This window comes from Podarcis muralis, chromosome 16, assembly GCF_964188315.1.
Source record: "Podarcis muralis chromosome 16, rPodMur119.hap1.1, whole genome shotgun sequence".
NCBI classification, from domain to species: Eukaryota; Metazoa; Chordata; class Lepidosauria; order Squamata; family Lacertidae; genus Podarcis; species Podarcis muralis.
Window position 1 is genome coordinate 29,629,416 of NC_135670.1, and position 70,824 is coordinate 29,700,239.

The window sequence follows — 70,824 nt, forward strand, 5'->3', positions numbered from 1 at the left end:
GAAAACAATCAAACAAAGGTCTGGCTAATTTAGTAGACGGAAGATTGACAAAGGACGGGGAGGTGTTAGCTGCCTGTATTGCAGTCCGGTGCACCCCTCTAGTGGAAGAACAGAATTCTGCAAAAAGGGAGAGGGTTTTTAATTTGCACAGGGCTAAAACTCATTGGTTGCTTCTTGGGATGAGCACCAGAGTCTAGTATTAATTTTGGGAGGTTAGAAGGCCTGTCTGCCTGAGAAGTCAGCAGCCAGCGGTTGATGTGAGCCCCTGGTTACTGTCTCATTTCCTTATCCAATTTCCTGGTTGGTAGATGTTGTTGTGCAGAGAACGCCTGTGCTGTATGCTTATATATCTGCTCTGTTGAAATATTGCGTGCGCTTTCATCATCAGCCGGTCTGTTTAAAACTGGAGGTTTTCCATCTCCCTTTGGGAAGTTTTGTAATTCGAAATGTGGCAACTGTTAAATGAATTACTAGTTTCCCCTCTCTCTTCTCTTTCTCATTTTGTGTGGGGGCAGGGAGAGCGGGTGGCGGTTCTACTGCAACAGATTACAGGATTTTTTTTGCGGGGGGGTTAAGCAAAAAAGGTGAGCCTAGGACTTTGCCGATCAGAAGGTTGGTGGTTCGAATCCCCGTGACGGGGTGAGCTCCCGTTGCTCGGTCCCTGCTCCTGCCAACCTAGGAGTTCGAAAGCACATCAGAGTGCAAGTAGATAAATAGGTACCGCTCCGGCAGGAAGGTAAACGGCGTTTCCGTGTGCTGCTCTGGTTCGCCAGAAGCGGCTTAGTCATGCTGGCCACATGACCCGGAAGCTGGCCACATGACCCGGCCAATAAAGCAAGATGAGCGCCGCAACCCCAGAGTCGGTCATGACTGGATCTAATGGTCAGGGGTCCCTTTACCTTTACCTATTTATGATTATTACTTTGCCAAAATAGGAACAGAGAGCCATAGACTCCTGCATTGCAGTGCCTTGGATTAGATGACCCTCTGAATTCCTTCCGACTTACAATTCTTGGCACAAGAGCACACTGCCTACCTGCGATTTCCAGCAGAAACATCACTGCCTCTAACCATGGAGGAACAGCGTAGCCTTTGTGGCTATGCAGAGTAGACCCACTGAAAGTCATGAGCATGACTAGGTTAAGCCCCTTGATTTCAGCGGGTCTACTCTGAGTAGGACTAGCATAGACTACAACCCAATAACTTCGGACCGAAAAGAAAATAACTGCTGGACACACCCACTGGTTTGTTTTGCACTCAAAGGAAGTGAGTGTCCTTTTAAGATGGCTGGGGCAGAATGCCTGGATTGTTCCCGCTCCATTTGAGGCAGCTGCTGACTCGGTGGACAAAGGGCTCCCTTAGAGAGAATTATCTGATGCACGAGATGGAATCAGCTTGGTACCAAGTGGGGCAAAATCAGCTGGGATAATAATAATAATAATAATAATAATAATAATAATAATAATAATAACAGTGCAGTGTTCTTTGTAGCCTAAGGTCATTCGGGGAGAGGCAGTACACTCATCTCACCCCTTTACATTTTTAATAAAATTATTTATTAAATTTATTAGTCCTTTGTTTACCTGACAGGCTTCCAAGCAACGTAATGCTTAAAAATAATAATCATAAATACATCATCCCATAGAAAAATGCACATAAAGCATCAACATTTTCCTACAACACCTCCAATCTTTATCTTACATATCTTCCTATATATGAAAAACTGTAAGGCTGTCGTCACGTAGCCCCCCACTGGAGGATTTGTAGTGCTGCATCACGATCTGGGATTTGCGTGAAGTTGGGCGGGGGAGCAAGTGGGAAGGCAGGTTTTAAAATGGCAGTTTTAAACAACAGTTTCGAATAGATCAGGGATGGAGGGACACAGATGAACTGTGAGGACATGGGGGCGGGGCTTGAATAAGCTGTGGGGGCTTTAAGGGACTGTGAGGGGAAGAGAGCTTGGGTGAGATGTGAAGGGAGGGGTGTTAAGTTTGGTGGGGGTCAGATGGGGTTGGCGAGGAATGCAAGCACAGGTGGCAGTCTCTAGTAGATGGGGAGCCGCAACTGAAAAGGCCCTCTCTTTTGTCACCATCTTTTGAGCCTCCCTTTAAGGAGAGGTCTGGAAAACCATATTTGTTTTCTTTAACAAAATTTATATTTTGTGGGACGCAGGTGGCGCTGTGGGTTAAACCACTGAGCCTCTTGGGCTTGCCAATCAGAAGGTTGGCGGTTCAAATCCCCGCGACGGGGTGAGCTCCCATTGCTCGGTCCCTGCTCCTGTCAACTTAGCAGTTCGAAAGCACGTCAAAGTGCAAGTAGATAAATAGGTACCGCTCTGGTGGGAAGGTAAATGGCGTTTCCATGTGCTGCTCTGGTTTGCCAGAAGTGACTTAGTCATGCTGGCCACATGACCCAGAATGGATTCCGTTCGACTTCCAAGGTATTTCAAAAAGTGAAAATCTGTACACAAAAGTTGTTGAGCTTTTTTGGGCAAAGTTGGGTTGCCATACATCCAACGTCCGAATCTTCCGAGCCATTTTGCTGATTTCTGCCCGGTCACTGCCAACGACTGCAGTATTTTGGGTATGTCACAAATGAAACCTACATGAAATGCTCTTCTATATTGTATAACACTTTATGGGAGTATTCCTGCTCAGGGTTTCTGCCAGCCAGCTAGCCATGCCCCTTTTCTAGAATATTCCATTCCTACACCCTCCCATTTTCCCACTTTCCTTTTCCAATTGGCAACATTTCGTGGCTCTTGAGAATGCCCAGTCCTTTGGGCTGTTTTTATTTTTAGTGGGGCAGTTTTGCTTCCTGCCTTTAGAGATCATTAGTGTTTTGATTTTGATCTCGGGTGTTTCCCCTCCCTCCCTCGCAGCCCGCTTGATACGGCCCTCTGGTTTATCATCAAACATGTTCTGCCTCCATGTCCATCGGCACTCACCGCCCCTGTTCGCTATTAGAGGGAGCCATCACTCTCGACTCCTGGGAAGCCATCCCTTACGAAAGCCGGATTTCAAAAGTTGTGAATGGAGACGGGGTCGAAGGCGTCGGAAGGAGAGAAAGCCAAAACGCCGGCAAAATGGTCTTTCCTGACAACACATCATCAGGGAGGTTAAAAATAGACTTTTTTTTTATGGAGCTAGAGCGGCTGTTCAGAAGTAGGAAGGGAGAAGAGAGCTGGGAAGTGTTCCAAGACCCTGGAACTTCCTCTTGCCTGACAGCTGTTGCATCACATAATTACCCTCTCCTGATTCACAGCACTGAACAGCTTGCTTGAATTACAAGAAATTTGCTTCAACTCTAAAGTTTGTACAAGTACAGTGGTACCTCAGGTTACATACGCTTCAGGTTACAGACTCCGCTAACCCAGAAATAGTGCTTCAGGTGAAGAACTTTGCTTCAGGGTGAGAACAGAAATCGTGCTCCGGCAGCGCGGAAGCAGCAGGAGGCCCCATTAGCTAAAGCGGTGCTTCAGGTTAAGAACAGTTTCAGGTTAAGTACGGACCTCCGGAATGAATTAAGTACTTAACCTGAGGTACCACTGTATCAGAAATCCCTAGAAGCTGGGATTTGCTGCAATGTGCTATAGGAGCACCTGGCTTAGGAGATGCTGTGTTCTTCAGCCCATTCTGAGTCAGGTCACCAGTTAACTAGGCCCACATCCACACTCTGCATTTAAAGCACCCCTGTACCATTTTGTCAGCCCCCCCAAGGAATCTTGGGAAGCACAGTTTGTTAAGGGAGGAGAGAATGGTGAGGAGGCCCCTGTTCTCCTCACAGTGTTCCCTGGGAAGAGGGGTTGATTGTCAAAGCACCTAGACCAGCGTTTCTCAACCTGTGGGTCCCCAGATGTTGTTGGACTACAACTCCCATCATCCCTGACCACTGATCATGCTGGCTAGGAATGATGGGAGTTGTAGTCCAACAACATCTGGGGACCCACAGGTTGAGAAACGCTGACCTAGACGATACCCAGGGCAGACTCCCCATCAAAGTCCTTGATCTATGGGGCACCAGGAGTGGGTCATTGCTTGGCCCCAAGCGCCCTGGAGAGGTGCCACCAACTGGGTCCTGCTTTTTCCAACAAGCTCTCCCCTCAGTGAGTAGGAGGTGAGTTTGTGTTTTGTGTTCTGCATTTGGGGACAGCAGGACAGAGAACTCGGTGGCATTTGGCCATTCTTTTGAAGCAGATTGAATGTTGGCAGATTCAGGACAGACCCAAGGAGGGACTTATTCGCACAACACGTATGGAACTAGCTCCCACAAGATGCCATCATCTCAGGTGACTTTAAAAGAGGAACCGGCAAATTCATAGAGGTCAAGGTTGTCAGTGCCTACAAGCCATGATATGTATGTATTTATGGGAGCCAGTGTGGTGTAGTGGTTAAGAGCTGTAGACTCGTAATCTGGTGAACCGGGTTCGCTTCCCCACTCCTCCACATGCAGCTGCTGGGTGACTTTGGGCTAGTCACACTTCTCTGAAGTCTCTCAGCCTCACCCACCCCACAGAGTGTTTGTTGTGGGGGAGGAAGAAAAAGCCGCTTTGAGACTCCTGAAGGGGAGTGAAAGGCGGGCTATCAAGTCCAAACTCTTCTTCTACCTCCACTGTTGGAGGCCGTATGAATACCGGTGTCTGGAAAATTCAGGTGGGAGAGCGCTGTCTTGCTTGTAAGCTTCCCAGAGACATCTGGTTGTCCACTGTGAGAACACGGTGCTAGGATTTGATGGGCCATTGGTTTGATCCAGGAAGCTCTTCTCATGTTCTTATTTCCCACAATGTACCAGTGCAAGCTGGATATTCATCACTCCCTGTGGTTGGTTGCAGTGTGTGAAATTTGGCAGGTGCCCAGGTGCCAGGATGGCGCTGGACATCTCCACCATCTGAAGGTGTCTGCCTGGGGATCCTTGTATCTTGTATCTTTTCACATACTAACAACACGTCCCTTGGAATCCTGTCGGTTATATTTTATCTGCACAATCAGAATGTATTTCAGGAACAATAACAAAGATTCATGTTTTGCCATTTCAAGCCATCTGGCCCCAAAATGGTAACTAAACGTTCTGTTTGGGTGACTGCAACCCTGGTTTAAGAAGCCATTTGGCACCTAGTTTATATGCCGCTGTGGGTTAAACCACAGAGCCTAGGACTTGCCGATCAGAAGGTTGGTGGTTCGAATCCCCGCGATGGGGTGAGCTCCCGCTGCTCGGTCCCTGCTCCTGCCAACCTAGCAGTTCGAAAGCACATCAAAGTGCAAGTAGATAAATAGGTACCGCTACAGTGGAAAGGTAAATGGCATTTCTGTGCGCTGCTCTGGTTCGCCAGAAGCGGCTTAGTCATGCTGGCCACATGGCCCTGCAGCTGTACGCCGGCTCCGTCGGCCAATAAAGCAAGATGAGCGCCGCAACCCCAGAGTCGATCACAACTGGACCTAATGGTCAGGGGTCCCTTTACCTTTACCTTATATATCTCAGTTTCTAACATTGTTTGGTTGTGTATCTTATTTAGTCCTCTTTTCACCTCCTCTCTGTGTCTCTTTTTCATGCGTTGGTGTGGCTGGGCTGGGAGGGGATGTCCTTATGTTGTTTGCTTTGGACAATAGATGGTGTTATGAAAGCTCCTGTCATCTTTCAAGGAGAATTTACAGGCTGCGATTTGGCCAGGTTACCAATCAGCCAAATGGCAAGTGCCTTGGAGGTCCACAACTACATCCCAAAGCAGATTAGTCGATGAGAGACATTTACAGATGTATTAGAACAGCTGCCCGAGCCCTTTCAGATTTATAACCTAATGAAACTCTTGCTCTGGCGTGAGCACGCCGTTGCAGCTCTAACCTTGGCCTGATTTGCAAACAGACTTCTCCTTTGTGTAAAACTCGCTTCCTCTTAGGGATGTTGCAGAACCCTGATGAAAATGGAAACAGGAGCGGAATTCACTGGTGTTCGCTTCTTTAGGGCTGCCATAGTTCAGAAAGCGAAAACCCGGACACAAAAGTTCTTGAGCAAAGTGGTTGAGATTCACAACTTCTCTGAATTTTGCAATGCAGTTCTTCAGCGAAGTGATGCGTACAGAAATGCATGTACCAGGGGAAAGTGTGCATAGAGGTGCACACATGAATAGATGCATTCAAATAGTATACAAAAATCTCTAAGGAGGGATTTGCTTGCAAAAATGTGTGTATTAGTTCACACTAAAGTTCTGTATTATTTATTTATTTATTTATTTATTTATTTATTTATTTTGCTTTGCAAACTGATGAGGAAATGTGGACCACTGTATTTAAGAGTGGAAAAATGAGAACCGGAGAGAGAAAATGAAACTGACAGATTAGTCTATTCCTGTCAGTAACAACAACAACAACAACAACAACAACAACAATTTTATTATTTATACCCAGTGGTGGAGCTTCATGGGGGGCGGAGAGCAGGCGGGGCAGGGCTGGTGCACATCCCAGGGGCGTGACGTGCCGCCTGTGGGGGCGTGGTGCCCAGAGCGGGTTGGGGGGCAGCCGTGATGGCACCCCACTGGGATCGTGCTGCCGGGGGTGGTGCGCTCCCCCCGCACTCCTCTTCCCCCGCCAGTGTTTATACCCTGCCCATCTGACTGGGTTTCCCCAGCCACTCTGGGTGGCTTACAACATATCTAAAAGCATAATAAAAACACCAGTCCTTAAAAACGTCCCTAAACAGGGCTGCCTTTAGCTGTCTTCTAAAAGTCATATAGTTGTTTATTTCCTTGACATCTGAAGGGAGGGTGTTCCACAGGGCGGGGGCCACTACCAAGAAGGCCCTTTGCCTAGTTCCCTGTAACCTCACTTCTCGCAGTGAGGGAACCACCAGCAGGCCCTCGGCGCTGGACCTCAGTGCTGAACGATGGGGGTGGCGATGCTCCTTCAGGTATACTGGGCTGAGGCCATTTAGGGCTTTAAAGGTCATCACCTACACGTTGAATATCAAGGGAATGATGTTGGTAGATGTGTATACAGGAAGCCTAATGTGCCATGCAGTGCTGAGGCATGTTTTGAAACGTTGATAGCATTGTTGGACCTTGACATTTTCCAGGTTATCATGTAATCTAAGGAGCCATGTCTCTCTTGGCTTTTGTATCGGTGGAGGAAGGACAGGGGCTACTGCAAAGGGGAAGGATGTCGCAAAGAGCCTTTGACATGTAGCAATGGAGAGGGTGGGGCCTGCGAAACAGTATGTAGCATGAGACTAAGGGCGTTAACAAGCGTGCCCTTGTTTTCATTTTGCAAAATGTTCAAGGGCGTGTGCTTGGTTTCCTAACCCAGATGCTCTCCCTTGGAGCAGAACTCAAGTCGTAGGGCTGCTCTCCCTGCTTTGAGACAACACCTCCTGGCTTTGCCTTTGTGCTGGCAAGTGTTTCTCAAAGCAGGGTTAGCTAAGTTGTGGGCCAGATCTGGCCCTACGAGCCACGGGGAAGTAGCCAACGCATCTCTGCAGCTTCCTTCCCTTATGAGGAAAGCCTGCAGCGTTGGGGACATGCCTTTAAAGGAAAGCAAGAGGTCACAAGAGATGTTGTGCATGGCACTGAAGAAATGGCTAGAGAAAGTCCCCCCCCATAATATAACAACAACAACAACTTATTTATACCCCACCCATCTGGCTGGTTTTCCCCAGCCACTCTGGGCGGCTTCCAACAAAGTATTAAAATACAGTGGCCGGTTAAACATTAAAAGCTTCCCTAAACAGGGCTGCCTTCAGATGTCTTCTAAAAGTCTGGTAGTTGTTTATTTCCATAACATCTGGTGGGAGGGTGTTCCACAGGGCGGGTGCCACTACCGAGAAGGCCCCTCTGCCTGGTTCCCTGTAACTTGGCTTCTCGCAGGGAGGGAACCGCCAGAAGGCCCTCGGTGCTGGACCTCAGTGTCTGGGCAGAAACGATGGGGGTGGAGACGCTCCTTCAAGTATACTGGGCTGAGGCCATTTAGGGCTTTAAAGGTCAGCACCAACATCTCTTATAACACTTGTTGGCATCCAATGGAGCTGAACTTTGGAAGATTCAGGAGAGATGAAAGGAAATACTTCTTCATGCAGCACAAATTATGGTAGTCCCTCCTACGGGAGGCAGTGAGGGCCACAACCTAGATGGCTTTAAAAGAGGATTAGGCAGATTCATGGAGGAGAATGGCTCCTAGCCACAATGGCTCCGCTCTGCACTTGGAAGCAACGATGCTTCTGAATTCTAGTTGCTGGACGGGAGGCCAGAGGGCTTTTGTGCTTGAATCTTGCCTGCGAGTTTTCCACAGGCATCTGGTTGGCCACTGTGAGAAAAGGGTGTTCCTTTTAGGGATTTTAGGTGCCGAAATCCCAAGGGAGCAGAAAAGACTATTTATGTATGCGACCACGGCTGCACGGATGTTACTGGCCCAGAGATGGAAAGAAGATAAAGTCCCGACCAGAGAAGAATGGCAGATGAAGTTGATGGACTATGCTGAAATGGCTAAAATGACCGGAAGAATCAGAAATCAGGAAGACCAAAATATTAATAAGGAATGGGGGGAAATGATAACTTATCTTAAAGACCATTGCAAACAGTTAAAATTGTTAGTAGGACTGGAATATCAGTTGTAGTTTAATGGTGAATTCTGGACACAATGGAGATGTAAAAGATTTGGATTATCATAAAAGATGCGGGAGGAAATGATTAATAATTGGACCCACAAAGGGGAGGAAGGAAGTCCAGGAGATTCCTTGGAATCTTGTTTTTATGATTTATGTTTGATGTATCTCTGCAAAACTTTAATTTGAAAAACCAAATAAATAAATTTGTATTAAAAGAAGAGAGAACAGGGCGTTGGACAACAGGGACCGTTGGCCTGGTCCGTCAGGCTCTTATGCCCTTATGTTTATCTCCTGATCTCAGCGCTGTGGCTCTCACTGCCTTGAGTTCCGCCACGGGAGAAAGTTTGGAGGCCCGTCAACCAATCACCCTCCCTCCTTCTTAGAGCTTCTGGTTCACCAGTCTAAGAGATGAAGATGACTCTTCGTCTCCGGGGTAGGACGCTGCCTCAGAACCGAGTCAGACCTGTTCTAACCATTACGCCATGCTGCTGCTACTGTCTGGGGAATCTGTCACCCACGGAGCTGCTTCTCCTCACATGGCAGCCGCTGCCTTTGTTGTCTGATATTTATTTCCACCCTCCTGTGAGCAAGGCGGCAACAGCAACACAGGAAACTCTAGCCAGCTGGTGGTTGCCTTGCAGAAAAGGCCCAGGCTGCCTCTCTCTCTCTCTCTCTCTCCCCGTGTGTGGGCGGGGGTGGCAGCCTTATGGATTTAGTCAAAGCTGGGAGGGAGCGCATGGGCTGGGCTTTTTCTCCCGCTTGGCCCATGGTGACTCCCGGTCTGGCCTGCCGTTGGTTATTATGGATTCAATCATTATTCAGGAGCGATTAGTCGAGCGGCTGCTTTCTCCCAGGACCCAGACCCAGCGAAGCCACTCAGCCAAGCTGAAGGTACAAGGGTATATTTATAGTAATAGCCGAGAGCTGGAGAGAAGGAGGAGGGGGTGGGGGCGCAAGAATGGTGCCTGAGGAGAAGCAGTTAGCCACAGAAGAGACTTGCCAAGGGGAGAGGAACAGGAGGAAGCCGGTAAAGAGGCGAAGGCAGAGCGTGAGAGATCAGGGGAGGCAAAGAGGGGGCCAGAATCTGCGAGAGGCTGTGGTGGGTTATATAAAATGCAAGCCACAAAACAAAACACCAGCCTCTTTTCTGTGCTGTCCTCCCATCGTTGCCGCTCACATCAGTGGAGGCCAGAAGGAAAACACACTGATGTACACATGCTGCCTTTTGTGGGTGCCTGATTTGGGGCTGACGTTTTGGATAGGGTACCATTTCATCAGACAATATGTTTGTGTGAACGCACATTTGCATGTGTGTCTTGGGCACCCGGCGTTTGACCCACTTTGGACCGATCAGCGCCCAGTCGCTGGACCGCCGGTGTGCAGACAGCTGGGGGACTGTGATGTGCGAGTTTCTGATTCAGTGGGGGGTCATTTGGGGTGCGTGCGCCCAAGGAGTCTGCTTTTATGCTAACTCTAGACATAGATGTCTTCCGCCGTGCCAAGTCAAACTGCGAGATGCACATGATAAAGATGATTTTGCTTTGGGCAGGGAATTCAGGGGAAGACAGCGAATAAATTTCCTGCCCTTTCTTTTTAGCCTAGGATGCTATTGCGCCTGAGGGAGGGAGCTAGCCAGAGTCAGGCCTGAGTTGAAGATCAGTGCACAGGCGAAGGCTGGAGCCGCAATCTGTTACTATTTCGTTACTTCTGAATGTTCATTTTCAAAGCTTGCCTTTCAGGGGAGATGTCCCTCCCAACAGTACCCTGTTTGAGACAGATGGGAGGTAGAATTTGCATTCTGGGTCTCTTGGGAAGGCTTCCTCTTCTATTGCCTGCCGTCCAAAGCTTTAAGAAGAAAGGAGGAAGTAGGCAATGTGACAAAGGGGTAATGGCTCCTTAATCTCCCCTCCATTAATTCACAGGAACATAGGAAGCTGACTTGTACTGAGTCCACCTAGTTCAGTACAGTCTACACCGACTGGCAGGGACACAGGTGGCGCTGTAGTCTAAACCACTGAGCCCCTTGGGCTTGCCAATCAGAAGGTCGGCGGTTCGAATCCCCATGCTGGAGTGAGCTCCCATTGCTCTGTCCCAGCTCCTGCCAACCTAGCAGTTTGTAAGCACGCCAGTGCAAGTAGATAAATAGGTACCACTGCAGCAGAAAGGTAAATGGCATTTCCGTGTGCTCTGGCACTCGTCATGGTATCCTGTTGCGCCAGAAGCAGTTTAGTCATGCTGGCCACATGACCCAGAAAGCTGTCTGTGGACAAACGCTGGCTCCCTTGGCCTGAAGTGAGATGAACGCTGCATCCCATCGTTACCTTTGACTGGACTTAACCATCCAGGGGTCCTTTACCTCTTTTTTTTACCTTTACCTTTACATTGACTGGCAGGGGTTTATCTAGAGATGCTGGGGATTGAACCCAGGACCTTCTGCATTCAAAGCAGATGCTCTTCCACTGAGCCACGACCCTTCCCCTATTCATTTTAAGCACTGACTGGTATTGTCCCAGCAGGAGACGAACTTTCCCCTCCTGTTTGTCCTTCCAAGCCCATAAAAGTTAACGCCTAACTGTTTTATGGCATTCTTTGGTGGTGCTGCGGCTAGAGAGTTTATGGGGTCTCCTTCCTTTTTATGTTTATTTTTATAACATGCAATTAATTTTGTGGAATTTGCTGGTGGTAAACCGCCAGTTCATCTCAGAAGGCTTTCAAAGGGCCTGGAGACTCTGGTCCTTCAGATGTCCTTTGACTACATCTCCCATCAGCCTCAGCAAGCAGGGTCAGTGATGCAAGGGGTGATGGCAGTTGTAGTCCAACAAGACCTAGAGGGCCACAAGCTCCCTATCTGAAGAATGTAAGAAGAACCTACTGGATCAAGTCAGTGGCCTATCTAGTCCAGCATCCTGTTCTCATAGTGGCCAATCAGAGGCTCCCGTGAGAAGCCTGTAATCAGGTCCTGAGTGCAAGAACACTCTGCCCTCCTGTGGTTTCAAGAAAAACTGGTACAGTGGTACCTCGGTTTTCGAACGTTTCCGTTGATGAACATTTCAGATCCTGGACGCCCAAAACCCGGAAGCAAATGCTTCCATTTTCAAACACGCCTCGGACATTGAATGGCTTCTGCTGTGTGTAATAATAATAATAATAATAATAATAATAATAATAATTTATTATTTATACCCTGCCCATCTGGCTGGGTTTCCCCAGCCACTCTGGGCGGCTTCCAACTGAATATTAAAAACAATACAGCATCAGACATTAAAAACTTCCCTAAACAGTTGTCTTGGGACCAGGGAGGGAGAAGAAAAGATGGACGGCAAAAACTGGGTTGACTCCCTGGTTGAGAAGATGTTGGAATAGCAGTTCTTAAATGAGGATGGAGGTAGTTCTGATTGGGAGAAAGAAGCCTCTGTGAGTATCAAGAGCAGAAAGCAGCTGGGAGGACCTCTTTAGATTTACCACAATCAATGAATGGGGTATTCAGAGGGTGCCTTGCTGAGTAGAGCTGGAATTCCATTGACATAAGCAGGCCCACGAATCTGCCTCGTTTTGGAGCCAATGTAAACATGGAGGGCTGGGTGGCTTTGAGCTTCACATTTTAGCCCTCATGCCCTGTCAGAGGCAGATTGCTTCTAATTACCAGTTGCTGGGACTCACAAGTAGGCCTGGGTGATGTATCAGTGCCACCCATGAGACAAGGTGAGGTGGATTACTTTGGGTGGTGGGATCCACAGGGGCAGCAGATCCTGCCTCCAAGGAGTGCATCACTCGCTGCTGTTGCTGTGGATCCATTGGTGGTCCCCCAACGCCGCCTCTACAGTGGTCTCTTGCAGGCCTCCTCCCACCAACTGAAAAAAAATATTGGGGGTGAGAGGTATGCCCTGTCCCAAGTAATCACAACACACAAACCTACACTGTTTAAATGGCAATACCCATCAACTTTGAGGGCCCCCGGCCCCCTCAGGTACAGTGGTACCTCGGATTAAGAACTTAATTTGTTCTGGAGGTCTGTTCTCAACCTGAAACTGTCCTTAACCTGAGGTACCACTTTAGCTAATGGGGCCTCCCGCTGCCGCTGCACGATTTCTGTTCTCATCCTGAAGCAAAGTTCTTAACCTGAGGTACTATTTCTGGGTTAGTGGAGTCTGTAACCTGTAGTGTCTGTAACCTGTGCGGTGGCAGCAGGAGGCCTCATTAGCTAAAGTGGTACCTCAGGTTAAGAACAGTTTCAGGTTAAGAATGGACCTCTGGAACGAATTAAGTTCTTAACCTGAGGTACCACTGTATTCTGAAGAAATAGTAAACCAAATGTGAATTCTGGGCAGAAAAAGAGTTATGTGCATCAATTTCAATGAGTCTACTCTGAGCATTGGATACAATGTGTGGACCTCCCATAATAAGCATTTGGTTGGCTGCTGTGAGAACAGGATACTCTGGTCTAGATGGGCCATTGGCTCGATCCAGCAGAGCTGTTCTTATGTTGATGGTGTGAGGCTCTCTGAAGCACACGTTGACTGGCGTTGACTATAATCAAAGGTCTGCCATGGAGCTGGTGTGTGCAGGGATGTTGAGGGGCGGTCTTGTGTGGACACGCCCCTGCTCCCTCCCCATACAGACCAGTTATCTGAAACTCTTGAGGACTGGGCGCCTGGGTTCTAGCTAAGCAGGTTCCTTCTGTTGAAGCAGGAACTGTGAGTCCTGGGGACATTGTTTCTTTTCTTTATAACTCCTCCTAATAGCGCTGGAAGGGTACCAATCCCATCTCCCTCTGGGGAGCTCGCTGTGTGTGCAATTTGCAGCAGTGTGTCCTGTGTCTTTGCATCTCAGGCTGTGGGTGGTTGGGCGCTTTATTTTTAGAAGTTTTAAAAGGAATTTTTCGTTTTTTACTTTTAGAGGAATGGAGGCAACCTACAACCCTCGGATCACCTTGTGAGTACTTCTTTTTTTAAAAACAGTGTGTTTCCATGCAGATGTTTTTGGGATTTCCCATTTAAAAACCCAACCAGAAATGGACTTTTATCCCATATTTGCACCACTTTAATCACCAAAACTCCACCCCCCTCAAAAGAATAGCTTGTTGCGTCCATCCATCCTTAGAGCCAACAAAGGGAAAAGTGTTCCATATATGAACTTATACAAAGGGCAAAATGAGGCAAGCTTGATCTAAAAAATAAATAAAGCAAAACCATTGTTGACATTAATTTGAATGCATTCCGGGCCATTTTTAAAGGGATTATGTTGGCTTTGGTCACCAGTGTTTTGTTAATCGTCTTGAATCCGTTTCGAGAAATGGGTAGGATGGCAATTCTTAAAAGGAAAACAGCTATTATTAAAGGCCTTTACAATGTAAATGACAAATGTGTGTGTGTGTAACCCACGTCAGGACCCTGCTGTGTTATGTTGGGGGGGGGCGGTAGGGGGCTTTAACCTTTTGTAGTCCTGATCTGAATTTTCAAATTTAGGGCAGAATCTAATAGAGTGGAACCACTAGTGCAAGGCCTTTGTGCAAGAACACAACAATGGTTTATTGACATTTGCATTTAACTGTTTTGCTTTATTTCTAACTGTTTTATGCTTTTACTGCATGCTTTTATGTTTCTATTGCTGCAAAGTGTATATTTTTATGATACAGAAGTCTACAAATAGTTTTATAAATAAATAAACAAACTTCTCCCCCCTCTCTTCTCTCTGCCCACCCCCTAAATCTGTTCGTGTGTATGTGTGTTCCCCAATCCTCTGGAGCATATTTGGGGAGGGGGGGTTGTGTAGGGAGAGGAGAAGGAAGTCAAACTCCATTGCACAAGTGGACATCCTTTCAATTGCAGATCCAGTTGTTTGGATAGCAGCCTCAACCCCCCCCCCCCCAAAAAAAACCAACCCCATTCACCCAGTTGCCAATTCCATGAATGACTTTTCATCTTGCTCCACCCCAGAGACTTCTTTAAACTCTGCACTCGCTTAAAACATCTACTTAAAGAAACACTTTAACTTCTCATTCACCAGCTACAAGCGACCATCACGCTAATGTGGAAAGAGAGAATCAGGATTAATCCATCTTTCTCCCAAGCTTGGCAGTGCAGCGAGTATTTCATTAAGAAAGCGCTTGTCCGTCCACCATCCATCTAATGTTCTACTTCGGAAGACACTGAGAAATGACCAGCCCTGTGACCCATCTTCCTTTTAATTATTTTCACTGGTGTTTAAAATTTAATCATGTTAGATTAATCATGTGGATTAATATTTCTAATTCATATATCCAGGAAGTCAGTATCTCTGTAGTAGTAAGAACCATGTTCTGCCAGGTCCTATGGAATGTGACACGACGCTTGTCAGCCAAGGAATGTCCAGGGTGAGAAACTCACTCTTCATTGTCAAAAATACAACTACAAGTTTTGAAAAGGCATGTCCATTAGTCCTGCATTTCTCAGCTACTCCTGGGTGTATCCCTGATGAGGCAGTTGCCTGACCTCAGCTTATCATGAATTTCATTTCAATGAAAAACCTCAAAGCAGTTTACAACGCATTAAAGCATCAAATAAAACAATCCAGAATATAACAGATATAAAGTATACATTCAGAGCATTCAACAGGACGCTCAAATGTTATCCTGAAGATTTCAAAAGAAAGCATTACAAAGGAAATCGACTGCTGCACAGAATGCACTTTTAACAACAACAACAAAATCTTAAACATTTTAAAATAAAACATTACTAAAGGAAGTCAAATATAAAATAAAAACAGCATAATTAACAAGAGAGTAAAATACCATAAGCGCAGAACGTATCAGCTACTGTTGCTGCCAATCCTGGTTCATGGCAGGTGGCAGCTGTAGAAGCTCAGGCTTGATGACCTGGGTCTGCACTAAGTGACAGGCAAGATGGTCTCTTATATATTTTCCCCACCTGAGCTGCCCATAAGCAGGTGGAGACTACGCCTGTGTGTAACCCGTTTCTGCTCCTCCCGCTTCAGTCCTCTCCTGGTCCTGGGAGACAGTGGAGCAGGAGAGGGATAGGGCAGCAGCAGGAGGAGGTGTGGAAGTCCTTGAGTCTCTACCTGTTCTTCACTCTCCAATCCTGCCTCTTTTGGCTGCTACAGGCTCCCCCAGATCAGTGGCGGAGGAAGAGGGGTGTGGTGGGGGCGGTTCGCCCTGGGTGTCATCCCTGAGGGGGGGTGACATCGTCGTGCCCCCAGATGCTAGCCCCGCCTCCGGGTGCACAGAATGTGCGCCACGGAGCAGCTAGCTCCGCCTCTGCCCCAGATCACTGATTTCTTTATCCAAGTCAGTGTCTAACCTCCCTTCTTCTGGTGCCCACTTCTTAGTGTCCAGCCCCCAGTCCCTGACAGAATGGATAGACCCTCTGTGCCCATATTTTCAAGGGATAGTCCCAGATTTACACAAGCCATCCCCGTTTCTGATTTGATCCTGGAATGTCCCACTTTCCCTTAAGACATCCTTATTTTCATCAGAGAAATGTTGGAGGGTGTGGCATTATGTGACCCCCAAGCCAAGGAGATAAGTTATTATTCAACCTTTAGAAGACATCTGAAGGCAGCCCTGTATTGGGAAGTTTTTTTTAATGTTTAATGTTTTATTATGTGTTGGAAGCTGCCCAGAATGGCTGGGGCAACCCAGTTAGATGGGCATAATAATAATAATAATAATAATAATAATAATAATAATAATAATAGAATAGGATGTCCTTATTATCATCGGAGAAATGTTGGAGGGTATGCAGGTTAGCTACACTTGGAGTGAGAAAATCTTGATGGAGTAAAGGCAAAGCAAACCCTGTGTTATTTCAAAGCAGGGAGAGCAGCCTTAAGATTTGTCCTGGGTACTGGCAACCCACACTACACCACTGGTTCAAGGGCATAGTCCAGCCGGGCAAAAGTAGTCAAGGGGAAGGTACAGAGCACAGGCATGGGGGTCTGGCTTGGGGAAGGACCATGAGAGAGTCCCAGAGGCCATAGAGAGAGACAGGTCAAGGGGGCTGCATTTGACCTCTAGGCCTGAGGGTTCCGCACCTCTGCTTTTCCACCTCCAAGAAGCTCAAGGTGCCATAAGCTCATAGCACTTGAGTCTTTTAAAGAAGGTGGTCCTCATCCACTTGCATAATGGGACACCTGTAATTCTTAATTAATGTGTGTGCACCACCTACAATGGCTTGCAGCTGTATGGGTGAATGGCTGATAATAATAATAATAATAATAATAATAATAATAATAATAATAATAATAATAATAATTTACTATTTATACCCCACCCATCTGACTGGGTTTCCCCAGCCACTCTGGGCAGCTTCCAACAAAAGATTTAAAATACATTAAAACATCAGTCATTAAGAGCTTCCCTAAACAGGGCTGCCTTCAGACGTCTCCTAAACGTCAGGTAGCTGTTTATTTCCTTGACATCTGATAGGAGGGTGTTCATTAGGGCGGGCGCCACTACCGAGAAGGCCCTCTGCCTGGTTCCCTGTAACCTCACTTTTTGCAGTGAGGGAACCGCCAGAAGGCGCTAGGCGCTGGACCTCAGTGTCCGGGTAGAATGATGGGGGTGGAGACGCTGCTTCAGGTCTACTGGGCCGAGGCCGTTTAGGGTTTTAAAGGTCAGCACCAACACTTTGAATTGTGCTTGGAAACGTACTGGGAGCCAATGTAGGTCTTTCAAGACTGGTGTTATGTGGTCTCGGCAGCCGCTCCCAGTCACCAGTCTAGCTGCCGCATTCGGGATTACAAGTTTCCGCTTGTAAAGTGTCTTGCTTAAGACGGGAGGAAAGCTGTTGTTCTGTGACGGTTGATCTCCAGTCACCGCTTTGTGGCTGTGCCAATCATCCACCCACCCACCTTGCAGTTGTTCAGGTTGTCAGATGGCTTCACAAATTCGCTTGCTGTCGAGCAGACTGGATGGCAGGGCCAAACCGACCTAACCTTCCCCTTCCCCCACTTCATTTGCAGACATTGAAAAGAGGGTGGCATTTGGGCGTTTTTTCCAATGGGAAGGGGATGATGTACAATGTCTGCACATGCTACATTAAGCGAGCGTGCAACCTGTGATCCCGCGTACACAAATAGTTGAGCCTGTTCACTTGTACAGTGCTTCACATGTAACATCAGACTTTGAACCTGTGTACAAGCTGGACAAATCAATATACCGGTAAGCGGACGTTTCTTTCGCACAACCACTGATACACCAGTAGAGACAGCTTGTACCTGTGTTCAGTGTGATGTCTGAACAAACCTTGAGTGACAGTGTGTATTGATCAGCTGTAGAGTACAGAGACTACACTTGTTGAACGTTATATGTGAATAACTGTACAGTATGGCCAGTGCTGGATTTACGTATAAGCTAAACAAGCTACAGCTTAGGGCCCCACTCTCTTGGGGGCCGCAAAAAAAATTAAAGGAAAAAAATAATTTCATGTACATTTCCAAAATATAAGATAAAAAACAAATAAAATAAAACCTACATACAGCAACAGTGTTTTGTTTTGTGTAGGCTCCTATGATGTAAGTAATGGGCCCCACCTGCTAGCCTGCTCCCTAAAATATGACAGGTTTGCTCATTTCTATATATATAGATTTGCGCAACATGCGCAAATGGCTTTAGATACCTAGTAGGTCCATAAATTACCATATAGCATATATTTAACACAAAAAAAGTGAAAATTTGTTGTTGACAAAGGACAGCTGGACATATAAAGGGCCCCATTACCTTCAGTAGCTTAAAGGTAAAGGTAAAGGGACCCCTGACCATTAGGTCCAGCCATGACAGACTCTGGGGGAGCCGGCGTACAGCTTCTAGGTCATGTGGTCAGCATAACTAAGCCGCTTCTGGCGAACCAGAGCAGAAACACCGTTTACCTTCCCGCCGGAGCGGTACCTATTTATCTACTTGCACTTTGACGTGCTTTCAAACTTCTAGGTTGGCAGGAGCAGGGACTGAACAACGGGAGCTCACCCCGTCGCAGGGATCCGAACCGCCGACCTTCTGATCGGCAAGTTCTAGGCTCTGTGGTTTAACCCACAGCGCCACCCGCGTCCCATCAAACCTAAATCCGGCCCCGAGTATGGCTCAACTATCTGCATGCACAGCTACTCAGCTCGTACACTTGTTGAATGCACCATGTCAACAGCTCTATAGTGTTTTTCCCAAGGGAGGGGTTTCTTTTGAAGGGGTTGGAGGTGGGCGGGAAGAGTGGCAGCAGGAAATATTTCTGCTTGCCACCACCACTGTAGAACTGGGCTATAATGGACCTGTTGAGGATCTGAACTCACCTCCTGTGTTGGCTGCACAGGTCCATCAGTGTGCTTCTGAAACCTTTGTCTCCCCAATATTTGGAATCTGCCGACTTCCTCTGAATCTGGAGCCTTGTTTCAATTATCTCATCCTTCACCTCTTGTCCTAAGTCTCCTGTTTTAATAGGGTTGTTCCATTGCACATTTTAAAAATTACAGATGTTTACATTTTAATTAATTAATTTTAATTAATTAATTAGGGGGCGCGGGTGGCGCTGTGGGTAAAACCTCAGTGCCTAGGACTTGCTGATCATAAGGTCGGCGGTTCCCGTCTTTCGGTCCCAGCTCCTGCCCACCTAGCAGTTTGAAAGCACCCCTAAGTGCAAGTAGATAAATAGGTACCGCTTTATAGCGGGAAGGTAAACAGCGTTTCCGTGTGCGGCACTGGTGCTGGCTCACCAGTGCAGCTTCGTCATGCTGGCCACGTGACCCGGAAGTGTCTTCGGACGGCGCCGGCTCCCGGCCTCTTGAGCGAGATGAGCGCGCAACCCTAGAGTCGGTCACAACTGGCCCATACGGGCAGGGGTACCTTTACATTTTAATATTTTCATGGGATCATTTTAATGATGGATGTTTATATTTTCATGTTTGCGCAGCTGCTTTTTGTACTTGTAGACTGCTTAGAAGCCTGGTATCAAGTGGCATATGAAGCAAACGACAGCAACAATTAATAATAACAACCTTTCCATTTTGATTGACTTGAATTAATTTCAAAACGACTTCCTTATTTATTGCAGTAAGGATATTGATTCTCTGCCTTTTTGGATTAGGGGAGCCGTAGAACAGCTAATGAAATGTTTTAAAAAGCACCAATAAGAAGGTGACCAATAGCTGCTGCTATCCTTCTTGCAGGACCACGAAAAGCAGTATGTGGGGTTCGCCACTCTCCCCAACCAGGTGCACCGGAAATCTGTGAAGAAGGGCTTTGATTTCACCCTCATGGTGGCAGGTGAGAATCCCCAGCAGAACTACCAAGAGAGAGAGATCTCTGCTGATCTAAGGAGGGTCTGTCGGGATGGAGGTGGTCTTTCAGGTGTTCCCAACCCATTGGTTTAACAATCAATCCCTCCACCCAGGGAACTCTGGGAATTATAGCTCTGGGAGGCACCACTCTTAGCAGCCTTAGGAAACCAACAGCTCCCAGGATTCCTTGGGGGAAGCCAGGATGGTACGATCCTGCTTTAAATGCATAGTGTAGATGGGGCCTGAGTATAGCCTGCTTCTACAGGCTCTCAGGGGTCACCCTCAGTCTGTCCTTGGCCAAATCAATGCCTTTGAATCTTTCCCTGCCGAAATAACATACTGTGTGAGCATTGTGAACAAGACAAACTAGATTTGTGGTGATGAGATATTGTGTCAATCCAAGGACAGAGCATTCTACATGGAAACATTTCCTGCTTGGGGGACGATAATCTACCTCCCTGGTGCCATTCTTGAAGAGTAACAAATGCATAATCTTGGAATTTAGCACGAAAACCTCTTGTCCAAAATGTTCTTTTAACCTGGTATTTGCGCCTGTCCCTTTTTAGGAGAGTCGGGCCTGGGTAAATCTACTTTGGTAAACAGCTTGTTCCTGACAGACCTCTACAAAGACCGAAAACTTCTCAATGCCGAAGGTATTTGCCCGTGATCAGACAGGCAACACCTCCGACCAGTAGGTGGTGCTGTTTCCTGCCGTTGCTGTCAGCTAGGATTCTGTGTCTTGTCTTGCGGCTTGAAGTGCTATAGCCCTGGCATAGATTTGTAGCCACAGTGGAACCTAGGCTTGATAAACTGGGATCTGCTTCTAACATCAGTTGCTTGAAATGTTGCCTCTTTGTTACTGAGCAGAGCAATAATAGTGTCTTCAACCAGTAGGTTATGACTCGATCACGACCTGATCTAATGTGAGTAGCAACAGCAGCACTACCGCCATATTAAATATATGGTAAAAAATTAAGTCTGTCTGCAAATGCATGCTTTGGTTAAAGGTAGATCCTGGATCTGAAAAGACTATTGATATAGATGCATCAACCACATGGATGATGTGGGAGCTAATTCTACAAAGCCAAGCTTCTTTGTTCCAAAGAAGGGTTGGGGGGGGAGTATCTGTGACTCTCCAGATGTTCTAGATATAGGTAGGTAGCCGTGTTGGTCTGCCGTAGTCAAAACAAAACCAAAAAATAAAATAAATCCTTCCAGTTGCACCGTAGAGACCAGCTAAATTTATTATTGGTATGAGCTTTCGTGTGCATGCACACTTATTCAGATCTGAAGAGGTGAGCATGCACATGAAAGCTCATACCAATAACAAACTTAGTTGGTCTCTAAGACTCTCCAGATGTTGTTTGTCTCCAACTTCCATCTGCTCCAACCAGCATCATCAATGGTCAGGGGATGATGGGGAGCTGAAGTCCCAACAATTACTGGAGGGGCACAGGTTTCCTTGAGAGTTCAAAGCTACCAGAACAATTATGAGTGTTAGAATAGCCCTGCTGGATCAAGCCAGATCAATCAGATACCTATAGGAAGCCCTCAAGCAAGACCTGAGTGCAACAGCACATATTTCCTCCTTTGCAGAAGCCATGCTGGTTATGCTCCAGCAAGGCTTGTTCTTCTATGTCCTCCATTATTATTTTCTTTAACAACCCTTTCCACCAGTTTTCCCTGGTGAAGCTAATCAACCTATAATTTCTGGGATCCTCACTGGATCCCTGTTTTTTGGGGTGGATGGGTGGGAGGCAGGGGAATCCCATTTTGGGGAAGGAGAGGAGAGAGAGAAAGACCTGGCAACTAATCATAAATAGTGAGGCCGATTTGGAGGTAGGGGAGGGACATCTCTGGCGCTAACCTCCGTTATTCTTTTTCTTCCATCTTTGTATATCAAGAAAGAATCAGTCAGACAGTAGAGATTGTGAAACACACGGTGGACATCGAGGAGAAGGGGGTGAAGTTGAAGTTAACAATTGTTGACACGCCAGGTTTTGGAGATGCTGTGAACAACACTGAGTGGTGAGTCCTAACCCCACACCGTTTTGGTTACCTCTGCTGCAGGGGAAATTGTGAGACACAGTCTGGTTTCTCTCCAATAGACCATTTCCCCCTTTTCGTATGCCTTTGGCAATACCAGTGCAAACTGGCCTATAAGATATGCAAAGAGGTTTAAGTGATCAATAATAATTATAATAATTTTTTTTTTATTTATATCCCACCCTCCCCAGCCGAAGCCGGGCTCAGAGTGGCTAACAACATTAAAATGATACAACATTCTAAAATCATTTCATTCTAAAATAAATTCAAAATCAATTCAAATCAGATTAATGGCAACCATTGGGCTAGAGTTCTGTGAGGATTGCCAAAGGAGGGGGTCAGGCTGTGCCCTAGCCAAAGGCCTGGTGGAACAGCTCTGTCTTGCAGGCCCTGCGGAAAGATGTCAAGTCCCTCAGGGCCCTAGTCTCTTGTGACAGAGCGTTCCACCAGATTGGAGCCACAGCCGAAAAAGCCCTGGCTCTGGTTGAGGCCAGCCTAACCTCTCTGTGGCCTGGAACCTCCAAAATGTTTTTGTTTGAAGACCGTAAGGTCCTCTGTGGGACATACCAGGAGAGGCGGTCCCGTGGGTACGAGGGTCCTAGGCCGTATAGGGCTTTAAAGGTTGAAACCAGCACCTTGAACCTGATCCTGTACTCCACCGGGAGCCAGTGCAGCTGGTATAGCACCGGGTGAATGTGATCCCGCAGTGAGGACCCCGTAAGGAGTCTCGTCGCGGCATTCTGCACCCACTGGAGTTTCTGGGTCAGTCTCAAGGGCAGCCCCACTTTGCATATCTTATGCCCTTTCAGCAGCTCTGTGAAAGCTGAAAGAAATAACATACACCTGTAATATTACCCCCATGTTTACATTTTAGTGCAAAAACTCAAAACCTCCTCAAATTTGCTTTCATGGAAGGTAATTATTTTCTTGACAACGCTGTATAAGGGGCAACCTGTTTCCCCAGAATTTGTTTCTATATGGAACTGCAATTCTCGCTCTTAGATAAGTTATTTTTGCTATTACGGTCCAGTTCCAAACTGTTGTTCCCAAGGAGGGAGTAACGTAACGTTCCGGTTTTGAGCCATTAACATCCTTGCAGTTGTCGACAGACAGGATGCAGATTCTTTATGTTCTTTCTCTATGATAGGCAATATTTAGTTCAGCGATTTCTACACTGGATCTAAGGGATCTCTCCTTTGTTAATGTGTGTTATCCTCTGTCCCTAAGTACCATCTAAACTGGTGTCCCATTGCCATCTTTTCCTTGTGACTCGCTCTAGTTGGAAGGCCATCACGGATTACATTGACCAGCAATTCGAACAGTACTTCCGGGATGAGAGCGGCCTCAATCGGAAGAACATCCAGGACAACCGGGTGCACTGCTGCCTCTACTTCATCTCCCCCTTTGGCCATGGGTAAGGTGGGATGGGCTTGTTCCTTTATCTGCCTCACATACCCTGGAGCCAGTGTAGCGTAGTGGTTAGAGTTCTGGACTAGCACCTTGGAGACGAGAGTTCAAGTCCCCATTCAGCCATGAAACTCCAGTGACCTTGGGCCATTCACCTTCTCTTGGCCTTAACCTACATTTCAGGGTTGTTATGAAGGTAAAATCCACATTGAGCTTCTTGGAGGAACAGTGGAATGCAGATGTTATACAGTGGAACCTCTGGTAATGAACTTAATTCGTCCTGGAGGTCCGTTCTTAACCTGAAACACCACTTTAGCTAATGGGGCCTCCCACTGCCACAGCGCCGCAGCTGCGCGATTTCTGTTCTCATCCTGAGGTAAAGTTCTCAACCCGAGGTACTACTTCTGGGTTAGCGGAGTCTGTAACCCGAAGTGTTTGTAACCCAAGGTGTTTGTAACCCGAGATACCACTGTAATGGAAAATGTAAGGATGAATATTCAATATGGCATCAGGTGAAGGGCAGATGGGCGTGACTTGACCCAAATGGGCTTGTGGGTCAAATGGGAGAGACCTGATGGGCCTTATTAGACCCAAGGGATGAAGGTTCCTTACCCCTGATATAAGACAATAAGAGCCACAGGGCATTGGTGCCACCAGTACTGGACTTTAAGGCAGACTGGAAGTCTGCCACTCCGCAGAATGACCAGGAGGGGCTCCCTGACGCAACGGGACCGGATCGCTACATTATAAAATAAGCGCAGACATGACGATCTGAAGAGGAAGCAGGAAGTTCCCCACAAAGCCATGAAGCTTAGAGTCTAACATTTCCAAGCTGGAAAAGGGACTTGTTATAAGAGGAAGTCCTGTCCTTTTTTTTTTCTTTTGGCAGAAAGTTCCCCTTGCTAGTGTGCAGGGAAAAATAGAGATCGCTTGCCTTCTAACGCCGTATTTATTTGTTGCAGGCTGAGGCCGGTAGACGTGGAGTTCATGAAGGCTCTGCATGAAAAAGTGAACATTGTTCCCCTTATTGCCAAAGCCGACTGCCTCATTCCTTCTGAGATCAAGAAGCTAAAAGAGCGGGTGAGCAGCGGTAGTGCTGATTCATTCATTCATTCATTCATTTTGAAGATTTATACCAGTCTTCCTCAACCTGGTGCCTTCCTAGATTTTTGGACTACAACTCCCATCCGCCCCAGCCAGCGTACCTAGGTGTATACGTACTACTTCTACTACTACTAATTTATTTATACCCTGCCCATCTGGCTGGGCTTCCCCAGCCACTCTGGTTGGTTTCCAACAAAATATTAAAATACAGTAATGCATCAAACATTAAAAGCTTCCCTAAACAGGGCTGCCTTCAGATGTCTTCTAAAAGTCTGGTAGTTGTTGTTCTCTTTGACATCTGGTGGGAAGGCGTTCCACAGGGCTGGTGCCACTACTGAGAAGGCCCTCTGCCTGGTTCCCTGTAACCTCACCATGAGGGAACCGCCAGAAGGCCCTCGGTGCTGGACCTCAGTGTCCGGGTAGAACGATGGGAGTGGAGACGCTCCTTCAGATATACTGGACCAAGGCCATTTAGGGCTTTAAAGGTGAGCACCAACACTTTGAATTGTGCTCGGAAACGTATTGGGAGCCAATGTAGGTCTTTCAAGCCCAGTGTTATGTGGTCTCAATGGCCGCTCCCAGTCACCAGTCTAGCTGCCACATTCTGGATTAGTTGTAGTTTCTGGGTCACCTTCAAAGGTAGCCCCACATAGAACACATTGCAGTAGTCCAAGAGAGAGATAACCAGAGCATGCACCACTCTGGTGAGGCAGTCCGCGGGCAGATAGGGTCTCAGCCTGCATACCAGATGGAGCTGATAAACAGCTGCCCTGCACACAGAATTGACCTGCGCCTCCATGAACAGCTGTGAGTCCAGAATGACTCCCAGGCTGCACAACTAGTCATTCAGAGGCACAGTTACCCCATTCAGGACCAGGGAGTCCTCCACACCCACCCGCCTCCTGTCCCACAAAAACAGTACTTCTATCTTGTCAGGATTCAACCTCAATCTGTTAGCCGCCATCCATCCTCCAACCGCCTCCAGACACTCACACAGGACCTTCACCGCCTTCACTGGTTCTGATTTGAAAGAGAGGTAGAGCTGGGTATCATCCGCATACAGTGGTGCCCCGCAAGACGAATGCCTCGCAAGACGGAAAACCCGCAAGACGAAAGGGTTTTCCGTTTGCGAGTTGCTTCGCAAGATGAATTTCCCTATGGGCTTGCTTCGCAAGAAGAAAGCCCATAGGGAAATCTCCGGGGACCTCTTTTAAATGCTGGCGGTGGGGAGCAAAGCCTTTCCCCCCCTCTGGCCTTCAGAAGAGGTCCAGGAAGGCCGGCGGGGGCCGAAAGGCTTTGCTCCCCACCGCCAGCATTTTAAAAGCAGTCCGGGATAGCAGGGAAGCGCTTCCCGCTATCGCGGACGGCTTTTGAAGGCAGGCGGGGGGGGAGCAAAGACTTTGCCCCCCCGCCCACCTTCAGAAGAGGTCCTGGACCTCTTCTGAAGGCGGGCGGGGGGCGAAAGTCTTTGCTCCCCCCTGCCTGCCTTCCCGGGAGAGCGGAGAAAGGCAGCGCGTTTCTCCGCTGTCCCGGACGGCTTTTGAAGGCAGGCGGGGGGGAGCAAAGACTTTTGCCCCCCGCCCGCCTTCAGAAGAGGTCCTGGACCTCTTCTGAAGGCGGACGGGGGGCAAAAGTCTTTGTCCCCCCTGCCTGCCTTCCCAGGGGCTTTTAAATCACCCCGGACAGCGGAGAAGTCCTCCGCTGTCCCGGGCGATTTTAAAATGCTGGGGGTGGGAAGAAAAGCCCTTGTCCCCCCCCAGCTTTCAGAAGAAGTCGGGGGACAGACTGTCCCCGGACCTGGTCTGAAGGCGGTTTCCATAGGAACGCATTAATTGATTTTCAATGCATTCCTATGGGAAACCGTGCTTCGCAAGACGAAAAACTCACAAGAAGAAAAAACTTGCGGAACGAATTAATTTTGTCTTGCGAGGCACCACTGTACTGATGAACACCCAGCCCAAACCCCCTGATGATCTCTCCCAGTTGGCTGCATGTAGATGTTGAAAAGCATGGGGGAGAGGACAGAACATATTGAAAACGTTTTGGAAGTCAAATGGACTTCCGGAATGGATTCCGTTTGACTTCCAAGGTACAACTGTATACACATTAAAATGACATGCCTGAATAGGCTTGCTTAAACAAAGCAGCATTTTAACAGTCACCAAAAATAACATAGAGTGGGTGCCTGTCTAAAGTCATGGGACAGGGAGTTCCACAGAGTAGGTGCTGCCACACCGAAGGATCGACGGTTTACAAGTGTGGAACCAACATTACGTAGCTCTTGTGAAAGTGTCAGTTCTATAGATTGAAGCAGTCAAGTGGGTACTTGTGGAGTAAGGCGATGCTTCAAGTAAACTGGTCCCAAGCTGTTGAGGACTTGACATACTTAATATAGGTGTAGCCAGTGTGGTGCCCTCTGTATATACTACAACTCCCATCAGTGTCAGTGTGGCCAACCATCAGGGAAGATGGCAGTTGGAGCCGATGACATTTGGAGGCACTGCATTGATGACCTTTGTACTAAATGGTGACACCTTGAATTTAGCTCAGAAGAGTGGGAGGGCACTGGGTTGGGGAAGGCTGGCTTGTAGCTTGCCTTTCAGTCATGTGATTCTCAAAGCAGCTTGCAAGAAACCAGTTTTAACAATGCTCTGATGTAGGGACGATTGTGTGCTTCCTTTTTGGCCCAGACTAAAGAATACTGGGCTCGTTGGTCCATAGCTGTCAACTGTCCCTAGTTTGGCGGGAAACTCCCTTATCCCAGCACCGTGTCCCGCTGCTGTCCCAGATTGATGATGTTCCTTAAATTTCCGGGTTTCATGCTCACCCGGCTCAAGAGGGAAGCAGTGGCTCGGGGTCCTCCGCTACGTGAGAGCGTGCGCGCTGGCGCCATCGTCCTGGTGCGAGGAGTTCCATTGGCCTTTCCCCTCCCGAGAGAGGGGGGGAGGGAGAGAGACTCTCGCCCACAAGCCCGGAGGCGGCAGCAGTGGTGGCAGCTGAGGAGGTGGCCTGAGGGAGGAGGAAGAGGAGGGGATAGGGAGGGACGCAGAAGGGCGGCGCTTCAGCGGCTGCGGTGATGCCACGACCACCTCATGCCGGATTGACAGCACCTGTCAATCCTACCAATGAATGTAACTCTTTACAATAGCAAAATCCCTTAATTTGGCTGCTGATCCCTTATTTTCGAGGCTGCTGGCCCCTTATTTTCAAATCTGTAAGTTGACAGCTATGCGTTGGTCTGATGTGGTGGAAAGCAAGCGGTGTGTGGCCCCTGGAAGATTGCCCTGAAGGGAATGTGGCCCTTGGACTGAAAAAGGTTCCCTACTCCTGCTTTAAAGGTTTCTCTTTATGGCACCAGCCAAGTATTATGTTGTAATGTGAGCGTTCTTCCTGTTTTCCCTCCATCGCCCTGTGCAGATCAGGGAAGAGATCGACAAGTTTGGAATTAAAGTTTACCAGTTTCCTGAGTGTGATTCTGACGAAGACGAGGACTTCAAACAACAAGACAGAGAGCTGAAGGTGAGGAAGGGAGAAAATTGAATTAATTTTATAATGAATGATTTTAGAGTGTTGTTTGTGCTGTACTTTTGTACTGTTTTATTGTTGTTAGCCGCCCTGAGCCCGGCTTCGGCTGGGGAGGGCGGGATATAAATAAAATTTATTATTATTATTATTATTATTATTATTATTATTATTATTATTATTATTATTATTAATATTTTCTATAATACTTGGTCATGGTTAGGGATGAGACAACCTGTCAGTTTGGGGTTGTTTCAGCTTTTCATTTTGTCCGTCTTAAGTTTTCCGCATTTTCACATCAGTTTGCAATTTAATCGTAATGAAAATTCACCAGCATTTTAGTGCAAATGTGGTTGCGAATTCCTCAGGATGCGGCCGGACCTCCGGAACGGATCCCATTCGCAACCGGAGGTACCACTGTACATGTGTAGCTGAGTCTTTAAAAGCCTGGGACACAAATTTTCACAGCCCTCTAGCAGCTATGGTGACTCATTTACCAGAAGTAATGTGTTTAATATTAACTCTGGAAGTGTATACTTGATTCTGAGTCAACTAAACTTCCTAGAGCAAAATATACATGAAAAAGCTTAGTTTAGTGAGAATTGAGTATGCACTTTCAGAGTTAACACTAACACATTACTTCCACCATAGCCACTAGAGGGCCGTGAAAATTTGTTAAGTGTGCATTAGTTAAGTACTGTATTTTTCAGTGTATAACATGCCCCAGTGTATAAGACGACCCCTATTTTGGGGGACTACAAATTAAGGAAATGGGGGGAGATTGCCCAGAGTTGTTGAGCATTTTTTGGGGGGGAGATTGCCGACAGTGCCAATCGCCTGCGGAAGCCACCAATCATCTGCCCGCTTGCCACCAGCTGCCGCCAATTGCCCACCCAATTGCCACAGCAGCAGCCAATTGCCAACAGGCCTTGACACAGCCACCAATCACTCGCCCAATCGCCGCTGGTGATCTCCTGCTCACGGCTGCCACCAGTCGCCCGTCCCCCCTCTGCACTATCCGTGTATAAGCCGAACCCCAATTTTTAACATTTATTTATAATAATAAACACCTCGTCTTATACACGGAAAAATACAGTATATTTTGAATCACAAAATATGAATTTGGACACAAATGTTGTCCTAAAATACCCACACTTGATGCCTGAACATGGTCCTCTCCCTCCTTCAGCATGTCAGGCAAACATCTAAAGCAGTATGGACCACATCTGCCCATCCAGATGTTATTGGACTCCCAGACCCATCACTCCCAACTGGCATGGCCAGGGGTTGGAGCTGATGGGAATTGTTGAACCCTGGGCCAAGAAAACTGAGGAATCCCTCACTCTGCTTCCTTAAATCTGCTTTTCTTCCACTGGTCTTCTCCAACTGCTCTGATCTCTAGCTTCTTTCTGTGTCCATGTCTGATCATGTCCAAAAAACCCTGAAATTATCTTTCCTCCCGTTCCAGGAAAGTGCTCCCTTCGCAGTCATCGGCAGCAACACGGTGGTTGAGGCCAAAGGTCAGAGGGTACGAGGGCGGCTCTACCCTTGGGGAATCGTGGAAGGTGAGCCATGGTCCTGGGAAGCGAGATGGGAGTCCTGGACGTTGGGTCTCTGAAAAGCTGTTTGGCCTTCCTAGCTAAATGGAACCTGCTGGTTCAGGGGCATTCTACCTCCAAGTGCCAACCCAGAGCAGGAAGCCCATGCCTCAGTTATTTATACTATTTAATTCTACTCTGATTTCTGCTATTAGCAGTCCCCCATGGACCAGAAGCACGACTCATGACAACGAGGAGTCGTGTTTTCAGTGTGGTGGGTCCAGCGTTATGGAACTCCCTCCTATTAGAAGTCAGACATTTGCTGCCTCTCATGGTGGCATCTCTGCAGGGCTGTGGGTGCCCTGGCACCCACAAAAAAATTCAAAGGGCCCCCCTCAATGTTCCACAGCTGGGCAGGCTCCAGCCATGGGAGCCAATTCCAGGCAGCCATGGGTGATTGGGCACCCACAAGAATATAATTGTGGGGGCTGGGCACCCACAGAGTCAGTAAGAAGGCATCCACGCTCTGCAGCCAGCAAGCTAGGCACCCTTTTCTGGGTGTGTGTGTCAGACATGGAGGCACCATCTCTCTGAGCCCCTCCCCGCAGAAATAGGGTGCCTCACTGACTGCGGAGAAGAGCCACCACCGGCCAGCACAACACGGATGTGTGACGTCACATGCACATGTAATACAGTCATACCTCGGGTTACAAATGCTTTGGATCACACAATTTCAGGTTGCGCACTGCGCCGAACCCAAAAGTACCGGAACGCTAAATTGCGCTTTGTGCATGTGCAGAAGCGCTAAATTGTGACCCGCATGTGCGCAGACACGGCGCTGTGGGTTGCGAACGTGCTTCCCTCACGGATCACGTTCGCAACCCGAGTGTCCACTGTAATGTTAATATAATAATTTATTATTTATACCCCTCCCATCTGGCCGGGTTTCCCCAGCCACTCTGGGCGGCTCGCAACAGAATATTAAAAACACGATAAAACTTCAAACATTAGGAACTTCCCTAAACAGGTCTGCCTTCAGATGACTTCTAAAAGTCAGATCGTTGTTTATTTCCTTGACATCTGATGGGAGGGCGTTCCACGGGGCGGGCGCCACCACGGAGAAGGCCCTCTGCCTGGTTCCCTGTAACTTTGCTTCTCGCAGGGAGGGAACCGCCAGAAGGCCCTCTGCGCTGGACCTCAGTGTCCTGCATGTTCAGGTTTGCCCGTGTTATGTCACACATCTGCGTTGTGGCGACGGGCACCCACAATCCTGAGGGCGAGATGGTACCCTTGGCTCTAGCGGACCCTACTCTCACTGTGGTGAGCTCTGATGGGCCCTCCCACTGCAGGTGAGGCTCCGTTGGAACCTGTGGCAGCAGCGGGAGGGCCTGATGGAGCCTGTCGCAGTCGCAACAGGCCCTGACAGACCTTTCACAGGGTGCGTCGCGGCTCCTACCAGTCATGCTCAGGCATTGGGCACCCGCAATGTTGGGAGGAGCCCAGCACACCTGCTGCCTCTGGTAGGTTTCAGGCACCAGGTGAAAGCAGTTTCATTTCAGGAGAACTTTGCACCACCACAAATGCTGTTTTATTCTACAGATGTTCTAATTCATGTTCTAAATTTTGTATATCGTATATTTTTGTTTTTCCAAGGAGATTTAGGACCCAGGTGTGATGAAGAGCAGGGTATATATATATTTAAAATAATTAAATGAAATAATACTCTGCTTTTCCTCCCCTCCAACGGGGGCACTCCAAGCAGCTAACGAAACCCAACAAACCATTAAGCAAGCAACAAGCGCGTAACAACCACAGCGCTAAAAGCATGATATAAATAACACAATATTCTAAAATGGGAAGCAGCATCAATGGAACTCAGAGAGCCAATGGTCAAAAAACTCAGAATGTGCTTGCTGGGGAAGCTTTTAAAACAATCTCCCCCATCCTGATGTCCTCTAGATCTGAGTCATCCAATTAAATATATTAATTGTGTATATTAAATAGTATTAACTATATTGCAAACTCTTTCATTTATGATGTGGGAATTAAATTCAGTGCTGTGGCCCGCAGGTTCTGTGTCAAAGTACTCTTGCGGCCCACGTGGTCAGAGAGGTTGCGCTGCCCCGCTGTAGATGCTGTTGGACTCCAGTTCCCATGAGCCTCAGCCACCATGGCCAGTAGAGAGAGATGATGGGAACTGTAGTCCAACAACACCTGAGGGGCCAGATCTCTCCCCACCCCCTGCTTCAGAGGCCTCTGGCAGGCTAGTGTTGGAGCATAACCCTGGGCCTTACTGTAATCCGATGAGACCATGTCTATGTTCCCAATCACTAACAGAGGGGATATGGAACAATGCCATCTCGACTAATTGGAGACTTAGCAATTTGTGAGGATGTGAAGCTCATGGTGGGACCTGTGGTGGCAGTGGCTCCTTTGGTGACTTCCACTGGTGTCTGCAAAGTGCCTCATCTGCCCTAATAATAATAATAATAATAATAATAATAATAATAATAATAATAATTTATTTATATCCCGCCCATCTGGCTGGGCTTCCCCAGCCACTCTGGGAGGCTTTCAACAAAATATTAAAATACAGTAATGCATCAAACATTAAAAGCTTCCCTAAACAGGGACCAGCCTCCACACACACACATGCGTCGTATGCAATTAAAAAACCCGCGTCCCCTTGAAATTGCGTATTTCTTTTCATGGGTTCCCCAAGGCATGTCAGAGGAATGTGTCTGAAATGAGCTATCCGGTGGATTTCCTTCCACCACAGCTTAGCTGTGCTTGTCATGTTTATTCTCTAACACAGTTCCTTTTACAGTCATACACATTGGTGTGTGTGTGTGTGCTTGAAATAACTGAATACGGTTAGGATATAAAGGGGGATTCTGGTGCATATATTCCCTCCCCCCGATATTTGTTTGTCTGTTGCTGTGTGCCAAACGATGTCTGTTGTTGCTGCTTCCTCAGTGGAAAACCAGGCGCACTGTGACTTTGTGAAACTGCGGAACATGCTGATCCGAACGCACATGCACGACCTGAAGGACGTCACCTGCGACGTTCACTACGAGAACTATCGGGCGCAGTGCATCCAGCAGATGACCAGGTAGGGTCCCCCTGAGGTTCTGCTCCGTCAAGGGATGAATGCGTCTGTGTGAATCAGCCCTTAGAGCCATAGCTGTCAACCGTCCCTTATTTGGTGGGAAACTCCCTTATCCCAGCGCCGTGTCCTGCTGCTGTCCCTTATTGATGATGTCCCTTAAATTTCCCGGCTTTCAAAGGAAGCAGCTCCTCTCCCTCCCTCCTTCCCTGCCGGCCAGGGCGGAGGGAGGCTCCAACTGTGTTGCTTGGCTGCGTTGCTCACCCACTACAAAGTCTAAGAACGACTGGGGCATGGAGCTTGCATGCCTTGTCCTGATCAAATTGGCCGTGTTGCCTGGGGACTCGCCTTTGCTCAGCGCTTCCCAGCGGAGAGGTGATGGTGGTTTTCCTTGCTGCACCTCCTTTGCTGGTTTGCTGCGCTGTGGGAACCACCGCTTGAGGCTTCGTTTGGCTGCTGGCTGGGCTTTCTGCCTTTGGCTCAGGAGCTGGTTGACTAAAATCCCTTATTTTGGCTGCTGGTCCCTTATTTTCCAGGCTGCTGGCCCCTTATTTTCAAATCTGTAAGTTGACAGCTATGCTTAGAGCTGTTGTTGTTGTGTGGCAAACGTCTTCTGAAAGCAGGATGATTTCTCTTCTGAAAATGTGACACGCAACATTTCAGCGAAGGGCCTTAGCTCAGTGGTGGAGCCTCTGTTTCTGTTTAATTCAGCCCTTTACTTAAACCCATGAGGACTAGAATCTTTATTTATTCTTTATTTATTCTTTGTTGTTATCAGTCATTTGCTTCAGATTGAGATTTTTTTCTTTCAAATTAATAATAATAAATAAATAAGAATAAAAATGCGCACCCCACCACCGAGACCATTCCATTGTAACTACCCAACCTCCCAAAATTTCAACACCTCTCGCGATGGTTTGACCCCTTCCCGTTTTAACAGTACAAATTCTACAAACAGCCTTCATGTCTCCTCAAAATCATTTCTCCTACATATTCCCTGCCTTACCTTAATGGCACATGTGAATTTATCATTCATAGCTATACCCCACACCTCTTTATACCATTCTTTGGTTTTATATTCTGCCTGCCCCTTCCACTTCCTAGCTATAATATTTTGTGCAGCCGTCAATAAGTTTGTGAGCAAGTCCTCCATAGCCTGCAAACCTTCCACCCCATCATAAATTGATAATAATGCTACCGCTGAACTTTTGGTCAGCTTTAACCCAGTGATTTCTGTTATCTCCTTAAACCAGATTGAGATTTAAAGTTGATGGTTGGCTGGATGAGTGAATCAACTATATATTTTGGAAAACTGTTTGTTCATTTGTTCACTATGCATTTGGGCATAAACTACAGAAAGTTGGCAGTTTGAATCCCCGTGACGGGGTGAGCTCCCATTGCTCGGTCCTTGCTCCTGCCAACCTAATAGTTCGAAAGCATGTCAGAGTGCAAGTAGATAAATAGGTACCGCTCAAGCGGGAAGGTAAACGGCGTTTCCGTGCGCTGCTCTGGTTTGCCATGCTGGCCACATGACCCAGAAGCTGTATGCAGGCTCCCTCGGCCAATAAAGCGAGATGAGCGCCGCAACCCCAGAGTCGTCCACGACTCAACCTAACGGTCAGGGCTCCCTTTACCCTTTACCTTTACATGTAACTAAATCTTGCATGGTGGCGCCTGAAATCAAGGAGCAGATTTCCGTCCATCTTTGGACACAATTGGACACCATTTTGAATCAATATGGTGGACTGAACCTTTCAAGCCTGCACTGTTTTCAACCAAGTTTTGCATGGCGGTTCCTGAAATTATGGACCCCCCCCCCAATGTTTGGATACAATGGGACACTAGTTTGAATCAAGATGGCAGACTGAACTTTTTAAAAATTGCACTGATTTTAACCACTGATAACCCAGGTAATTAAGGGGATTAACAGAGATGGTTCTACCTTTCTCCTTTCCCAACCTTTTCTTCTTCCATATCATTATCAAACTTTGCACTGATTTGTTGTTGTTGTGCTTAGAGCTCCCAAGCAATGGCAGGTCCAAGATTGTTGGTGAATGAATGGATAAATGTTGCAGGGGGACTTTTTTTTCCTGGGGTGGTAGTGGGAAAATGAAATTTTGTTAGAAAAATATCTTCTGAGAACTTTTGACTCGTCACTACTGCCATAAAGCAACCTCCTGGATTGGAGAGTTAATGAAACCCAGCTTAATTCCCTTTTTCTCCTGCTCATGTTTTTAGCAAGCTGACTCAGGATAACAGGATAGAGAGCCCCATCCCGATTTTGCCGCTCCCAACACCGGATGCGGAAACGGAGAAGCTGATCAAGATGAAAGATGAAGAGGTAAGGAAGCATTTTGCTGTTGGTCGCTCTTGAGACATCACCCAAGCTAGCTATCTTCTTCTTGAATTTGGAGCTGTTTGTGGGGGTGGTGGTGGTACTTTTGTCGTGCGCTGGAGCACTTTGCCATTGTTAGAAGGAATTTCTGAAAGGCGGTATTTTGTCCTGGATCTTAGGGAAGTTTTTATATCTGATGTTGTTGTTGTTGTTGTTGTTGTTGTTGTTGTTGTTGTTGTTGTCATCATCATCATCTATTCTGTTGGGAGCTGCCCAGAGTGGCTGGGGAAACCCAGCCAGATGGGTGGGGTATAAATTAATTATTATTATGATGATGATTAGGCAAGCCAATTGAAAAATCACGTTTTTTTGGCGTTTTTGTAAAAAACAAAACAAAACCCTCAACAATCTTGGTGGTCCCCTAAAGAAAAGCTCAACCATTTGGGGGTCTTCCTAAAAAAAAAGCTGAACAACTTTTCGGGTGTCCTGGTGTTTACTTTTTTCAAATATGGCAACCCTACCATTGCTCACTCTCATCTTGAAAAAGGATCAAGTGTCGTGCTGGATCAGGCCAATGGACCTTCTGGTACAGCACCCTGGCTCATCAATTAACCCAAAGCATATTTGCATACTTAGGAAAGTATATTAAGAAAAAAAGAGAAGAAGAAAACTTCACTCATATTAAGTCTTCAGAACTTCCACAGTCATTGGTGTTGGTATTAAGTGTGTGTCATTTTGTCATCAGTGACGGCACAGGCACTGTCCAATAGGTGCAATCCCAAAGTCAACTGTTTTTGAAGGAGGCTAACATTTGCCCGGAGTGACGCAGGTGGTGCTGTGGGTTAAACCACAGGGCCTAGGACTTGCCGATCAGAAGGTTGGCGGTTTGAATCCCCGCGACGGGGTGAGCTCCCGTTGCTCGGTCCCTGCTCCTGCCAACCTAGCAGTTCAAAAACACGTCAAAGTGCAAGTAGATAAATAGGTACAGCTATGGCGGGAAGGTAAACAGCGTTTCCGTGCGCTGCTCTGGTTTGCCAGAAGCAGCTTTGTCATGTTGGCCACATGACCCGGAAGCTGTACGCCGGCTCCCTCGGCCAGAAAAGTGAGATGAGCGCCGCAACCCCAGAGTCGGTCACGACTGGACTTAATGGTCAGGGGTCCCTTTACCTTTACCTTAACATTTAACCAGCAGCCTCCAACAGCAATGTAAACACCAGGTTCCCATCAGTCAAAAAGAGAGTGGGGCGTGTTCATGTCTCTAGGTAAGAGTGGACTTTTGCGCTGCCTGAAAGTGCAAATTTTCCATTGTCGGCAGTGCAAGTACTCAGAGTCAGATGTTGGAGGTCTTACTCCTTACTCCACTGCACAAGTTCAGCAACACCATTTTCTTTTAGGACTCAGGGGCTTGTACTATACCACTGAAGACTACAAAGCCCATGATGCAGTGTAGAAATATAATCTGCCTTGAAATGGGGGGCAGCCTGGCGGCGGGGGTGGGGTGGGGTGGGGGAGAGAGCATTGCTGGAAAAGCGGAATACCAATGTTTCAAATAAACAGCATAACCTCTTCCCCTCCCTCTCTTTCCTTCCTACAGTTGCGTAGAATGCAAGAAATGCTGCAGAAAATGAAACAGCAGATGCAAGACCAGTGAAAAAAAAAGGAAGCTGGGATGGAAGTTGCGGAGGAAAGGAACATCCTTGTCACTGTCTGCAGTTCAGCTGGAATCGCAGATAATTTAGGAAGGACTTTCCTGTTGCAAAGAAAACAAAAGAAAAACAAAGAGACTTGTGAGCAAGAGTGGCGCCCATTCCCTCCCTCCCTCCGTCTCTCTAATTCAGGGGTAGCCAACGTGGTGCCCTGCAAACACTGTTGAACTGCAACGCCCATCCCAGCAAGTTGGCAGTCCAGCAATGGCTGTAGGACACCATGTCAGCTACTCCCTGCTCTGTTTCGATCGTAGCAACGTCTGTTAGTGGGAAGGCGGGAAGACGAGAGGGGAGAGAGGTCGCTTGCTGTGGACCTCTTCCACGATCGGGATATTCCCTGCTGTCCCCACTCTTTCCTAGATATACTAAACTGTTGTTAAGGAGCATTCTGGTATTTAAAACCAACCAACCACCCACCGTTTCTATGGCACATGGATTTTGAGGACTCTGGTGTAAATGCACGTTAACTGTTTACTTCTAACCAAGGTGCTGTGACCCTTCTCCTCCTCCTCTTTCCAGCTTCTCTCCCCCCCCCCCATTTTGTCCTCAAACTTTCGGAGGTCACGGCAAGCTTTTGCAAGAAGGCCGACGATACCTCTGAACCAAGTGCTGCTGACATGAGCACCAACCAGCCTGACCTCTTGCCTAGGACATCCCTTGGTCCTCTTCCCCACCAGCCGCTTTGAGAGGATGAGGATGGTTGGGTGTGTGGCGTTCTTTGATGGTTTCTCAAAACATTCCTGACATGACGATGATGTTTTTACTAAGAATCTCATGGCTCTTTTTTGCACTACGGGGGGAAAGGACTTAAAAGACCTGCTGGTGAGGGATCCTAGTAAAAAAACAGCTCCCACTGCCCTTGTTTTAGGTGCGTTGTATTGAGTGATGTACAACTGTTGGACTTCTTGCAGAGGTAAGGATCTGCAAGGCGGGAGTTACTTTGAGGTTTAGCATCACCTTGGCACGCTCAGCCCATGCTTCGTCTCTCACCAACCATGGAGCAAATTTGGATTCCTAGAGAAATGTGTTCATTGGTTTGTACGCTGTCCAGTGAATGTCTCAAGTCATTTTTAGGGATCTAAAAAATCCCAGCCGAAAATGGACTTGGGATGGGAGCAAAACATGGTATTCTGCTAACCTGGGATTGTGTCGTGTGGTTGTGGGCTTCTAGAAACATGCATTGCTTCAGTTTGGGCCACCGTGCAAATGTCTGCTGCATAAAGAGTTAGTGTGAGTCTTTCTTATTGTGCTCAGTTGCGCTGCATCGTGGATTTTGTAGTCTAGAGGCCAGCACCCGACACTCACAAGGTTACAGCTACGAAGTCCATGATGCAGTGAGACTGAGAGCAAACTACACATGCATGAACTGAGGAGATGTGGCTATAGGGTGTATGGCTTCACAGATGGAACCAGCTGAGATCTGAATAGGAGAGGCAGAATTTTTTCTAAAGTTGCTAGCAGTTGGCAGTCTTATGGCCAGAGATAATTTATACACCTCGCACCCAGAAGTCCACATTCTGCAACAAGGAAACTTAAATTCTGTGCAAAGTGTGTAACGCTCTGGAAAGTGTCCAGAGGCTCCCAGGGAGAGGGGAATGTGTTGTGCAGCTTTTGCAGCTTTCTCGTAGCCAGAGCCCACCTTTTAATTTGAAATTACAGGGCTCCTTCTGCTTTCTTTGCTCTTTTGACCCTTCTTCTCCCTTTAGGACAGGCTGGGAAACCTCCCGCTCCTCCAAATGTTGTTGGACTTCAACTCCCACTTGCCCCAACCAGCACGGCCAATTTTAGGGATGATGGGAGTTGTAGTTTATCTCTGGAGGGGCACAAGTTTCACCCTCACCTGCTTTCGAATGCAAAAGAGAGATGGGGCTCCTTGTTTTCTAAGTGTTGATTAGAAATGGATATTTTTTTACAGGAGCAACTTGCCACAACAGAAATGTGAATATATCCCTATCAAAATACCCTTTTGCGGCACTGCTAAAGATAAGGGAGCATCGTCCTCCTTTGCAGGGAGCAGGGTGAAATCTCTTTCTTTCTGTTTCTATCTTTCGCCTCCCATCTTAAACAGAAAAACAAGCAGAATATAGCGTGTTGCCCTTAGATGTGTCACACTTTAGGACAGTGTTTTCCAAACTGCTTTTGAACTACAGTTCCCATCATCCCCGACCACCAGTCTTGCTAGCTGGGGATGATGGGAGTTGTAGTCCAGTAACAGCTGGAGACCCAAGTTTGGGACAGCCTTTGGTGACCTGCTGCCTTCCAGATGTTTCTGCTACAACTCACATTGGCCCCAGCAAGCACACGGGGCATGGCAGAATCATTCCCCAGATGTTTGCTTCTTTACAAATACTTCTAATATGTTTTCAACCACATCTCTGACAGGTCTACCAACCTGAAGACTTCCTTCTTTCCTTATAGAAAGTGAAACTTCTCAGGGTCCCAAGTTGCAGCCCTAGTTTATACCTCAGTTCCACCTGGCTAAAGCCTGGAGGAAATCGAGATGAGCCACAGAGCGTCTTGGGGAGTCTCATGGTTTTGCTCAGAAAAGGCCGGCCCTGACATTGGCCGTAATGACCGCTGCTGCCTCAGGTGGAATCTCTGTGTGTGTTGCAAATGGTGCTGAGGTGTTGGAGGACAGAGCTGTGTGTGGCATGAGGCCTACCCTGAACCCCCTGTTAGCTTACTGCTCTTAGCTGCAATGTCCGGCTGTGTCCTATTCCCAAGAATCAACCCATCAGCTCCCGTACGGGGCAATGGTGGAGGGGACAGCAGTTGCTGGTGCCCATTGGGACTGGCAGGGGTGAAAGCAGGGGCGGTCCATCCTGTTTCGCCACCTGAGGCAAAGCTTCCCTGCCACCACCTCCCCTGCCGCCCCCTACCACTGCGGCCTTGTTTTTGTGTAGCTGTGGTGGCTTCCGGTGAAATCTTGTGGAACTCTCATGAGATCTCACAGCATTCTGCCACCCGAGGGGGCTGCTTCGGTTCAGCTCATGGGCAAGCCTGCCCTGGGTGGAAGGCAGAGTGGCCAATTGCAGAAGGAGCTGGAGCAAATGGCAGGCAGATTCTACTTAAAGCTGCCTCTATATCTACAGTATAATGCTCTAACTTTTAACAACCTTCATCTCCCCCACCCATCCCAAATCCTGGGAAGTGTAAATGTCTGGAGTTGTTAAGAGACCCCTGTTCCTCCCACAGAGCTACAATTCTCAGAGCGGTTTAACAGCCAGTCCCTCTTCAAAGGGATGCGGGTGGTGCTGTGGTTTAAACCACTGAGCATCTTGGGCTTGCCAATTGGAAGGTCGGCAGTTCGAATCCCCGCGACGGGGTGAGCTTCCCTTGCTCTGTCCCAGCTCCTGCCAACCTAGCACTTGGAAAGCACGCCAGTGCAAGTCGATAAATAGGTACCGCTGCGACGGGAAGGTAAACGGCATTTCTGTGCACTCTGGCACTCATCACGGTGTCCTGTTGTGCCAGAAGCGGTTTAGTCCTGCTGGCCACATGACCCAGAAAGCTGTCTGTGGACAAATGCTGGCTCCCTCGGCCTGAAAGTGAGATGAGCGCGACAACCCCATAGTCACCTTTGACTGGACTTAACCATCCTTTACCTTACCTTTTACCTTACTCCATAGCCTTTTCTTCTGATGATATCCCACAAGGCAGCGAAGTTTTAGGACCAGAGTTTTCCTTCTCCTAGGTGGCCTACCTTCCCCCCCTAACAACTCCCCCTCTTCTAACAACTCTTGGCACCCTTAACCAACTGCAGCTCCCAGAATCCTTTGCAGGAAACCATGTTAAGATGGCACCATAGAGCTTTAAAACGATGGTATAAATACAGCCCTTGTCTCTTGTTTCTTTGGGGCCCCAGTCTGGGTGACAAGTTCCATGATACCCCCTTTATCCTGGAAGGCACAGGGAACTGTTGGCGAGAGATAAGGATTGCCTTCTCCTGCAGCCACGGCTCTGTTCTCATTCTGCGTGTCTTTCATGCTAGCCTCGCATCCAGTGAAGAAAGCTGTAGGCTGTGTGGCTTTCCCTGATAAGGCGGTACTTCACAGGAGAGCAAGCAACCCACATGACCAGGCCACAGCATTGCTTAGGCTGTGTACATGCCATACATCTAAAGCTCATTATTTCTTCTGCATAACTGTGGGAACTCTCTGAGCTAGCCTGCTGGAGCAAAACCAGCAGAGAGTCTTGAAAGACTAATAAATCTGTTACGCCATACGTTTTTGTGGGCCACATGGACCACTTCATCAGATGCATTGAGTGTATCCTAAATTGGCAAGCGTGCGTATGACACACAGTGTTGCGGGAATGAATGAGGTCAGCAGGGAATGGAATGTCAAAAGAACAGGCAGCGATGATTAGCTGAAAGCAACATAGTTACAGTAACCAATGAACAAGGCAGGACACCGTGAACAATGGACAAAGCAATGTTGGTGATAATGCAAATACTGTGACGTTGGCAAGCTCTTTAATACATGCAGAGTAATCTCAGCTCCAGCTATTTGTCCGACAAATTGAAATTCAGCAGGGTCCCACTGGGTTTCTGTATGGCCAACTGTTAGGCTGAAATGCTCTCTTGCAGGAGTGGTGAGGGGCCTCTGTGGTCCTGCAGTTGCTACTGGAGTACAACTCCTCTCCTTCTTGGCCATTGGCCATGCTGGCCGGGGCTGATGGGAGTTGGAGTCCAGCAACGTGTGGACGGGTACAGCCTCCCCAGCCATGACCAATGGCTTACCTTAAAGACAGGAGCTTAAAAGCCAATGTTCTCCAGCTGAGGGACAGAAGCTCATTGGAAATTCAAAGGAGGGGGAATATCCTGGGGCAGTTGGAGACTTCCTGATGTTGCCACCACTGCTTCTTTCGAGAAGGTATGAGATGCTATGGCAGGATTGGGGAACCGGTGGCCCTCCAGATGTTGCTAGACTCCAGCTCCCATCAGACCCACCCAGCATGGTCAGTGACCAGGGCTGATGGGAGATGTAGTCCAACAACAGCTTGGAGAGCCACAGGTACCTTGGATACAACCCTGAGACTCAATGAAAGGTGAAGCTCTTCCCCTGATGTTTCCTTCTTCCTGTGCTTTTGGAAACATTCCAGGGGCTTTGAAATATTGTTGAATGGGCTAAAGCGAAATATAATTGGATGGAAATTAAGGCCTCGCCTCTAAATGGGAGGGGCTCTTTGTCCTAGCTCACAGCAGCAGGTTCAGCGTGGGTCTGTGTGCTCATTGGCAAATGGAACATAGATGGTTTGGTCTGTCTTTAAATGAAGGGGAGCCCAAGAACAGGTGTGGATGTCTTGAGTTTTAAATAGGTTTGAGAAACACTGCCTTAAGGACAGCTGCCTTACACCCTAATACGCACAGCTGCACCAGAGTAGAGTCCATTTGGCCATTCTCCAGCTGTCTATGGAAAGGTCCATGGCCCGTGGTGCATCTGCACGAATCCTGATGGGCTGCAATTAGGGATGGAGGAGAATGTCAATTTAACTCATTTAACTCCGAATCCACCAGATTTGCTGTTTCTGAAACACTCTGAGAAGCAAAGCACAGAATCCTTCGAAATTCAGAGTTACTGGTGTTTTAAGACGCAGTTCTCCAACCAAACAACATTTACGAAAGCGCATAAAAATGAATATTTTATTGGGAATAGCATTCACATATCAAGAGAAACGGCTTTGCAAAAATGTGTCAAAACTCCACACGCAGAGATGCTTATTGGGGGGGGAAAGTCACACTGAGATGCTGAAGAACTTTCATGAGGATTTCTTTAAAGCTAAAATGGCTGCGGAGATGTGGAGAATTGAGTTTAAGTTTGGAAAAATGGGAAATGGAGAGAACTCAAATGGACAAATCCTTCCATCCCTAACTGCAACACATGGTTTGGCCAGTGCTTGAAGTACAGGAGGCAGGCAGCCGGGGACCAGTCTTATTATCTTTTGTGTTGGCCTTGCGCCCCTTTCCTATTTTTTATTAGAAAGCTGTTGGAGTATGGCTAAAATCAGAGGATATCGGCAGCGGGGCTTGTGGGTTTAATTAAGGCCCACCCTGCTTTTCTCTGTCCTCCCGCTCCAGTTTTTGAGCACTGCAACTTGGGGATGGAGAAACCTGTGGCCGTGCACAAGCCTTTGCTGGGTTCCAGCTCCCATCATTCCTTGACCGTTGGCCATGTTGCCTGGGGCTGATGGGAGCTGGAGTCCCAACAACGACAGCTGGAGGGTCACCGGTTTCTCCACCCTCCTCCAAAAGCAAAGGACGCCGATGGATTTGCTGCTTTCTTCTCCTAGGTTGGCCTGAACATTTCTGCACTTACTGACAACCTCCCAGGAGGTACGCATCTCTGCTCTTCCCTGTGCTGTGTTCGAGGCAATGCTTTTGCTGTGGGTGGTAGGGTGCTTCTGAAAACCAGTCGCTGTGGGTCGCTGGAGGAGAGAGTGATGTTGCACTCAGGTCCTGCCCGTGGGCTTCCCACGGTTGTCTGGTTGGCCACGGTGAGGATGGGAATGCTGGATTTGGAAGGGCCGGCAGTCTGACCCAGCAAGGGCCGTTCTTAAATGTTCTTAAGAGAGTCTCAATGGGGATGCAAGCCCACAACTTCCATACGTAGCATGTGGGTGGTGGGTTGGAGAGGTCCAAGGTAGACTGTGCCTCACCAGGGAGGTGCTGAGCCAATATCTGTGCCAATACCCTGATTTGCTCCCACAAACGGTGGTTTGCTATTCAACGGTACACGCTTTGTGCTTGTTCTCACAAGTTATTCCGCATGCCTTTTTTTTCCCTGGAAGGAGGGGGGGAAGGTTGTTCTCTGTGCTGTGTGATGACCTCTTGCCTTTCTCAGGCTTCCCCTCGCACCTCACTCGTTGCAGCCATGTTGTAAACTGCGGCTTGTTGCTATTGCTTCTGTGACACCCGCCTTGCCTTGCTCTGTTCCCTACCGCTTTTTCGTTTGTTTGTTTGTTTGTTTGTTTTGTACATTTCTGTTGAACTTTTTTTTTTTTTTTGGTCATGGTGATCAAAGAGAACAGAACCTTTTAAACATATCCATTTTATTAAAATTATAATTATAATTATTATAATTATTATTATTAATATAATGTTTACTACCTGAACTGATCAATGAAGTAAACTAAAAGTTTTAAAAACCCGAAACCATGCTTCTTTGTCATTGATCACTCTGTTAAATTACTATCCATAACACAGGGGTCGTCGAGTCCGTGGGCACATTTTGAGACGGTGTCGTGGCCGCCAGTCACAAAATGGCTGCCGTGGCGTGTGTGGCATAACACAAGATGGCTGTCTTGTCATAGCAAAACACAAAATGGCTGCTGTGGGGTGGGTGTAATAACATTACATGGCTGTCTGGAGGGCATGGCAAAAGACAAAATGGCTGCCACATCTAAAAGAGCAGGAGCAGAGTCAGGAACATAAAATGGTGTGGGCATGCCACCCCATGAGTGGAGGAAAAGGCACTTCTATCAGTTTCCGCTAGGCTCCCTCACAGTGGGAAGCTCTTTGATTCTCTCTTCTGTTCAGAATGGAAGGGAGGATCCCGGTATCCACTGAAAGGTGGGCTTCTTTAAAATGGTGTGTCCAATGTAATGGAGGACGAGCCAGTGCAAACAGGAACTGAGCCAACAGTCTCTTGGGCCTTGTGGATTGCCGATCGAAAGGTCGGCGGTTCGAATCCCTGCGGCGGGATGCGCTCCCGTTGTTCGGTCCCAGCGCCTGCCAACCTAGCAGTTTGAAAGCACTCCCGGGTGCAAGTAGATAAATAGGGACCGCTTACTAGCAGGAAGGTAAACAGCGTTTCCGTGTGCGGCTCTGGCTCGCCAGAGCAGCGATGTCACGCTGGCCACGTGACCCGGAAGTGTCTCCGGACAGCGCTGGCCCCCGGCCTCTTGAGTGAGATGGGCGCACAACCCTAGAGTCTGTCAAGACTGGCCCGTACGGGCAGGGGTACCTTTACCTTTTTTTGGTTGGTGCCATAGGAGATACTGGCGGGCACACTAGTAACCACAGGTATTGCATCAGCGAGTCCTCCCATAGCAGAACAGGGATGCTTAAGGAATTTGAGCTTGGTGAATTCTTATTTTAAAAAATCACCTGAACTCAATGCTGGCTCCAGAACTTGAATAGCCCTTGGGTAAGTGGGTTAAACCACAGAGCCTAGGACTTGTTGATCAGAAGGTTGGTGGTTCGAATCCCCGCGACGGGGTGAGCTCCCAATGCTCGGTACCTGCTCCTGCCAACCTAGCCGTTCGAAAGCACGTAAAAGTGCAAGTAGATAAATAGGTACTACTCCGGCAAGTAGATAAATAGGTACCGTTCCGGTGGGAAGGTAAAAGGCGTTTCCGTGCGCTGCTCTGGTTCACCAGAAGCGGCTTAGTCATGCTGGCCACACGACCCGGAAGCTGTACGCCGGCTCCCTCGGCCAATAAAGCGAGATGAGCGCCGCAACCTCAGAGTCAGCCACGACTGGACCTAATGGTCAGGGGTCCCTTTACCTTTAAGTGACCAGCAGTGGTCCCCCATCCCAAAGTGGGGGCCCCTCCTTCCCATTTCTGTTTCCACTAGCGTGCCCTTTCTGCTTCCAAATAAGTACAACAACTCCCATCAGCTCGTGACAGCACGGCGAATTGTCCAGGATAATGGAACATGTAGTATAATGCACAGTGGGCGGCCATAGTTTCCCTGTTCATGGTGTAGCCTCAGATCCCCATTGCAGAAATCTACCTTCCTAGCATGTGTAAAGTGTTGAAGTTGTGACAGGGACACACGATGGAGTAGGCAGGGCCAACCCTTCTTCCCTTCATCACACAAAGCTTGAAGGTTTAGACTCTCTGGCGAATGTTGGGCTCAGTCCATTTGAGAGCTGAAGAGCAGCAATTTCCAAGGCTGCATCTGGATGACAAGAGGGAGCAAGTCCACATACAGAAGCGTGGGTGCCATTCAGGAAGGCTAGACTTTATACTATGCACCAGCCCAATCCCCCGAACTGTTAAGGGCACTGCCTCGCAGATTGTACATCATCGCAGACTAGCTTCCTCTTGAATAAGTGGTGGAATCTTTGGACAGGCATTTTCTGGCGAGAACAGCCTGGATCCTGAAACAACCTAAGCCTGCGAAGTTGAGCAAGGAGAATTCCTTCCTTCCCTCATTCCCTGACCCTTGAACGCAATGACTTCAGTCTTGTTCAGATCCAAAGCGTTGGCCGGCTCTTGCAGCAAGAGGACTATTGCCATCAGTCATGGTAAGTGAGCAAGAAGCTTCATGATCTGGATTGAAATATCTATATAGTTATATCTAGATTCTTCTATGGGAAGCTGCTTGGAGATGGTCTTGTTTTATTGGGTGGTCTGCAAATGCAGTCAATAAAATCAATAAGTTATATCAGGGTTTGGGGAAATGTTTTCAGTCAGGGTTCACATTCCCTTTTGGACAACCTACCTTGGTTGTCAGGCGTAAGTTAGCAGAGCAACATATGGGATATCCACCTTTGTACAGAAGGCTAGATTCTATTAGGGATGGGTAAATCTGCCAGTTTGAGTTTCTCATTTTTCCCACTCATAATAATCCAGTTCTCCAGATTTCCACGCCAGTATGTGATTTTTTAAAAAAAAGTCCTCATGAAAATTCAACAAGATTTTTGCATGAATCCCTCCAGTGGAGCCACATATACACAATTTTGCCCAATGTACACATTTTATGTAAGGCAATTTCCCCTTACACAGTGCATTTTTGTCTCCTATTTTCACCAATACACTTTACCCTGTGTTTTTGTGCATGTATGACTTGGATGGAGAACAGCACTGCAAAATTTAGAGAGGTGCACATTTCGAAGCATGACTGGGTTCCGGCTGACAGGATGTGGTGGAACTCCATCCTTAACTAAGGGCGACATATGCTTTTGGGTGCCGAGTCATCAGAGGCTATCAGTCCTTGTGGTCAGTCCTACCCCTGACGCTACGAGTGCACAAATTTGCCCATCCTGAGTGAATGTTTGAGAGGAATAGTGTGCAGAAAGCACCTGCAGATCTGTTGCACAACTGCATGGACCTCCTTCTCCTCCCCTTCCACATTTATGGCAGACACTTGGGCCCTCGTCTGCACCACTTTTAACAATCATGGCTCCCCCCGAAGGATCCTGGAAAGTATAATTTGTTAAAGGTGCTAAGAGTTATTAGGAGCCCAGAGATGGAAAGAAGATAAAGTCCCTACCGAAGAAGAATGGCAAATCGAGTTGATGGACTATGCCAAAATGGCAAAACTGACCAGAAGACTCGGGAATCAGGAAGACCAAAACTTTAATAAAGAATGGGGGGAAATTATAATTTACCTCGAAGGCCGCTGTAAGCAGCTGAAAACGTTAGCAGGATTGCAGTAATGCTTGTAATGTAATGAGAACTATGGACACAATGGAATTATAAAAAAAATTATAAAAAAAATAAAGATGCAGCAGAAAAAATTTAACAACAGAACCCATGGAGGGGAAGGTGGGAAGTCCAGAGGTTTGTAGGAATCTTGTAACTTTGAATGTGTTGTGGTATGATTGTAAACTCAAACATATAAAGTCATTCAATCACACAGACACGCACACACGAGTTATTAGGAGACCACTTTTTCCCACAGGGGGACGTGGGTGGTGCTGTGGTCTAAACCACAAAGCCTAGGGCTTGCTGATCGGAAGGTCGGCGGTTCAAATCCTTGTGACGGGGTGAGCTCCTGTTGCTCGGTCCCTGCTCCTGCCAACCTAGCAGTTCGAAAGCACGTCAAGTGCAAGTAGACAAATAGGTACCGCTCCGGCAGGAAGGTAAACGGCGTTTCCGTGTGCTGCTCTGGTTCGCCAGAAGCGGCTTAGTCATGCTGGCCACATGACCTGGAAGCTGTACGCCGGCTCCCTCGGCCAATAAAGCGAGATGAGTGCCGCAACCCCAGAGTCGGCCACGACTGGACCTAATGGTCAGGGGTCCCTTTACCTATTCCCCTTACTGAGCTACAATTCCCAGAGTTCTATAATAACCAATTCCTCTTTCCAGGGAACTCTGGGAATTGTAACTGTGAGGGGAATAGGGGTCTCATAACAATTCTTGGCATCCTGAAAAAGCTAAGCTTCCCAGGATTCTCCAGGGTTTCAGACTGGGGTTCTTCCCAACCCTACCTGAAGTTACTGGGGTTTGAACCTCCTCCTCCTCCTCCTCCTCCTCCTCCTTCATAATACAGTGGTGCCTCGCAAGACGAAATTAATTCGTTCCGTGAGTTTTTTCGTCTTGCGATTTTTTTCGTCTTGCGAAGCACGGTTTCGGGAAAGTTTTGGAAAAGCTTCAAAAATCACCAAAGTTTTCAAAAACCTCAAAAAAGGCTACCACACCGCGTGCTATGAGTTGCTCCTCGAAGTCAAGTCGCAACTGTATTAACGGTGTTAAGAAAAAGGAAACAAACTTGCAAGATGTTTCCGTCTTGCGAAGCAAGCCCATAGGGAAAATCGTCTTGCGAAGCAACTCAAAAAACCAAAAACCCTTTCGTCTAGCGAGTTTTTTGTCTTGTGAGGCATTCGTCTTGTGAGGTACCACTGTAATAATAATAATAATTTATTTATACCTCGCCCATTTCCCCAGCCACTCTGGGTGGCTTCCAACAAAATATTAAAAATACACTAAAATACAGGACCTCTGCCACCTCCCTTCCTTACAGACACATGAGAACGTATTTCTGAATCCCTGCTAGTGAACTATTGCAGAATCTGAAGAAGTGTGCATGCACACGAAAGCTCATACCAATAACAAACGTAGTTGGTCTCTAAGGTGCTACTGGAAGATTTTTTTTTTATTTTTTTTTGCAGAATTGTTTTCTTATTTACCATTCTGCCACAACCGGGCGTGCTCCTGAGTGCAATTCCATTTTTGAGTGTGATGCAAAAAACAGGTCTTTCAGTCAGCAGGGAAGAAGCATCAGCTTGCAAGGACTAGCTTGTGGGGTCTCCGCAGAATGACGGGCTAGGAACAGGCTTCTCCTTATCTTTCTGGTGCAGGCAGTGGATTTATCAGGATTGCTCAGCCGTGCACTTACTACTTCTCACACAGCTGGCCAGCATTCAGCTTGGGTTCTCATTCTGCAGAGGAGCGAGCTGAGAGTGGTAAGTCTAAAACCATTTCCCCCACAGGTACATAGGAAACTGTCCTGTGTCAGGACAGGTTGTTTGTCCATCTAGAGCAGCGTTTCCCAAACTTGAGTCTTCACCTGTTTTTGCATGAGCCAGGACTGAGCTGTGCTCCAACATCTTCAGTGACTCTGCAAGGAATTCTCCAAGGACTTCTCTTGGATAATTTGGTGCATCTTTGAAATTCACCTAAGGATATCGCAGTCTCAAGAGGTATTTTCCACCTTGGGCTCTTTTGGGAGGAAGGGCGGGGTATAAATATAGAGCAGTGGTTCTCAAACTTTTTCCTCTGGGCCACACTTTCCGATTAAAAATTTGCTTGTGCCACACCCAATGCTTTTATCTATAAGAAATGCACTGGAAAACAAAAAGAAACAGCTCCTAGCAGCGCTTGATCTGGAAAAGATATCTATCCGTATTCTGCAAATTTTAAAAAGTCAATACTACACTGAAATGTTTAAATATCTTTGATTGTCCTTGAATCTTTCCACCACACCAAGATGCAATCACAAACTGCGGAGATTGTGATTTGTCAGTCTAATAAATTGTATGCTTCCTTTATTCCGTTGTATTTATCCCTGCCAAGGTACGTGGTAGATTTACCAAATGTTGAAATGAGGGTAGCCTTTACACAGGCAAGACTAAACGTCCTTCCATTAGAACGTACGTTTCCGAGCACAATTCAAAGTGCTGGTGTTGACCTTTAAAGCCCTAAACGGCCTCGGCCCAGTATACCTGAAGGAGCGTCTCCACCCCCATCATTCTGCCCGGACGCTGAGGTCCAGCGCCGAGGGCCTTCTGGCGGTTCCCTCATTGCGAGAAGCAAAGCTACAGGGAACCAGGCAGAGGGCCTTCTCGGTAGTGGCACCCACCCTGTGGAACGCCCTCCCATCAGATGTCAAAGCGATAAATAGCTACCTGACATTCAGAAGACATCTTAAGGCAGCCCTGTTCAGGGACGTTTTTAATCTGTGATATTTTACTGTATCTTTGGTTTCTATGGAAGCCTCCCAGAGTGGCTGGGGAAACCCAGCCAGATGGGCGGGGTACAAATAATAAATTATTATTATTATTATTGGACGGGCTGTCCGAAGGAGGACAGAGTTTGTGGCTGCAACTCTGTGTCAACAGAAGACACAACTCACATACTCCTTGAATGCCCTTTTTGTAATAATATTAGAAACAACTACATCCACCCATTGCTAAGATCGTAGAAGGGGAGGCCATCTCTTGCAAAGACCTGTTTTCTGTTGTCTGATGTAGAGAAGTTATATATCCTTTAGAACATCCAAATTTCTTACTAAGGCTCTACACATTCATGTAACAAAATTTAAAAGGGATATGGGAAATGATTTATCCTCTAAAGGTCGGGAGTAGAAATGTAAACCACTATTAGCAGCAGTATTCTTGTTATTTTTATTCATGTAATGGCTGTTTGTTAAAACACAATAGGTAAACGGTAAGGTAAAGCAGGACGTGGGTGGCGCTGTGTCTAAAGCCTGAGCCTCTTGGGCTTGCTGATCAGAAGGTTGGCGGTTCGAATATCCTGCGACGGGGTGAGCTCCCGTTGCTCTGTCCCAGCTCCTGCCAACCTAGCAGTTCGAAAGCACGTCAAAGTGCAAGTAGATAAATAGGTACCACTCCAGTGGGCAGGTAAACGGTATTTCCGTGCGCTGCTCTGGTTTCACCAGAAGCGGCTTAGTCATGCTGGCCACATGATCCAGAAAAACTGTCTCTGGACAAACACTGGCTTCCTCGGCCTGTAAAGCGAGATGAGTGCCGCAACCCCAGAGTCGCCCACAACTGGACTTAACTGTTAGGGGTCCTTTACCTTTTTTTTCAAGGTAAGGTAAAGGGCCCCTGGATGGTTAAGTCCAGTCAAAGGCGACTATGGGGTTGCAGCGCTCAGGCTGAGGGAGCCGCCGTTTGTCCACAGACAGCTTTCCGGGTCATGTGGCCAGCAGGACTAAACTGCTTCTGGTGCAGCGGAAAACTGTGACAGAACGTAGAGCGCACAGAAACGTCGTTTCCCTTCCCGCCGCTATGGTACCTGTTTATCTACTTGCACTTGTATGCTCTCGACCTGCTAGGTTGGCAGGAGCTGGAACAGAGCAACAGGAGCTCACCCCGTCATGGGGATTTGAACCACTGACCTTCCGATTGGCAAGCCCAAGAGGCTCAGTGGTTTAGACCACAATGCGACCCGCGTCCCTAAAACACAAAAAACTGAACTGCACCACCACATTTGCCATCCTTTCCTGCCACACCGATGTGGCGCATCACACCCTCTGAGAACCACTGCTCTAGAGATATGGGCGCTGCCTTCTTTCAAGTCAGGCCATTGGTTCATCTGTCTCTCCATTGTCTGGCCCCAGTTCTGCAGGACTTCAGGCACAGATCTTTTCTAACCTGACTTGGAAGACGCAGGGGATTGGACCTGGGATGCTCTGCCACTGAGCTAGCACTCATGTCTCAAAGCGATGTCTTAAAAACTCACCCAGCGCTGGGTATCAAAGAGTTTCTAAGAGATCTGCCTGTTGCCAGCGCTTTGTCTGATATGCAGCCAACTATTCTAGTCCCATAGAAGCCACAGATGAAAGAATAAGCAATGGGATACTTTCTGTCTCTCTCCTGACCGGTGTGTCAGCTGATGAAAGAATACACAAGGTTTTGAGTTACGGAAAACTCTTTAAACGGGCTGCGATCCCTTTGTATGGGCTTTTTGAACAACTCTTCTTACACTAACCTCCTGCTTCTCATTCTCCCCCCTCCAAATCTCTTGTGTTGGTAGATTTAAAAGTATTCCTCCCAAAATATGTGACCTCTGGTTCATCCTCATTCTTTTCCTGCGGAGGGGGAGTTCTGCTCATCGAATGAGCCTTCCCTGCTCCTTTCCTTTGGCATCTCTCTGCTGAAAATGTGCTCCTGGGCCTTGGGCAAGCTTTGGGAATGGGGCAGCGAGTGTAAATGGAAGGAGGAAATGGACGCAGTCCTCCTCCCATTCCATTAACAGAGAAGCAACCCAGGAACCATCTGAAGGAGTCTTCCTTCAGGGAAGGACTTTAGCTCAGTGGCAGAACACCTGCTTTGGATGCAGAAGGTCCTAGGTTCAATTCTTGGTGCCTCCAGGTAGCACTAGGGAAATCCTGGAGAGACACTGCCAGTCCGTGTAGACAATACTGAGCTAGCTGGAGCAATGTTGTGACTGGTATATGGTAGCTTTCTATTCTATTTTGGGATGCGGGATGCGTTGTGGGTTAAACCACAGAGCCTAGGACTTGCCGATCAGATGGTTGGCGGTTCGAATCCCCGCGACAGGGTGAGCTTCCGTTGCTCGGTCCCTGCTCCTGCCAACCTAGCAGTTCGAAAGTACGTCAAAGTGCAAGTAGATAAATAGGTACTGCTCCGGCGGGAAGGTAAACTGCGTTTTCGTGCGCTGCTCTGGTTCGCCAGAAGCGGCTTAGTCATGCTGGCCACATGACCCGGAAGCTGTACACCAGCTCCCTCGGCCAATAAAGCGAGATGAGCGCCGCAACCCCAGAATTGGCCACGACTGGACCTAATGGTCAGGGGTCCCTTTCCCTTTCCCTTATGCTTCTATTTAATACAGCCTTTTATCTTAATTTAGGACTGTGGTTTTTTTAGAGGAAGGGGCATAGCTCAGTGGTAGAAGTGCAGAAGGTCTCAGGTTCATTCCCCGGCAGGTGGATCTGGGAGTGATATGTGCCTCGAATCCAGGATAGCTGCTGCCAGTCAGATCAGGCAGTGCTGAGCTAGATAGACCAATGGTCTGACTCGGTATAAGGGAGTTTGGTTGGCAGCACCAAATACTAGCAAGAAAGGAAAAAGGGTACTGGGCAACTGAATTTTATAAAATAGTAAAATGACCAATGTACAGGGGCATCACTAGAGAGTTAAAAGACTTGGGGCACAAGTTTGCATATGATGTGCATACGTTTTGCATTTGCTGATTTACTTTTAAAGGTGCAAATTTAGGATGCTTTTCAGAGGGAGGAAAACAGGCTTTCGCTCTGAGCTATGGGGCATTTACAGAATTTTCTGGGCCCTGTACTTTTGGGTGGGTCAGGCCATTTCCCCCACCTAGGCTGAATCTAGACACACATACACACATTCTGCGAAAATGCTTTAATTTTTTTAAATATATATATGTTGAATTTGCCATTAGCTCACCATCGCCACCTAGCGCCACTTTTGTACAATGCACTTAAAACTCACTCAAAACATTAGATTTGCAGCTGTATAGCCGAATCCCTACACCCTGTTATGACAAATGGCTGCTTGTGTACTATGAAAAGTAAAGGAGGTACCTTTGGTCAAATTAAGATGACAAGCAGCTGGGGTCACATTGATTTTGCGCCAGGATGAGAAAACCTGTCAATTCTTATTTCTCTCAGTTTCCCATTTTTCTACTCAAGTTCATCCCAGAGATGGAGGGAACAGTGTCGTCGTCCCCCCATACTGTTGCGACTCCAACTCCCATCAGCCTCAGCCAGTATGGCCAAGAGTCAGAGGTGATCAGGGTTAGAGTCCAGCAACATCTTGAGCTCCACTGTTTCCCTGATTTAGACGGCCTGCAATGTTGACCCTGTCCTTCCATTCCCTTGAGTGATTGACGTGGTATGTGTGATGGTAGTGCTTTGGTCTAACTGGCCAATTCGTAACTGCAATTCAGTATCCCTGTAATGAGCACCATCTGGGAATGGTTTCATGCAACTGGTAGCAGTGGTTACATATTCTCATAGCCACTGCTCCTTGTGCATTCTTCTAATCTATGGGGTATGTACCTTTGTTCTTCTTATCGTAGTTGTAGCATATGGGTTGTAATGTGTGAAGTTTATATAGTTTTCATGTACACAGGTCATTGTTTCATATTTGAATTCTTTTGTAGTTGTGCTGAAGAAGATTCCAGCGAAACAGTCAGATTATCCAGAATCACTGTCCTACGTTGTTATTCACTTACTACTTCGGCACCATGAATGCCTAAAAAAGTTTTACCGCTTAGCCAACAGGATAGCATCTATTACTTTGTTTCAACCATACTTAATATACTTCTACAGACTTTCAAAGATTGATTTGATTTCAAATATATTAGAGAATTTACAAGTGTACACATTTTGTTTTTGTTGTAGTAAATCATGTATATTATGCAATAAGAATTGCAGTGCTATCTGGTATACTGGTCTTTGTGTTGCTTGTATTGTTTGTTGGTCTAACTGGCGACTCTTGCGTCTTTCAGGGTGGAAGATGATTTTCCTCCGGCTCCTCCTCCTCCTCGTCTTCATCCCTCTTGTCACTCCAACCTGCCCTGAGCCCTGCCTGTGCGCCTCCACTCTCATTGACTGCACGGCAAAAGATCTTATGCACAACAACCTCCCCACCTCCTTCCCTCCCTCGACCACCAAGCTCTACCTCAACCACAACAATCTCACCTCCATCCCCAATGGGCTCTTTGACAACCTGAAAGACCTCCAGGTGGTTCACCTGTGGGCAAACCCCTGGGAATGTGACTGTCACATCCTCTACCTGCGCTCCTGGCTCCAGTGGCAGCAGAACCGGAGCTTTTACAGGAACGTCATATGCTTATCCCCCTCCCATCTTCAAGGCAGGATCATCAGCTATTTGTCGGAGGATGAGATCATTTCCACCTGTCAGTACTGGTACTGTGGCGTGGCGCTCATCTCTCAGATGTGCCTTTTCATCTTCCTCCTCGTGCAAGCAGTCCTGCTTCTCCTGGTCATCGTCTACCTGCGTAGAATTCGAAGGATAGCCAAGGAAGCCAGGCGAACGGTCACCGAATTTGACGAACGGGGAGATACGTGGTCGACTCATTCCCGAAAGGGTGCAGACTGATCGACGGGTTGGATGTGTGGGAGAAGAGGGGAGTTCAGCAGAAGTCCACTTGTGCATGAGATGGCTTTGTTTCAGTAGTATTGAAAACAAAAATACGCAATATTCAGGTGGTTGGTTTTTTAAAAAATAAATACATTGGCCCAGCTTTGTATAACATAACAGTGTCACCAACACAAAGGAGAATAAAGACTTTAGTTAGCGCAGTCTTAGGTGGATGAGATGGTATGAGGAAGGTCCGTCAAATATAGATTAAATAAGATGGGAGCAAGAACACATCCTTCTGTCAGTGAGATGTCCTTGATTAAATCAGTGGACCTTTACTAATGTGTTATGGTACTGTGATTGGATCAAAAGTACAGTGGTACCTCGGGTTACAGATGCTTCAGGTTATAGACTCTGCTATCCCAGAAATAGTACCTCGGGTTAAGAACTTTGCTTCAGGATGAGAACAGAAATTGCGCGGTGGCGGCAGGAGGCCCCATTAGTTAAAGTAGTGTTTCAGGTTAAGAACAGTTTCAGGTTAAGACTGGACCTCCAGAACAAACTAACTTCTTAACCCGAGGTACCACTGTATAAGCCTCTGTTCAAATTTGCTCCAAAGACGAACCTGCAATATGGAACCAATATGGTTTGCTCCCTTTTGGAGCAAGTGGAACACTAACAAACAATGGCCTGAAAAAAAATCACTAATCCAAGCTTTTTGTTTAAGGCCTAAGAGACCTGCATAAAGTTCCCCAGCTATGGATAACAAGCTGGTAAGTCCATAGTTTTAAAACTAATATAGCAGACCTCCAGCGATGTGGGGTTGGGGTGGGCCGGGGGAAAAGCTCCGTTAGTAATTCTTGAAATGAGGATGGGGTCTGGGAGGGGGGCATCACAAATGACACTCTGTTTTGTGCTGTGAAATGTTGAAGTTTAGGAGAAAAGTTAGAAATTATAACAAAATACCAAGGTTTTGTTTTCGTTTTTTAAAAATCACTGAATCCATCTGTTGTGAATCCCTCATCCTATGCCCATTACAAAATAAAAGAATAAATCACAGCTACCAGAGTGACTGAATTAGCACTTTTCAAATCAGCAGTCCTTCCTGCCCACCCAGATGCAGCCGAGTGAGCATGACAGATGAAGAAGCTGCATGGCGCATGGAGGCCCAGAGATGAGTGGAGAAGTGTGTTGCCATAGATTTATGGCTTTGCCTGCCCTGCCAGGACTTACAAACCGCTCTAGGGTCATGGTGCAGTTCATTAGCATGGCGCTGAGGGTGGCTACTTACGCTCTTATGAATGAGGGATTGGTAAGGGTCCAGAGGACGCCTAGGAATCTTGAATGTGCCAAGCTAGGAAGGAGGAAGGTTTTCTCAATGGAAGGGAAACATGCAAAATGACTTCAAATCACAAAAACAACACAAACAAGCAGAGGCGGAGCTGGCTGCTCTGGCACATGGAGCGGCGTGCACCTGGGGGGCAGGGCTAGTGTTAAGTTGTGGGTTAACATATCAGACGACACAGCGATTCTTCAAACAGCTCTTGTTTATTCACAGGCCAGAACAGAACTGAACTGAAGGGTTCAGCCAGAGCTCCACTAGGACGCAACAGTAACCATTTTCTGTAACTATCCAATCACTGAACGTCACTTTCAATCCCTTATTTGCATATGTGGACCTGATTGAAAACTATCTACAGTATCCCCCTTCTGGCCCAGGGTGAGAACTTCAGTACATAACACCAAGCATCCCAGGGGGGCAGAGTGAATGTCCCAGGGGGTGGGTGGGGTGAGTGTCCCGGGGTTGTGCGGCTGCCACAAGCGTGGCAATGTCACTCCCCCCTCAGGTATGGCACCCAGGGTGGGCCACACTCACTGCACCCCCCTTTCTCCGCCTCTACAAACAAAAGCAATAATCCCCCCTCCCACAAACACATATAAAAAGGGTATAGGATGTTAATCGGCCAAAGGCCTGGTGGAAGAGGTATGTTTTCGCCTGGCGCCAGAAGGTTGCCAGGGCCCTGGGGTCTTCTGCATGCAACCACTGAGCTATGGCCCTTCTCCTGAAGTATCAACGAGAAACCTACGGCCTTCAAAATATTGGACCCCAGCTGCCATTATCCCCAGCCAACACTATAATGGGAATTGAATTGATGCTTTTGAATTATGGTGCTGGAGGAGACTCTTGAGAGTCCCATGGACTGCAAGAAGATCAAACCTCTCCATTCTGAAGGAAATCAGCCCTAAGTGCTCACTGGAAGGACAGATCCTGAAGCTGAGGCTCCAATACTTTGGCCACCTCATGAGAAGAGAAGACTCCCTGGAAAAGACCCTGATGTTGGGAAAGATGGAGGGCACAAGGAGAAGGGGACGACAGAGGACGAGATGGATGGATAGTGTTCTCGAAGCTACCAGCATGAGTTTGACCAAACTGCGGGAGGCAGTGGAAGACAGGAGTGCCTGGCGTGCTCTGGTCCAGGGGGTCACGAAGAGTCGGACACGACTAAATGACTCAACAACAACAACACAGCGTGGTGCTGATAATGCCACGACCAGAGAGAAGAGGAGACACAAGAGGATTGGAAGAATTTTAAAGAATATTTGGCTAAATATTGTAATATAAGATAAAGAGAAATTTCTTGGAAGTAATAATTAGGCTTAGGCGTAGTATATGAATATGTCGTTAATAAATAGTAAGGATTAGAATATTAATAAAGGAGAAGAAGTTAGTAAATGAAAGAAGTTAATATTATTAGAAATATGAATTTGGAGAACTGCTAAATAGGTGATATAATGAAATTCAGTTAGAGGGGATTCGAGGAAGTCAGCTATCAATGTGATGAAATTAGGATTTGGAAGTTAAAATTCATTTTTATGTGTTTTTCTTTTTTTGTTTGCATTGTAATGTTTTTCTTTTTTCTTGTTTTTCTTTTTTATGTAATAAGTGTGAAAACCAATAATATTTTTTTTTTGGAAAAAAGAAGAAGATAATGCCACAGTTGCAGGTTCAATCCCCATATAGGACAACTGCATATTCCTGCGTTGGATTGATGACCCTCGGGAACTCTTCCAACGCTATGATTTTACAATATCTCTGGAGGGCCACAGGTTGCCCTAACCGTAACCTTGCTATAAAGCTGGTTGCATGCTTCTCCCACCACCTATGGCCATGATAGATTCTCACAGAAGAATTTATGGAGTGAAACTAAGCTAAACTCCCATGGGCTAACTTCCTCTGTTCAGTTTATCTGACGTTTTACTTCCATTCATTGTTCTGCACGCTGCCTTCTGAAAAGCTTTCGTGTGGGCCTTCTTAGCAGCACTGCCTCTCAGCGTCCAAGAGATGGCGCCCAAACCTCACCTGTGCTTCCCTTTCCTGTATTATGATTACCTGATCTTTCATCGCTGTGGCAGTAAGCTAGCTTTCTGCTTCTTCCCAGGACAGGACTTTAATTTCCTCCTATTGATCGTGGCCAGAGAAGAAAGGTGAAATGGAGATTTTATTTCCAGGACAATGGCACCCTTATATGAAATGCCACAATCCTCTTTGTACAAAAAAACACAGACAAAAAACCCCCAAAAACCTTGGTCAGTGAAATGAAGGGGCTTTACCCAGCCTTATTTTGTATTTTTCTCACGGCAATTTTTATTATCAGCTGTCTAAAATTCCACCTCCCTCCTCCCCTACAAACAGAGGAGATGAATTGCAAAACCTCTGCATTCCATTGATGGATGAGATAAACCCACAGTAACTGGGCGCTGCTATTATTTTATAATAGGCTTTTAGAAAAATCCCCAATATTTCAATAGCGGGGATAATTACTACACTCTGGCAGAGAGGACTACCTTTTCTGTCTCAGTGCTACGTGGCTGTGAATGGTAACATCATTTGGTAACAGCGCTGTGGGACTCTGCCGCTGGCATTGCAAACCTCCCTGGATACAGCTCCTCCTTGAATAAAACCTTTCCTTTCCATTCCAAGGGCATGCCCACACTGCAAAAAATAAGCTAAGAAAATTTTCTTTCTTGATGTATTGTTCCATTTATGTCCCACTATTCCTCCAAGTAGCTCAGAGTGGCGACCCTCTCTCCCATTTTCCATATTATCCTCAAAACCAGGGCTCCCCATCCCAGCTGGAACTTAAAAACAAAACGTGAGCATAATAGCACTCTCCTGCCCACCAGGCCTGGCAACTGCAATCCAGAATTCTCAGGAATTTTCTTAGGAAAACATACCACTATAAATGTTGGTCTTGACAGTACATTGATACGAGGAACCACATTTTTCTTTGCCCTTGCCATTGCTCCCCCACCAGGCCTGCTTGGGAGGTGTTCAACACTGGAAGATATGAAGAGGCTGATGGATCAGGCCAAAGGCCTTTCTAGTCCAGCATACTGTTCTCCCAGTGGCCAACCAGTTGTCCTTGCAGGAAGTAAGGACCTGAGTGCAACAACAACTCTTCCCTCCTAAAGTTGCAACGGACATTCAGGGACATCGGGCCTCAAATAGTTGAAGCAGACCTACTTGGCCAGGAATTTGTCCAAGCCTCTTTTATAGCCATCCAACTACTTCTTGTGGTGAGCAAATTCCATAGTTGAGCTATGAGTGGTGTGAAGGAGTCCCCTTTCTTTCATCTATCCAAAACAGACAAAGGCATGGAAAAGAAATGACTTGGACAGTGATTTGCTGGAACGTTAGCAAATTGGGACAAGTTCAACTCAAAGAGGAGGAGGAGGAGGAGGAGGAGGAGATGGAGATGGAGATGGTGGAGATGGAGATGGAGATGGAGATGGAGATGGAGATGGAGATGGAGTTGGAGATGGAGATGGAGATGGAGGAGAAAGAGAAGGAGATGGAGGAGGAGATGGAGGAGGAGAAGGAGATGGAGATGATGGAGAAGGAGGAGGAGGAGATGGAGATGGAGGAGGAGGAGGAGAAGGAGATGGAGATGGAGATGATGGAGGAGGAGATGGAGGAGAAAGAGAAGAAGGAGGAGGAGAAAGAAAGAAAGAAAGAAAGAAAGAAAGAAAGAAAGAAAGAAAGAAAGAAAGAAGAAAAATAATCTCTCTGTGTGTGTTTGTATCTAAACAGAAGAGGAGGAGGAGGAGGAGGAGGAGGAGGAGGAGGAGGAGAAGAAGAAGAAGAAGAAGAAGAAGAAGAAGAAGGGAAATAATTTCTCTCTCTCTCTCTCTCTCTCTTTCTCTCCCTCTCCCTCTCCCTCTCCCTCTCCCTCTCCCTCCCTCCCTCTCTCTGTATCTTGGTCACCCAGCCATTTTTCTCTGCTGGTGCCACTTCACGCCACCCCTGACTTTGATGAATAGGCTTCTGAATAAAATGTTAATCTAACTGGGGGTTCTCTGGGCCAGGCCTGTGCCCCCCGCCCCGGCCTCCTGCTGACCTTGCTTCAGAAATATGGGAGAAAACACACAGAGGTTTTGTGCCTCCCTGTAGAGTACTTGCTGCGTTTGATTAATGGGTGGACGGGCCCAGCTCCTGCTTCATGGCATCTTTCCCGACTGGAGAAAAATAAGCAAAAAGTCACCAAACGTGACACAGAAAAGAAAAATCTCATCGTCTAGAGAGCGAGCCGAGAGAAGATGGGGAAAGGGGCGGGGAGGGGGAAAATCCTGTTTACATAGTACGGGTCCAAAAAATTAATTCTGGGTTGCGTTTAGCCAAGTTCTATTCAGAATAGATCCTGTGAAATTAATGAGCCTAAGCGAGTCGCGTCCATTAATTTCAACGGATTGACCATGACTAGCACTGGATGCAACCCTCTGAGGCACAGATGTGGAGGGGAATTTGCATTGGTGGGCAAACGCTCCCAAACAGGTCCCAGTCCAGTTCTAATCCCATGTTACGGTGAGAGGGGCCCTAGATCAAAGACGTCTACCCCCATTTGGGTTCAAAATGGAGGCCCAGCCCATTTAAAGGGGGGCTTGGTCAACCCTGGATGGAGTAGGCCTCAAACCGACAGTGAAGTGATTATGCTGCTGAAAACTTATTGATCATAATTAAGGGATATTTAACATTTGTACAGTGCTTTCATGTGCTTCAAAGTGCTCCCTGTGCATTATCTGGTTGTAATCCTCCTAACTGTAGAGATTTAGCTCAGTGCCTGAGCATCTTAGGATGTCCCTAATTTCATCGGAGAAATGTCGGAGGGTATGCATAGGCTTTGCATGCAGAACGTCCCAGTTTCACTCCCTGGCAACTCCAGGCAGGACAGGGAAAGATTAGTACAGTGGTAAGGTAAAGGGACCCCTGACCATTAGGTCCAGTCGTGGCCGACTCTGGGGTTGCGGCACTCATCTCGCTTTACTGGCCGAGGGAGCCAGCGTACAGCTTCCGGGTCATGTGGCCAGCATGACTAAGCCGCTTCTGGCGAACACAGAAACGCCGTTTACCTTCCCGCCGCAGCGGTATCTATTTATCTACTTGCACTTTGACGTGCTTTCGAACTGCTAGATTGGCAGGAGCAGGGACCGAGCAATGGGAGCTCACTCCGTCACGGGGATTCGAACCGCCGACCTTCTGATCGGCAAGTCCCAGGCTCTGTGGTTTAACCCACAGTGCCATGTGGTACCTCAGGTTAATTACTTAATTCGTTCCAGAGGTCCGTTCTTAACCTGAAACTGTTCTTAACCTGAAGCACCACTTTAGCTAATGCGGCCTCCTGCTGCCACCGTGCCACCGGAGCCCGATTTCTGTTCTCATCCTGAAGCAAAGTTCTTTACCTGAGGTACTATTTCTGGATTAGCGGACTCTGTAACCTGAAGCATCTGTAACCTGAGGTACTACTGTATCTGAAACCCCGCAGAGCCACTTCTAGTTAACATAGGCGGTACTGAACTGGGTGGACCAATAAGGCAGTTTCCTTTGTTCCCAACAACCCCACATGCAAAGTATTAAGTATCTCCCATGTTTCAGATGGGGGTGAAGCTGAGGATTAGAGAGTGTACCTGCTTCAGTGTACCTGGTGAGTTTACGATCAAGGTAAGATTCGAACTGAGGGCTTCTTGATTTGCAGTTCACCCTCCTAGACTGCCGCAGCACAGCAGTTCTTTGCTATAGCCCTAGCTTGACTTGAGAAGAAACTACTAGTTTGCTAAGTTTGCATGCAACAATAAAGCCACTGTTTCTTCCTGACCAAGAATGGAAACTCTAGGAACAGAGGAATCCGCATGATATAGAACAGGGGTCAGCAAACTTTTCCAGCAGGGGGCCGGTCCACTGTCCCTCAGACCTAGAGCCAGGGCTTTTTTGGCTGCGGCTCCAACCTGGTGGAACGCTCTGTCACAAGAGACAAGGGCCCTGCAGGACTTGACATCTTTCCGCAGGGCCTGCAAGACAGAGATGTTCCACCAGGCCTTTGGCCAGGGCACAGCCTGACCCCCTCCCTCGGCAATCTTTGCGGAGCTCTGGCCCAATGGTTGCCAGTGGCTTGATTTGAATTAATTTTATAATGAATGATTTTAGAATGTTGCTTATGCTGTACTTTTGTACTGTTTTATTATTGTTAGCCGCACTGAGCCCGGCTTCGGCTGGGGAGGGCGGGATATAAATAAAATTTATTATTATTATTATGGGGGGCTGGACTATATTTTTTTGGGGGGGAATGAATGAATTCCTATGCCCCACAAAAAACCCAGAGATGGATTTTAAATAAAAGCACACATTCTACTCATGTAAAAACACACTGATTCCTGGACCATCCGTGGGCCGGATTTAGAAGGCGATTGGGCCGGATCTGGCCCCTGGGCCTTAGTTTGCCTATCCATGATATAGAATGAGATCATTGGCCCATCAAACTCTGAACAGTGGTACCTTGGGTTAAGAACTTAATTTGTTCTGGAGGTCCGTTCTTAACCTGAGGTACCACTTTAGCTAATGGGGCCTCCCACTGCTGCTGTATGATTTCTTTTCTCATCCTGAAGCAAAGTTCTTAACCTGAGGTACTATTTCTGGGTTAGCGGAGCCTGTAACCTGAAGCATCTGTAACCCGAGGTACCACTGTATTGCCTACATTGACTGGAAGTAGTTCTCCAGGAGGTCTCTCCTTCCCCTACCTAGAGTTGCCAGGGATTGAACCTGGGACCTTCTGCATGCAAAGTTGATGGTCTACTACTTGGCTAAGGTCCTCCCCCAAATCTCTTCCCCTTGTGCATGTTGATTTGAGGAGGGGTGGTGACTCAGACTCAAGTCCTGCGCATTGGGAATAGGGTTGCTATACGTCTAGAATTACTGGTCATACCTGGAACACTGCACTCGGAAGCAGTGTCTAGGTGGAAATCAGGGAAAAAATGTCCAGGAAACTATGGCTAGGATGGAACAGAGGAAGTTGTCTTATAGAGGTCAGACTGTTGGTCCACATAGGTCATGACTGTACACTCTGGCTGGCAGCGGCGAGTTTTTACCAGCCTAATCTGCAGATGCTGGGGATTGAAAATGCATTCTCCCCCCCCCCATGCAAGGAATGTACTGTCCTTACAGACCCTCCAAGTGTCCCTATTTTCCAGAGACATCCTGATTTAGAGAAGCCGTCCCAGTTTCTGATTTAGAGAAGCTGTCCTGGTTTCTTATTTAATCCCAGAATGTGCCACTTTTCCTTAAAGGTAAAGGTAAAGGGACCCCTGACCATTAGGTCCAGTTGTGGCCAACTCTGGGGTTGCGGCGCTCATCTTACTTTATTGGCCGAGGGAGCCGGCGTACAGCTTCCAGGTCATGTGGCCAGCATGACAAAGCCACTTCTGGCAAACCAGAGCAGTGCACGAAAACGCTGTTTACCTTCCCGCCGGAGCGGTGCCTATTTATCTACTTGCTCTGGTGTGCTTTCGAACTGCTAGGTTGGCTGGAGCAGAGACCGAGCAATGGGAGCTCACCCCGTCGCGGGGATTCGAACTGCCAACCTTCTAATTGGCAAGTCCTGTGGTTTAACCCACAGCGCCACCTGCGCCCCTCACTTTTCCTTAGGATGTCCCTATTTTCATTGGAGAAATGTTGGAGGGTATGGAGTTATCCAACCCCTGAGCCACCTGAAGGCAATTCTGTATAGGGAAGGTTTTTTTAAAATATAAAAACGTTTATTCCAGAGTGCCTGGGGCAACCCAGTAAGATGTGCGGGGTATAAATAGTAAAATTATCATTACGGAATGTGATGTCCTTATATTCATCAGAGAAATGTTGAAGGGTATGTCCTAATCATGCAATAGTCCTTCCTGTTGGAACTAGAGCCACATTCACACCATACATTAATAGCACTATGGTACCACTGTAAACAGTCATGGCTTCCCCAAGGGCCTGGGAGGTGTAGTTTGTGAAGGGTGCTGATAATTGTTAGGATACCTTTATGCCCCCCCACCCCAAATCTACAATTCCCAGAGTGGTCTAACCAGCAATCCCTCTTCACAGAGAACTCTGGGACTGTAGCTCTGCGAGGGGAATAAGGACTCTTCAGCACCTTTAACAAACTACACTTCCCAGGATGCTCTGGGGGAAGCCATGACTGTTCAAAGTAGCATCATAGTGCTTCAATGGTACAGCATATTGGTGGCCTAGGCCTGTGTTTTTCCCCCCAATGTTAAAAGGTTGCTATTAGGCAGGTTGCTTTATTGTAGCTGTAAGCCAACCTGGGAGGTTTAAGTGGAAAGGTGAAGTACCGGAAACAAACAAACAAACAATACCTCAATGTGCAGCTCTCCATTCGGTCCGGAAGTTCTGTTCTTCCCCCTGCTGAAAGTATACCTTCCTTGAGGTCTGCTCAGGCCGTGACCGACTCATCTCATGCAACGTGGCCGGCGTCTGACACGCCTGGAGGATGCAGCCGTCCAGGCTGACAACTGCTTTGTTTCCACATGACAGATGGGGACGAGGCCTCAGCCTAGCTATTGTCCACCTGGCCTGCTGTGGCCCTTGCCGGAGCGATCTTTATCTCGCCGTTGGCTATTCAGCCCCTTCAGAAAAGGTGACCGTCGGCCGAGCCTACATTGCGTCCAGCCCATTGTGTTTTCCCTCTGCAGAGGAATCTTCGGTGATGGGTCAAGCTGACGGCTGCTGGCTGCTTCGTGTTGTCCAGGGAAGAGCTCTCTTGTTTACCCATGACTATGGGGCATTCTGTTCTTATCTGCTAGGGGAAGGCAAGGATGAACAGTCTTTTCCTTTGCCAAACAATTGGCTGGATGGCCAGTGTGGAAGCACTTGTGTAATTACACTCTTTTGTCGCGCGCACCTATCTGGTGCATCAAACTATCCATCACAGTCAGGTGGTCCTCGTATTGTGTGGTTTGTTTTTTTTTTTTTTTGTAATTAACTAGGCAAACTGAACACACATTTTCAGGGGAGTCCGGCCAAGACAAAAGGAGCGTCAGGCGCAACACATCCTCCTTTCTTCCTTCTCCTAACACACCCTTTCCCCTTTATTTTCGACATTTTCTTTTATTCCTAAATCGAAGGCTCTCTCCTGCATTCAGCTTCTGAAGCAAACATTGATCTGCCAAAGCTGCAATCAATGGAGGAGGAAGTTCACAGAGAGGTGGGATTCTGAATCCTCTCCCATTGTGCCTGGCTTCTGAATTGCACCCTAACCCTCATCTGGAAGCATCTGCTATGTGATTTTATCAATCGATTACACTGGGCAACATTTTTTTACTTTTTGAATGTTGTCTAGATTTCTACAACTGATTTAGGGTATTTTTGCACTGCTGAATCAGGAAATGGCATCCATTTCTCTCCATCAGGTCAGGTTTACTGTAAACTGAATGGTGGGCATTGATAAAGGTAAGTACACGTAAATTGCATGTTGCTTCACCATTTTTCAAACTTCAGGGCTTGAACTTCCATTTCTTGGAACTCCTGGAATGCTCAGCGGCAGGGAGGTCTCTCTTCAGAGTCCAACAGTAGTCAGCCATCATGACTGCGTCCCAGCGACCCTGATACCTGGTCTCCATCTCTTTCATGTCCTGATGGAATCTTTCCCCCTGCTCGTCACTCATTGAACCCAGGTTCTCAGGAAACTGGTCCATATGTGAAAATAGGTAGTGCATCTTGACGCTCATGTTGCAGCCCAGGTTTCTGAAAGCAGTCAGCATGTTGTTGATAAGTTCTGCGTAGTTTCTGGCCTTATTGTTGCCAAGAAAGTTCTTCACTACCAGAACAAATGCCTTCCACGCTTCCAGTTCCACTTTGTTCATTGAGTTTCCGAACTATGGATCTCTGATGAGATGACGGATCTGAGGACCGTCAAAGATGCCAGCTTTCAACTTCTCCATGGTCAATCCTGGAAAAGCCTGGCACAAGTAAGTGAAGCAGTCACCATCCTGGTCCAGAGCCCTGGTGAACTGCTTGATTAAGCCGAGCTTGATGTGCAGTGGTGGGAAGAGTATTCTGTCTCTGTCCACCAGAGGGTCGTTGATGACGTTCCCTTCTTTGCAAGGCACCAATTCCTCCCGCACAGGCCAGTCCTTCTTCGTGTAATGCTGAGCATGGTCCCTACTATCCCACATGCACAGAAAACATGGGTACTTGGTGAAGCCAGACTGTTGTCCCAACAAAAAGTTCACCATCTTCAGGTCAACACAAATAAACCAATCTTTGGGTTCCAATCTTTGGGTTCGTACTGTGGCACTCCAAGCTTGAGCAGAAGCTGCGCAACATCTGCACAGTACACCAAGTCCTTCTCTTCCAAGAAAAAATGGAGGTTTTATGACTTCAAACTGATCCCTTTTCGACATAATCATCCAGAACTATCGGACCTGAATACTTCTTGTCATTAAAATAATCATTTCCAATCAAAACAATTATTCGACATGGCATTTTACCCCCATCAACTTCTTCTAAAATGCTCCACACAAGCGTACATGTGAACAAAAACGTAAAAAAACGACATGTGGCCATAGCTCAAAAACTTGACCTGATTGAGCAAAACCAATGTGATTTTTGGATTCAACGCATCAGATTCGTCTTAAATCAACTGAAAAAACGCAGACAACAAATTTGTTGTTGACCAGTGTTATTATTATTATTATCATCACCGCCATTGGTTTATTAATCACCTTCTATTCCACCATCTTAGGGACGCGTGTGGCGCTGTGGGTAAAAGCCTCAGCGCCTAGGGCTTGCCGATCGAAAGGTTGGCGGTTCAAATCCCCGCGGCGGGGTGCACTCCCGTTGCTCAGTCCCAGCGCCTGCCAACCTAGCAGTTCAAAAGCACCCTGGGTGCAAGTAGATAAATAGGGACCGCTTACTAGCGGGAAGGTAAATGGCGTTTCCGTGTGCGGCTCTGGCTCGCCTGAGCAGCAATGTCACGCTGGCCACGTGACCCGGAAGTGTCTCCGGACAGCGCTGGCCCCCGGCCTCTTGAGTGAGATGGGCGCACAACCCTAGAGTCTGTCAAGACTGGCCCGTACGGGCAGGGGTACCTTTACCTTTTATTCCACCGTCTTAAGGCATAAGATAAAGGTATTTTTTAGATTACTAAAACCCCAGCAAATGGACACTCGTGGTAGAGACACATTTATCCAGCTGGGACAGCCTGCCGGAACAAAATTGCATTCGTTTGTTTCTAGAAAAGGCATAGAGTGGACGCCTGCTGTATCTCAAAAGGGATGTGAGGCTCATTTAGGATGTTGGTTGACGAGGCTCATTTGACAACAACAAGGAACTGGGCCTTCAATGTCAGTGGCCTAGGCTTGCGGAACAGTGGAACAGAGATTCTGTTTCAACTTTTATAAGCTTGGGGATTTATTTATTTTTTCTATTTCATCAGGCTTATGAAGGCAATTAAGAAAAGAACTTTCCACAGCAGTATCTGAATTCTGATTTTAACATTTTTACATGGTTTTTGTTGTATGGTTTTATGCACAGTTGTTTATTTATTTTATTCATGTTGGGGTGTCCAACATGAATGCAAAAAACAATGTCATTAAAACACAAAACCAGTAAAACTAGTATAAAAGCATATAAAAGCAGGAATCAAGAGAATTCAAATAAATAAAATCAGGGTTTGATAGTTGATATATTTTTAAATTGGGCTCCATGTTCACTGCAGATGGTGACAGCAGTCACGAAATTAAAAGACGCCTGCTCCTTGGGAGAAAGGCGATGGCAAATCTAGACAACATCTTAAAAAGTAGAGACATCACCTTACCAACAAAGGTCCGTATAGTTAAAGCCATGGTTTTCCCAGTAGTGATGTATGGAAGCGAGAGCTGGACCATAAAGAAGGCTGATCGCTGAAGAATTGATGCTTTTGAATTAAGGTGCTGGAGGAGACTCTTGAGAGTCCCATGGACTGCAAGAAGATCAAACGTATCCATTCTTAAGGAAATCAGACCTGAGTGCTCACTGGAAGGACAGATCGTGAAACTGAGACTCCAATACTTTGGCCACCTCATGAGAAGAGAAGACTCCCTGGAAAAGACCCTGATGTTGGGAAAGATGGAGGGCACAAGGAGAAGGGGACGACAGAGGACGAGATGGTTGGATAGTGTTGTCGAAGCTACCAGCATGAGCCTGACCAAACTGCGGGAAGCGGTGGAAGACAGGAGTGCCTGGCGTGCTCTGGTCCATGGGGTCACAAAGAGTCGGACACGACTAAACGACTAAACAACAACAACAACAAAATATTTTTAAATGCATCAGCAGTATATAATAATTATTTTTTTATAACTCAAAAAATGCCATTCTACAGAACAGGGGCAGCCACGCTAAATACCCTAATCCATGCTGATGTGGAGTAGATTCCTGAGATCTTTGGAAGTTGCAGGAGAAACTCTCCTGCAGACTGCAGTGATCTGCTGGTTGCATAAGAGATAGGGCCTCTCAAGTAACCTGGTCCTGAGCTGCTTAGGGCCAATGCCTTGAACTTGGCTCATGAGCAGATTGGCAGCCACAACAAATCCTGCTAGCAAGGTGTTCTATACTGGCAGTAGTTGGCCCTCACAAACAGCCTAGCCAATACGTTCTACATCAGCTGCAGCCTCCAGACCAACCCCAAGGGTAACCTCACATATAGTATGTTGCAGTAATCCAATGATGAGGTTACCAGTGCCTGTGGTCAGGCTATCCAGATCCTGGAGGAGCTGTAGCTCTGTTATCAAAAGGCACTTCTAGCCACTGAGGTCCCCTGTGTCTCCAGGAACATAACAGGATCCAGGAGCACGCCCAGACTTTGCACCTGTTCCTTCTGGGAGAGTGGGACCTCACCCAGAGCAACTTTAGGCCATTTATATACGGTTTAATTACGGTTGCCTTTAAACAGTATACAGAAACTTATTTCAATGAAACTGAAAAGGTCTTACAAAAATAACATCAGAATTCAGTTGAAATTCCTGCTGGAATACAAGAAGAAGAAGAAGAAGAAGAAGAAGAAGAAGAAGAAGAAGAAGAAGAAGAAGAAGAAGAAGAAGAAGACGACATTTCTTGGATGAAAATTGGGACATCCTATTCCATTGTTGTTGTTGTTGTTGTTGTTGTTGTTGTTATTATTATTATTATTATTATTATTATTATTATTATTATTCCCTACCCATCTGACTGGGTTGCTCTAGGTGGCTTCCAACATATATAAAAACATAATAAAACATCCAACATTAAAAAACTTCCCTTTACAGGGCTGCCTTCAGATGTCTTCTAAAGGTTGTATTGTTACTTATCTCCTTGGCTCGGGGTGGGTGGGTCACAAAACTCCATACCCTCCTACATTTCTGCAATGAAAATAGGGACATCCTAAGGAAAAGTGGGACTTTCCAGGATTAAATCAGAAACTGGGGTGGCTTCTGTAAATCTGGGACATTCCCTGGAAATTAGGGACACTTGGAGAGTCTGGTAAGAACAACAGGGAGGGAGCTTGTCTGACTTCAACTGGAAGTGAGTTTGATAAAACTGGGCCAACAATATTGAACGTACAACTCCTGACGGATACAGGCAATGTATCTAAGTCATGGAGGACCACTAAGATCTCAGTGACTGGGCAGAGATAGAAGGAATAGCTCAGTTGGTAGACCCTTAATCTCAGGATCATGGGACCAAGCAGTTCTTGAGGTATCATAGACTTATGTTGTTAAGGGTCTTACAAATTAATGCAAGGGCATCCGTCAAATCACCTGTGTCCAATATGGCTGCCTCATTCACTCTGCAGTATGGCCAGCGGTTCCTTAAAGGCTGCCAAGATGGAGGTCCAAATGCTCCCTGCATTGGCCTGGTCCCATAATTCCCAGCTCCATTTAACTGAGTGAAGGAATACACTTATTTATTTGTTCACGACCACCTACTGACTTTGTGGAGAGTCTCTCTGCTCGGCTCAGAAGCTCTGAGATCTACTTTTGATGTGTGTGGTTTAAAGAAACGAGAGAAAAAACTGTTTAAAAACACGAGGTGATAAAGTATGGCTTGAGCCTGTTGGGCAAAATTTATTCCTCGTGATATTTGCGGTAGGTCGGGCCCCTATAATAAAAAAAATAACGTTGCTTGCTTAACCTCTGTGACATAAAATTCTATTTCGGGCTCGAACTAGGCTGGGTTTCCTGAGACGGCTCTCTGGGTTGTAAATCCAGGCTCTGGTAGAAAGCATTGCTACAGTGAGCAACCTTGGAATGACCTCCAGGACTCAACCCACCCTCAGACATGTCCCCAATGACCCGGGCAGGGATATGGGTGCATCAGCAGGGCAAATTCTCTCTCGTAAGGGCAGCGAAGCACAAGATGCTTCTCACAGAAGTGGCTTTTGCCACTTGACTAAATCTGAATGGAGAGGGGAAGGCCCGTTTTTGTGTGTTTCCCAGGCCCTTTTATTGGCTTAATTTATAACCTGAGGCCAAGAGCTAATTGAAGGGCTGTCAGAGAGAGAAGGCACCTGTGTGGACACTGGGGTCAGGGGGAGAAATTCAACTCGGTGTGCACCTAAAGGTGGACCAACCCCTTCCTCGCTTTCTTTTTTTTTTTAAAAAAAGATTTTTATTCAAGTTTTCAAAATATTACAAAAAGGAAAAAAGAAAAGGAAAAAATACAAAATAAAAACAGTTAAAAACAATTCAATCTTTCCGTGTCTTATCTTTCATTCGCTTGTTCCCCAGACATCCTCACACCTCCCTATTTTGTATCCAGTTCAATTGGTTGGTTCAGCAAATCCTTTCCCTCTTTATTTTTATCCTAATCTTTAATCTTAATATATTATAACTTTAGATTATCCCCTGTTAA

The 70,824-nt window shown here is 47.1% G+C and overlaps 2 protein-coding genes and 1 non-coding gene across 6 annotated transcripts; 2 read left to right on the top strand and 1 right to left on the bottom strand.

The window, feature by feature from the left end:
* The first annotated feature begins 9,270 nt into the window (after positions 1-9,270).
* Positions 9,271-37,854, top strand: SEPTIN5 (septin 5). Of its 2 annotated transcripts, none has more exons than XM_028709735.2 (12): positions 9,271-9,480; positions 13,486-13,521; positions 19,741-19,837; positions 20,418-20,504; positions 21,756-21,879; positions 23,177-23,311; positions 24,267-24,384; positions 27,826-27,927; positions 29,399-29,495; positions 32,445-32,580; positions 34,813-34,915; positions 36,504-37,854. In XM_028709735.2, the coding sequence occupies exons 1-12, from the start codon at positions 9,391-9,393 to the stop codon at positions 36,558-36,560; spliced, it is 1,182 nt and encodes a 393-aa protein (XP_028565568.1). In that variant the 5' UTR covers positions 9,271-9,390; the 3' UTR covers positions 36,561-37,854. The 2 variants fall into 2 exon arrangements, with proteins under 2 accessions (XP_028565568.1, XP_028565570.2); XM_028709737.2 differs by lacking the exon at positions 9,271-9,480 and adding an exon at positions 9,516-9,616.
* On the bottom strand, positions 10,992-11,063 carry TRNAA-UGC (transfer RNA alanine (anticodon UGC)). The gene has a single exon. It is a non-coding gene; the product is annotated as a tRNA-Ser (tRNA).
* Positions 37,855-48,189: 10,335 nt separating the features above from the next.
* Positions 48,190-54,850, top strand: GP1BB (glycoprotein Ib platelet subunit beta). Of its 3 annotated transcripts, XM_077920784.1 has the most exons (3): positions 48,191-48,752; positions 48,876-48,989; positions 54,034-54,850. In XM_077920784.1, exon 3 carries the CDS (start codon positions 54,042-54,044, stop codon positions 54,645-54,647), a length of 606 nt encoding a protein of 201 aa, XP_077776910.1. In that variant the 5' UTR covers positions 48,191-48,752; positions 48,876-48,989; positions 54,034-54,041; the 3' UTR covers positions 54,648-54,850. The 3 variants fall into 3 exon arrangements, with proteins under 3 accessions (XP_077776911.1, XP_077776910.1, XP_077776909.1); XM_077920785.1 differs by lacking the exon at positions 48,876-48,989 and having other exon boundaries at positions 48,190-48,752; XM_077920783.1 differs by lacking the exon at positions 48,191-48,752 and having other exon boundaries at positions 48,759-48,989.
* Positions 54,851-70,824: the final 15,974 nt, after the last annotated feature.

Bases quoted from the DNA above. Each gene is read 5' to 3' on its own strand.
- GP1BB (XM_077920785.1), top strand. From the start codon at position 54,042: ATGATTTTCCTCCGGCTCCTCCTCCTCCTCGTCTTCATCCCTCTTGTC.
- SEPTIN5 (XM_028709735.2), top strand. From the start codon at position 9,391: ATGGATTCAATCATTATTCAGGAGCGATTAGTCGAGCGGCTGCTTTCT. The intron at 13,522-19,740 runs GTGAGTACTTCT...TCCTTCTTGCAG, and splicing joins TACAACCCTCGGATCACCTT to GACCACGAAAAGCAGTATGT. The intron at 20,505-21,755 runs GTATTTGCCCGT...TTGTATATCAAG, and splicing joins AAAACTTCTCAATGCCGAAG to AAAGAATCAGTCAGACAGTA.